We start from the raw sequence: 70,656 nt of genomic DNA, 5'->3' as shown, positions 1-70,656 counted from the left end.
AGACCAGAGGAGGGAGGTAAGAGGTCCCACATGCTGAGAAAGCAACAGTAGATCGAAGCCATCAATGCTGAAGAAGGTCATCCTGGAAATAACAGGATTCTCACCCTGGAGTCCTGTGGTGCCTTTTTACCCCTGGTGCATTGCTTGGACCATTGATTGCTAGATCAGTTGGGAAACTTAATAGAAATATGGAAAATCTGGTCCCACCCAGGTCTACAAAGAATCTGCATTTTTAACAGGATAACACCTAGGGTGATTTGGATTCATGTATAAGTTTGAAAAGGATTCTTGGCACTCACCAGTATTCAGGGTCTATTCAGGGTCTGATCTAAGTTTCAGAGCAATTAGATGGTAACGGTATCCATCTTGTACCCATTTTCGAGCTGAGGAAGTTGAGGCTTACCATCACTAGAGGATAGTGGGGCTGGGATTTGCTCCCAACCAATTAGCTTCAAATTCAGCTCACTTCTATTAAGGAGTCTGTGGGCATTCAATCCAGGGAGCAGAGGGAAAGCTAAGACAATAGCAGAAAAACTACAGGTGGCATCTACCCTGAAGGCCCAAAGCATGACCTAGATCAGCACTTCGGCAAATAACAGAAGCTTCAGTAATGAAGAAAGACGGGAAGGTGGTAGGAGCCTGTGTGACGGAGCATCTGAGAGCATGGCCAAGCTGGGACTAAATCCAATTCAAAAACAAGCCTTTTTACATTGTAACAGAAGAATACAGGTACCCCCTGGGCAAGAAGCTGCCTTATCTGAGACGGGCCTCCATTCCCCCACCCCCACTTCAGCTCCCTGCAGTGCTGTGGCATCTGTCTGGCTGTACCATCCGTTCAGTGAAATGTCAGTGTGGGAGCAAACTGAGAATGAACATGTCTTTCATTTGCCAATTAGTCATGTGCCATTTGTAACGGCTCTTGTGTGTAATTCGCGTGTGCGTGTGTTGCATGTCGTTTAAACTTTCTCTTTTCTTGTGGTTGGCTTTGTTAGGAGGGTAAGGGCTGTCCTGTGTTTAACTGGATTTCTGAGAGCCATGGGAGGACACACCACATACATCTATCTCATAAACTTCAGGAAGCATAATGATCCCAAGTTCAAGGTCATTCTCGACTATGTGGTGAGCTCAAGGGCAGTCTGGGCTACATTAGACCTTGTCTCAAAAACAAACAGAAAGGGATGGGGGAACAAGGGGGCAGAGGAGAAGGAGTAGACACAGAATATTGCTGGATTGTCTTTTCCTAAAAGAGACGGTGGGACCCCTGGTGTTCTTCCAGGGTGACCAGGCAAGGTCCATTGCCATGGGTTGTCCTCCTGGCCCCTTCCTGCCCTACTGAGCTTCAGGGAATCCCTCCTGCACTCTCCTCTTTGATCTTCATGGGAAACTGCAATTTCACCACACGTGGGTGTGTGGTGTGAAGGCACCAGCTGGTGTTCTTGTCTAGTCTGCTGCTTTGCTGTGCTGTTCCCTGCCCCTTCCTGAGAAGATAAGATCTGGGTAGAGTTGTGGTTCTCTCCCACGGGTCCTTAAGGTGATGCTAGGCCAAGTTCCCATTTCACAGGCCCCTCCTCAGAATCACACCCGTCTTCAGTGTTTGTAGTGAGCTCAGACTCGCTGGAAAGCAGCATTGGGAGATGCAGCTTCCCAAAGCATAAGACAAGATCAAGGCCTCCCTTTCTTCTCCTAAGATCCCCAAGCAAAACCTATCTGCATGCCCTGACAGCCTGCACCTCCCCAAGGGGAGATGTGAAACCTGAGGTTGCTAGAGTTGCTGCAGCTGATGGTCCCGGAGAATAAGAGTTCTTAAGATTACAAAACATTGAAGAATAAAACATTGAAGAATTAGCCTGTTCTGTAGGACTAGCTGGCTAGTCCCTTTAACCCAGAAAGAAAGAAACCCTCTGTCACACCTCTTTCCTCTAAACCTCCCCATCTCCTCCATCCCTCTTCTGAGCCTTTGCCTGTTGATACAGGCCTTTGATACAGTTCACCTTGACGCTCCTGTATCCTGAGACATCACTAGAGGGAGGTTAAAACAGTCCTGTATGCAGGACTCAAAAGGATGGAGGGTGAAGGAAGAGGGAGGGTTGTTTCTTTACTTAGAAGCATCAAGGCTGCCTGACCCAGGGCTCGGGGCTCAGGATGAAAAGGGAGAAAAGCAGAGGTGGGATTTGCAGTATTCATATTTAAGAGCAGGAGTCTGGTGTGGCTGTGGCCCTGTTTGAACTGAGGACAGCTTCTACTGGTGGTGAGGCCAGCAGCCTCCATTACCTAAGCCAGAGAAGCAGGCTGCACACTACATCCACCAGATCATGAGGCCAGAAGCAGGGGGGGTGACAGCTCTGGGGCTGGAGGAATGGACATCTGTAGGAACATGACAGCCCCAGCTTAGGAAAGAGAAGAAGGGAGCTGCAAAAACTGTCCTACCAGGCCTTCATCACTTCCTTTCCTGGTCCCTCATGTAATAAATTAAGTCATAGTCTCAGTCTGTGGCTGCCTGTGTCTCTCTGTCTCTGTCTCTGACTCACTCCCTGCCATCCACTTCCTGTCCCCCCTTCCCTCTCTTCATTTCTTTTCTCCTCGGTTTCTGTGACATTCAATCCTAAGTATGACTCTCATGTAGTGTCCCCCAAAATCCCACTCATCCAGACTTCTGGGGAACCTGAAGTGACACCCTGAAGAACATGTCTGAGAATCAGTCACGTAACAACGCAGAATAACATAGGGTGCTTCACACAAGCCCAGAGAAGGCTTTTGTTCTAGCATTCATGACTCTTCCTAGCAGAGCCTGACCCAAACCCCTACCCTGACTCTACCCCTGAAAACAGAGCCCAGGTGTCTCAGTGCAGAGAAATGGGACCATGGGAGCACAGGCTCCAACTGTATTCTAGTTCCACTATATTCTCTGTGACCTTCCAAAAACAAGTGGATTTCTCTGCACCTCACTCTCTTGTGTGTAGAAGGGGAGCTAAATGATCTCTTATAGGACTGAGGGAGACACACTGTGACTAGCATGGGGCCTGAACAGATCCAGTGTTCAATCAGCAATGGTCATTCTTCTTATTTTTACTACAATAAAAGTCATTATAGGCCCCCCAACACTTCCCAGAGTCCCAATAAGCTACTATACTTACTCACTGACACACAGTTTGCCCTGTTAACCCTAAGGTACCCAGTATAGCTAAGAAAGGGTCTAACACCTTAAAGAGCATCTGATGACTTCAGTAATTCTGTCTTCCATCTTTGGTTGAAACCAGCTTTTTTGGGTTTTTTTGTTTATTTGTAGTAGACTGAGAGGTTTCCTTGTTAAAGTTTAATCAGATCTGACTGAACGATTCAAACCAAGGTTAAGTTCTGATGGGGCTTCTGCCAGTCACTACTTCACATGGCTGCACCCACTTCTCTTCCTCTTCCTCTTCCTGCCCTCCTTGCTGATCTGGACTCTGCCTGATATTCTTGTCACAAGGTCATTGCCCAGGTGAGTTCAGCTCAGCGTGAAGCAAAACAGCCCATCTGAAGGCACCACACAGCCCGGGCAGGGAGGGACCTCCTTCCTCCATCTCCTGTTTTCTTACAAGCAAGGACTTTGACTTTTCTGCTCTACATTGCAAAAGCCAGCCAGAAAAGATTGTTATCTGATCCTGGAACCCCTCAAATGGGGAGCAATAAGCTGCCTCTAAGTCTTCAGGTATTGGGTACCCAAACTGGTAGCCAGTAATCACTCCCTGGGGGTCTCTACTTGGGGCTAGCCACTTGGCCTTAAATGGTGTCTGGGCTCAATTTGTTCTCCAAAAGCCCCCAGTGTCTGACAGTTTTGGAAGGTCAGTTTTATATCAGTTTGGGTAGTCTCCAGGGCAGAGCAGCCAGTCTTGATTACCTCTGAACCTTTCTCTCATCAATACTTATTCCCCACCCCGCCTGCTCCTGAGCTTCTAGGATCCTAGGATCCCTGCTGACCCAGCTGCAGGTTTGTGCACATGAAGTGTTTTTACATACTCGGGAACAAGGTGTGTTTTATAAACACACAGTTTACACTGCCTGGGAACTTAGGGGCTTTCCTCTGGGCGGGAAACAGCTGTGAGGAGCTTGACCAACCTTCGTTTTGCGGAGAACAAGATGTTACCTTTGACCATCCGTGTGGCTATATTAAGAGTTAAGGGCTTTAAAGAGGCATAGATCTAGCCAGCAGCAGTGGCCAGGTTCCTGTTGTTACGCCTCAGGATCCTCCCAGAAATCTGAGCTAAAAAGAGAGGCTCACTGTACACCACCTCCCTTGTTTCCAGTCCGATTGCTCAGACGTGACATTGCATACTGCACTGCTCCACATCTGGGATCTGCACACTGCCTTCCTGCAGCACCTTTGACTGATTGCTGTGGGCTTCTTAGATCACAGATTCATGCACTCGGAAGCCTGGAAGGAACTTCAAGAGAGTCTTTCACTCACTTGGCATACTAGATAATCACTCCTCTGTGCAAAGAACAGTATGAGAACACCCAAAGGGGAGGGAATGTGAGCAAGACTCAGTTTCTGCCCTCAAAGTATTGACAGACATCAGACCCATCTACCGTCTCTCCAGTCTCCTCAAGCAGGCTCATGCTGTCCTACTTTGTGTTCCCCTGTCTCTGCATCCCCCTATCATGGTACCTACCACACTGCCTGTAAAATACAAGCTTCCAGAAGACAGGACCTGCCATGCTGATGATACTGAGATTCTGTGGGTCCTTTCATGTGGTTTTCACAGAAGGAACTAAAACCAAACTAGATACACTACATTTATTGTCCACTTCAACTAACTACCCAAACAAGGCAAAGTTGGTGGCTGCCTGGACAGAAAAGGGTAGAGAGGCCAGATACTGCCAATCTTAAGTTCTCAAGGAGAAAATGGTCAAAATAGGAAAATCTAGCCCAGTGCTCTTGTGGCTCTCTGCAAACCTTCAATTATGTCTGAAGCAGGGTTTTCTGTTTGTTTGTTTGTTTGTTTTCTAGGACTGCCAAAACAAAATACCACAAACTGGGTGGCTTTAGGAAAAAATTACTTCTTATCAGTTACAGAGAATAGATCCAGGTGTCAGCAAGATTCTAAGAGATTCTGAAGAATCTCTTCCTGGTTTTTCCTGGTTTGCAGGCAGCGACTTTTACATCTTTACCTTCATGTAGTCTTCTCTCTGTACCCATGTGTGACTTAGTCTCTTCTTACAGGGACATTTTCATATTGAATTATGGACCACTCATATAAATTTATCTTACTTTTATTATTTCTTTAAAGACCCTGTCTCCCAGTATAATCATAATCTGGCTTTTCTGAGAATTTGGTCTTCAGTGTACAATTTGGGGAGATAATGACACAATTTCCCATATGGAAATCAACACTGGTAGCCAGGTATGGTGGAGTATACCTATAATCCTGGTATGTAACCTATTGTGGCAAGCTTGAGATTAACATGGGATTAACACCAAGACTATAGAAGAAGGGAATGGAAGAACGAGGAAGGAAAAGGAAGAGAATGTGAAGGGAAAGAAAAAGAGGGAGGAAAAAAGTCAACACTGACACTCAAGAAGTACCAGGGAGCTTTTGTCAAACACAGAACCAGTCAATCCCAGAGCCAAGAGACTGAAAGAAAACTCCATTCACACCAGTGACCAAACCTAATTCTAATTTGCCACCACCACCTGATGTATACGCCTTGTCCCTTCCACTCTGCATAGCCATGGGACTACAAGGGCAAGAGCAGTCAACAAACATCTCTCCCTTGTGACTATGATAGAAAAATGATATGGATGGAAACTCTCCCCAAAGAAAACTCCTAACTTGTTTCTCAAAACTCATCAGCAGAACACAGAGGAAAGTTCCAAATGCTTGACTCTACTGGCTCTGTGGAGAAGAGGCCACCAACAAGCAGTGCTGGTGGATTTCAGAGTGCAAGACAGAACCGATGTGGGGCATGAAGTGATCCATCCAGGTGCACGGCTTCCTCTTCCTGTGTGGCTCTTTCTGTTGGCTTGTACAGCGTCTTGAAGCCTCAGCAGCCTCAGATGCTTTTTACAACTGCTTGCCAGTTGGCTGAGCAGCGTTTTGGAAAGGATTACAGGATGTGGGCTCCCTGATGAACTGATGCATTGTAATAGGACTTGGCTTAGTTTGCTTTCACAATGCCAAGGCTACAGGGAGTGGGAAGGGGGAGATGCTGCTGACTCAGTGCAAGAAAGCCCAAAGGCAGCCTGTTGGGGGAGTGACTAGGGATGAGGCAGGACCACAATGAACAACTAAAATGGCTTGAGATGCCCAAAGCCCAGCACCTAAGATACATCCCAGTTATCTGAGGAAAAGAAAGTTCCCAGTCTTCTCAGCAGCACCTGAGTAAAGACCTCAAGGTGAAATGCCCTGGAGTGCTTACAGAAACCAGCCGCTGATTTCCCTGGGTGATATCGAAGCTTACCCCCAAACCATCTCAGTCAGGCTAGATGCCACCTTCTGCAATCTCATCCTGAAATTGCACCAGTGCCACATACACCAAACTAAGATGCCAGATCTCTAGCTGTAAGCCAGAACATCAGCACCAACACATCTTCCTGAGCCAGGTAATAATCTGGGATTTGCCTAGAGAAAACCACCATTTTTCCCCTTTCAAACAAATACTGGATCAATAGAAAGAAGGCAGTTGATATAGTGGAGAATTGTCTCTATCTCAGTAGAGACTCTGGAACAGATGGGACAGATGAGACCATGATCATCTCTCAGAAGAGATGGATCTCAAAGGTCATGGGAGATACACACAGAACTACTTATACTGTCTACAGTTCTGCCCTTTGATTTATAGGAAGAACATCATCTACACACTTGAGGAATCTGTCTTCACAAGACCAGAAGAGTATTTAACACTGGCCTTCTGGTGGTCCCACTTATTCATTCATTTATTCATTCATTCATTTATTCAACCAAACATCTTGTCTAGTACTCAATTTGGGTTAGACACTACACTGAGTATAGAAAAGGATACATGATAGAGCTACATGCTCTTCCCCAGTGAAGCTTACATTCTTTCAAAGGAGAGAGAAATAACCAGTTGCACAGTTTCAAATATTTATAAGGGTAGCATGTGCTATCAAAGTTGAGAGTAATGAGGTGGAGTCCAACCTAGAAAGTCAGGCTTCTCTGACACCTAGGCTGGAGCCTGGAAGATGAATGGGAAGTATCTGAAGTAAAAGATGAGCTCCAGGAAAAGGACATGCACTGTACAAAGGCTTTAAGGTTGAAAGAGTGTGACAAAATCTAGGAGATGCATGCCAGATGGCTCGGAAGAGCATATCTCTCAGGGAGAGCATTATAAACTCTCTAGAGGGTTGCTATTGTTTGAATAAGGAATGTCCCTTGAAGACTCTAGTGCTAAAGGGTTAGTTACTAGCTTGTGGGCTTTGGGATCACAAAGGCTCGAAACTCATTGGCAAATTAAGTTTTTGATGGATCTACAACTTGGTGGCATTATTTGGGGGATTAGAAAGAGATCTAGTCAGAGAGTATGAGTCACTGGAGATGTGCCCTGAAAGGACATAGCTCATCCATGGCCCCTCTTTCTCTGCTTCCCAGTTTCCATCAGTGAACCTCTCCTTGCCACAACCTTCCACCACAATGCACCACAGACCCAAGGGGCCCATGGGGCCCATGGGACCAAGTTATCATGGCCTGAAACCTCTGACAGCACAAATCAAAATGGACCCTTCTTTCTCTGTGCTGGTTTTCCTTGGGTATTTTTGTCACAGTAATGAAAAGCTGACACAAAGATTCTTATTTTCATCTGAGAATAATGTGAGCCATGGAAGTGTGTAAGGAAGAGGAAGTGATGATGTCATAAGATATGTTGACCTGAATACTCCCCTACCTACCTCACTTTGCCTAGAAACAGAGAGTAAACCCAGCCTTTTGTCTGAGCCCCTCAGGATCTGCAAATGCCAAACTGGGTGACTTAAGAGGATACTTTGCGTCTAGCAAGCAGAGATAGCCAAGTGTCTTGCAGAGGTAACATTTAGCCTTGTGCTTTTAAAGAGGACATCCTTATAGGCTCCCATCTGAATCACATAATAAATGATATTTATGCCATAAAGCACAGAAAGCACATAGCTTGCAAAGCCTCCCCGCTCATGGTGGCTGGGAAGCAAAGAGAGTGCTTACCTCTACAACAAATGCCCCTTTCCCAAACAATCATTACACTTTGGATCCATCACTGCCCTCATGATCCAGTCACCTTTCACAGGCCCACTTCTGAATACTGCCATATTGGGGATCATGCCTTCAGCACATGGCATTTTGGGGGACATTTAAGAAGCAAACCACAACAGTGTATTTCCACTTCTTTTCTAGCCAAGTCCCTGTACAGCTGACTCTTGATTTGTTCTCTTCAGTATATATCAGGGGATGTTCTTGAAGAAGGAAAAGCCCACTAGCTACCCCTCAGGGAGCTTCTCTGGCCTCTAAACACACTGCACCCAGATTCTGCTAGAAGAGCCACCATTAGTAATGGGGCTCCCCCTACTGACAGTTCATGCGGTGGGGGTACCCTGGGAGAGTGTGGGGTTAGGCTGGCTGTTAAGAAAAAGTAGTTTTCAGGAGTACCTCAAACTCATCCACAATCTACTACTCTCAAATATGCATAGGTTTATCCTGGAGATTAGAGGATAATTACATAAAGTCCTTTATGTAAGTGCTAGGTATCCCCAGGCAACAGAAAACTTGAAATAAAAGCCAAGCATGGTGATGCAGACCTGGAATCCAAACACTGAGGAATCTGAGGCAAGAGAAGTATGAGTTGGAGACCAAATCTGGGCTATAAAGTAAGATCTTGTCAAAGTGGGGGATGGAGAAAAATTTAAATTATAAACTAACATAGGCCCTTAATTCAGTACTGGGACATACTTAATAAGATGAGTTTTGGGGTCCAAAATGTATCAAGCTCAAAGAGTCAAATGTGCTGAGCAACTCAGTTAAACAGCCATGCTGATGGCCTTCTAGAGAGCTGGCTTACCTTTCCCCAAAGGACTTCCAAAACACTGCTCACAATTAAATATAAGCTGACAATGTCTAGGGATGTGTCAACAGAAGTAACTGTATGAAATATAATGTACATTGTTCTCAAAGTTCCTTGACATCCACATAACCATAAAATAAAATAAAATAAAATACAACATCTCTATATGTCTTAACGTATACATGAACAAGCTGAGGTGGACTGAGGGTGCACATGGGTCCTTCTGCAAAGTTCCACCATTGGAAAGATATATGAGCTGAGGTCAGAAGGAAAGACCTTGAATCCAGAAGTCCCAGAGGCCTGAGCTCCTCCTAGAGTCCTGTCTGGGTAGGAACTCAGAGAGCCAGATATCTCTCCTGAGGTGCTGAGTCACAATGAAGGACCCTTTATAGCTTTCCCTGTTTCAGAAACCACAACACAAGAAGCCCAAAGTCTTGGAGAGAAACATTAGTCCCTGCCACCCAAACCAACACTGTAAAACAGTCAGAAGAGGCCAGGAGAGCATGTGCTTGAAGGAAAGATGGAGGCTCTGTGGTTAACCTTAGAGTAATTCCCATCCGCAGTCAATTTTATACAGTCTGATACCAAGGATACTGAGGGCTGTTCAAGTGGACTTTACAGTAATCCCCCATGATCAAGATTCTGATGTATGTGCTATCAGTTGCCTTTGATCCAATACACTCTGAGTAGCATGATAAAATCTTACAACATCCTGCTCCATCTTGTCCAGAATGTCAATCACTCAAGCTGCATACTAATGGACTACAGCCATTATATACTTAGCTTATAATGGAGATAACCCTTATATATCAACCTGATGATACATCATGCTGCTCCACTTCATCTCACATCATCAAAGGACAAAGAAGGTAAGTACAGCATACAGTATTTGAGAGAGAAAGCATCCACAAAGATTTTATTATAGTAGTTTTATAAATATGTTATCATTTACTGTTAGTCATCCAGCATACTTCATTTATAAATTAAACTTTAACATAAAAGTATATGAAGGAAAAATATATAGATTTAGTACTCTTTGTGGTTTTGGGAATCTGCTGGGGTTGCATAACATCTCTCTTTGATAAAGGAGGGCTATTATACTCAATTTGGGAGCTGGCTAGACATAGAAGATGGGGCATGAGAGGCAATGAAACTGAGCTAAGCTCAAGCCAAGGTGAGTCCTACGATACCGGTGACATCATCCAATCATAAGGGAGTGAAGAAGATGCTCAACGACAGAGGACCTGATGGGTTGATATTCACACTCAGAGTCTGGTCTACCAGTGAGGCATACGGTGGTCCATCCAGTGGAAGATAGCTGAGAAATCAGGAGGAAGAGAATGTAAGTAACCAAGCAACAAGGGGAGAGGGGCTGGCTTATAAGCAATCACATTTCTTGAGGCCCTGGCACTACCTCTGCTCTAAGCCCTTTAGGAAAGTGGGTTCACTTCCAAAAGTCATAGCTTTTCCTCCAGGGAACAGATAATGGAGAAAGCATTTCTATGACTGAGGATATGCTTGAGTCGGTAGTACGCTTGCCGAGTATGTACAAGGCCTTGCTTTAAACCCTGCTATCCCATAAACTGCCCGTGGTCTCAAATAATACTGTAATACTAGAACTTGGAGGTGGCGACAGGAAGATCATCTGAAGTCACACTGGGGGTTTTAAGGTTAGGCTGGGCTGTATATGATCTTGTGATGGGGAGACACACCCTTAGACGTATGTGATGCACCTGTGGGGAGGATGCACAATGAGGTCTCACCACCAATGTCCTTCACAGCGCCAGCATTTTACCTTGAGTTCTCATCCCACAGTGACCTCATCTCCACTTTCTAGAGACCCTAACACCTTAGCTTTTTCCAATACTCGAAGAACTAGAAGGGCCCGGTTTTCAAATAATGACCATCACTGCACCAGAAGTTACTTTCTTGCCAGTACCCATAACTTCTTACCTTCTCCCTACATCAAGAGAAAGGCATGCCTTGGCAGGCCTGACCCAAACAGCCTCCTTCCCGCCCCCCAGCCCCCGGGCTGGGGTGGGAAAGCTGACATCTCCCCAGAGATGACTCAGAATGTACTTGTACCAACAGACCAGGTCGTCTGGGCTATCCTGGAGTCTAAGAGTTTCTGTCAGAACAGTTATCCAGCTTACAGCCTTCTTCAATGCATGACCCAACAGTGAAGCCTCAGAAACAGAAGTAACACCAGCTCCCCACAAATAAGTTAACTTCTTCTGAGACCTTAAATTGTGTCTATAGCAGCATTTCTTCAGAAAAAAGGTAAAGACACTGCCTAACTCTATGGTTTACTGAAATATCTCTTTTCTCTTACGATACTATAAACCCAACCTCCACCTACTCTTTACCCTTGCAAAAGGGACTACTAAAGTGAAATAATTGATCAATGATCTGTTCTCTACTCCTCTCCAGCTCTGAAGGTAATAAAAAAGGTGAAGATGATTCACACATACACACATACACACATACACACACACGCACACATACACACCTTCTCTTTTTGAAGAAAGGAGATTATAGATCTTCAGGACCTCCCAGGAGAGGCCAGAGGAGATGAACCATAGCAGGCAAAGAGAGCCATGCCTGGTCCTCCAGACCTTTGCTCATCACTCACAGAACAATCCTCTTACCTCAGGCAGGCAATACATGGCCAACACCACCACATAAGACAATAGAAAAATATAAAAAGGGACTTTTTCTAATAAATAATCCTGTGCAGCTAATCCACTCTTTGTAACTGTCAGGCTTTAGGGAGCTGGCAGCAAGCCCATCAGATAACAATGCAGCTGTGACCCGAGAAACGTGAGAAGAGAGGAAGATTAATAAAGATGAAAAACATGTTTAGTATCTACATTTAAAGGGAGGTCCAAGGAGAGTCCACATAGGATGTCTTAGCAGTTTAGGGACCCCACAGCAATAGGGGTCAGTCAGATTCATAAGACCTGAAAACAGAAAAGCCTGGGTCTCTTCCCTTCTGCACAGACATGAATTCCTTGAGGCATCCCGTGACAGCAATAATGACCATCACTTGACAAGTCATATGATTTTATTGTCCCTAACCCTCCTGGCTGAGGACACACACAGCTCAGCAGAGAGATGTCCCAAAGCAATAGTATCACTCACTCATGTTCTACAAGGTCTAGCAAGTAGCCATGACAAAGCAAGGCAGAGCTACAAGGAAAGTGTTTTGACCAGAGATTCTATTTTCTTAACCCACACGTAGGTTCAGGGAGATATTCAGACTAAAATCTCTTGAGTTGGTGCTACCTACAAGTATCTGGAGTTTGAGAATATATAGATTAGACATGCTGTGTGTGTGTGTGTGTGTGTGTGTGTGTGTGTGTATGAATAAATAAATTTTGGGTTGTTTTACAAAAAGGTGGATGATTGTCCTTAAAGAAAAGCATCCAAGGCTGACCTCTACCTTTGGCACATAAGTGCACATATGTATACCCCTAACACAGCAGGAGCGGGAGACAGAGATGGAAAGGCTAGCCTTAGCTAAGTGAGCTGACATGGAAGGAATAAAGAATTTAACTCCTTTATTACATATTTATACTTTTATTCAGTTGCCTCTACCACCATCTACAATGATATCTCCACATTCTTCTCCAAACCAGCCCCTCGACATGTTTTCAAATCCTGCCCTATCATTCTTAATGCTTTTCCTGGAGTCCCTGTGAGACACAGTATGCCCCACTGAGGTATAGAGCTTTGCAGTGTCTCTGGCCAAGGAACCTCTGTTCTCTCCTGAAAGAGCTAGAGGTTGCTGGCCTTGGTCAGAAATCGGGTAACGATTGTTCTACCATTCACTGAGACAGGTTTATCATTTAAACACAGAGCATGCTGAGAATATAGATATGATTAATCTACAGCTGGATGTGATTAGACTTGCGAGGCAGCTTGGCCCTTCTTTACCTTCCAAGACAAATATAGGGGAACCACCTCATCCCAACTTTGACATGGGCTCTGAGTATCTGAACTCTGGTCTTCATGCTTGACTGGCAAGCACTGAGTCATCTCCACAGCCCACCTTACATTGTCACCAAAGTTACATTAATACTGCACAAAATCCACCATTTTAGTCACTTAAATCACAATGAAGTGACTTCCAGTGTTGTACAGCCATCAATCATTCCCCAAAAGAAACACCAAGTGCATGAAGCTTGCTTTCTACTGACAGAGCTGAGCGTCGTGCTCAGGGAAGGATAAAACGCTCACACAGGACTGAGATTACAGAGCAGGCCCCTGAGCTGAGAGCCAATAAACAGACAACCAGAACACTGCTCGAAAGCTATTACATCTGAGAAAACGCAGCCTGGGAATTATGTAACTTGTTCAGTCCTACAACAACAGACGAAGTCATACTGGGTGGCACAGATTCCGTTATCTTTTCCAAAATTAACAATATTGACAAGGAATCCTTGGATTTATTGATATATCTAAAGGCACTAGGAAAAGAAACGACTTTAGAGAGGTTTCAACTAATTGGTTTTTAGGAATTTGGGGGGGAGGGGATAGGAAGCAAGGAGGTAGGGGATAGCTAAAAACAGCAGCAACAAAAAGCAGTAGATTAGAGGGACTCATCCGCAGAGGAATCATAAGCCACATAGCAAAGCCACAGTTAATGTGGCCAAGAAATCCAACAGCAACTCATAATCACTTGCTGAGAAAAGCTCCATGCTAGGCCCAGTGTGGCGCCTGCAGGGGCAATGCCCAACATCACATGGTCTTCACCAGGCCCCACCTACTTCCACCATGTCTTCCTATACAACTTCTCCACTGAGCTCATGAAAGGCATCCGAGGCCTCTTACCCACAGTACTCTTCCTTGCATCTTCCTCTTTTCCTGTCTGTTCCTATTGTCAACACTGCCTCTATCTAAAAGTCATCTCACCCTTAATTCATCTATATCCTACTCTTTCTGATGAGCACAGATCTTAACAACACTTCTTGTTCTGACACGGAAAAGTACACAATAATAAGAATAGTAACTACTTGGGTCTGGAGAGATAGCTCAACAAACAGTTCAGAGCACTTGTTCTTGCAGAAAACATGAGTTTGATTGCTAGGGTCCAGATGGTGTTTAACAACCACCTATAATTCCAGTTCTAGGGGATCCGATGGTCTCTTCTGACATCGTAGGGCACCAGGTACAAGTAGGGGTGCACGAACACACATGTAAGCAAAGCACTCATACACATAAAATTTAAAAAATAAATTCAAGTGGTAGTGAACCCTTGCAGTTACACCCTGTTACACTGGTCACTTAGCTATCTCTGTGGTGATATATCAGACCAGGAACAATGTATAGATGAGTTTATTTTGGCTTACAGTTCCAGAGGTGTAAGAGTCCATCATGGCATAGAGTTTGGCAGCCAGAGCAAGAAGCTTAGAGAATACATCCTCAAGCACGATCCCAAAGCACAGTAAGTGACTTTGAAGCTGGGCAAGGCTATGAACTCTCAAAGGGTGTTCCCGAATACACACTTCCTCAGCAAGGCTGCAGCTCTCCACAGCCTTATCCCCAAATAGCACCACCAACTGGAGACTCAGCATTCAAATACCTGAGACTATAGGAGACATTGTCATTCAAACTTCCGTGACTACTAAAATATAAATAAAATAAAAATGTACAGTATATGCCCCTACTTGATTTCCATATGACTCAAAGTCATACACCCAATAGGGAGAAGAACAAGGCTCTGAGGTCTGGGATGTTATTGTCAAGGCTTTATCAATGAGGAAATCAACACTCGGAGAAGTCATTTTCCTAAAGGCTTATTGCTGGTAAATGGTAGAAGTGGAATTTAGACTCAGGGCTTTCTGGTTCCAAAACCAGAGGCGACCTCTGCAATCTATTTAGATGCCTCCTAAGCTCAAAGGTACAGTTATTGCATTAATAAATACTCTCTGTGTCATGAGAACACCAACAGATAGATGCACGGAAGATGCAATTCCTGTTGCAGAGAGGCTTGCCGTCTAGAGAAGGGATTGATGAGAGGGGAGACACAGGACACGGGACAACTAGGTCTGGTCAAGTGTGAAAGCGGCAACCTACGGGAGCTCAGTGTGAGACAGTTTTAGGGAGCATGAGAAGAAAACTAAAGGGTGACTTCAAAGTTGTCTTCCAGTATTCAACCAGGACGCTAAGGTGAGACCTCTCACAAACTGCAGACCTAGAGCATACACCACGGAGCCATCAGAAGGAAGTAAACAACACTGTTGCAAAGTAAAGCTGGGACTTCCGGTGGGAGACACAGACAGGCGGTGGAGCTGAGCATCAGGAATCTCTCCAAGCTGGAGCCTGAGTGGTTGTCGGATGGGTGGGAAGCAAGTGAGCGTTGCAGAGTCAGGGAACAGCAACAGATAGAGGATGACTCACTGGTGAATGCTGTGGGCACTGACTGCTCACCCCTTGGCTATTCCATTCATTAAACAAGTACTGACTGAGCCTCAGTGGGAGCCACTACCAAAAGAGAGGTGAATACCAAAAGCCATGATCTCAAAGACTTCTTATTATCAAGGCATAGGGCCACTTGAAGATGGTAGATCATGACATCTGCTTTCCAGATACCTGAGGATAGGCTATGGACAGTAAATGACACAGAGACAGTTAAATTGATATCTAGGATGCTGCATGTGCTGGAGCTAAGAGTGCTGGGCCTCACACATGCTAAGCAAGCATTCCTCCATGGAGGTATGTCACCAACTCTGTCATGCAATTTTTAAATAATATTTGATTTAAAGAAAGCTCAAGGCATGTTCCAATAAGGATTTATCTTTCCAGATGGAAGAATTATTTGGAGACACATTTGGAAACAAAGAAAAATGCAGGCCAAATTTAATTATAAATTTCTTTTACATTGCCTTAAAACATTCAACCTATATTCTTCAGAACTGAATCTTATTACCACCACGTCTCCAGCACTATATCTGACTGTCCTAGAAATAATTCTAAAAGGTCTTGTGATTTCACCCAGTTAATCAAATTCAGCCCCAGGTATAAACATAACCATGATTGATTTTAAATATCCTCTACATTTGTAGGGATTGAAGCTGGTTTTGAAATGTATAGTATAGACAGAAGAGACCTTGAAAACCATCCAATCTTATTTCCTTATTTTCAAAATGAAATACTGAGGCATAAAGGCATGAGATGGTTTTTCCATGGTGGATTAGTAGTTCTGGCAGACTTAAGTTCATATATCCTAGCAGGTTTGTTTTTTTCACACAGAAAAAGAGCTATTCACCAAGGAAGAAACGAAGAGGCCAGGCAGCTCTCTGGTCCTACAAGGCCAGTCTCTGAACCGTGCGTTCATTGACCCACCCCATCTGTCTGACTCTTATTCTACCAACCAACCTGAACCGGCTGCAGAACAATACATGCCACTTGACAGCTCAGTGTTCAGACTCTCCCTAGTCACAGGACTCTTCTCCACTGGGACACAACTTGGAAAGGCTGGCCCAGAGCTGCCCAGGCTCTCCTGGGGCTACCTAGTTCTGTCCAGAACTCTAGTACAATAAGCCCTCAAGGAACCGAAAGCCATCTCGGTTTCTTAAAGCAAACAGACATGAGAGCAACAGGTCACAATCAGGAGTTCCTCGTGGGTGATTCCCTTGGCCAGAGTAGACCAGCACCATCTGGGGATGTGGCCGAGCCCCAGGAGCCCTGCCCTTGTCTCCACGGGGTCAGGGGAAGCTCAAGAGCTCAATCCTTGGAGAAGGAAAGTTCAAGGGCAGTGACAAAAATCCAGGGCCTCTTTGGGGTGGGTGGGACCTGGAGAACACCCACCAACACCATCTTGGGTGGGAAAAGGAAAAAGAACTCTTGTTTCCCCCAGAAGGCTGCACCCTGCCTGGGAAGCAAGCTGTACCCAGAAATGACACTTGAGGACCTGGCTTGAGGCCATGAATGCATATAGCTCAGGGGTTTTGTTTCCACTTTATAAATGGAGGGAGGCGAGGAAAGGAATTCTTTGGCTGAGTAACACAATACTTCTGAGTCCAGCCCACCAGGCTGGGCCCTGGGAAGAGCAAACAAGCACCCTTCCCTGTCTTAACAGGTTTGTGGACACACGGCCGGCTGCCACTCACTGCACTTGTGAAGTAGATGCTGGGGGGGAAGCAGACCTCCATCCCCCAGAGCTGGGCCGGAGCCTGGTAAGATCCCATAGGCCGACCTCAGTGCTTGCTTCCCTGGCTGACCCAGCCTCAAAGCCAGCTCCTAGTCCAAGATCTCTTCTTCTCTGGGACTTCCCAAATCCTTTCTTACCCTGGACAATGGATAGAAATGTACATGTGGCACGTGTCTCAAGAGCCAAGAACAAGCACTCAGACTACTTAACAAGATCCAAATGGTCAGACACCAAGAATAAATACAAATAATCACCGTTCCCGTTGTGCTTTGCAGGGAGAGGGCGGGGTCTAGCGCTATTTTCGTTCCTGTAACAACCATCTCAGTCAGGCCCTATCTGCCCATTTTATAGATAGGGAGAAAGAGGTATCTACTGAAACAATTGCCAAGTCCTGAATTCACACTGTTCCCTTCCACGATCCCCTCTATGTGGTCACTACAAATCCAGCAGCCTGGTCTTCCTCGGGACTGGAGATGAACAGAATTAACACTGGCTTTTCCTGCACAGAGGTCATACCAACTCATGGCATTGCAGCCCAAGATCGTGAACGAATAAAAAGGCTTACACCTGGCAGGCCTTAGCAGCCCGGCCTGACCCTTAACCATGGCAGCCAGCCCAGCCACAGCCCATCCCTGGCAGCTGCCTTCTGGTCTCTCCTGCCTGCCCCGCCCATCCACACACTCCTGCCCAGAGCCCTCCTCTTGCTGTTTGTTTTGCTGAGAGTTTCCGTTGGCTCGCGTGTGGGTGTTTGTTGTATTTCTCCTGCAGATGGCAGACAGCATGCCCTCCCCAGCATTACCCCACCCCGAGGGCTATGTAGCAAGCAAGTGCTGCAAGGCCGAACAAAAGCCTAGCAGGTGAACAGCCCCGTCTGCCGGCGCCTTTTATCCAACCCAAGTCACAGACAATGTCTTTACAGGATTCTTTTCAGCTCTAACATCATCTGGAACTTTTTCTGCCTGGCTCTGGCCCTGCAGCATCCTCCACCCTTACAAAACCCCCAGCATCCTCCACCCTTACAAAACCAGCTGCTCCTCTGATGGAACAAGGGACACTGGGTTCCAAGAAAGCGATCCCCTTCCTTCTGTCTTCAATCCATTACACTCCCCTCAGAACTCAGAGATCCTGATGATCACAGAAACTCTGGCTGTGCTCATCACTGAGCTGTAGAAAAACAGAACTTCAGTCCTCAGCAGAAGGAGGGTGACCCTCAGCCTTTTACTGCCCTGAAGGAGGTCATCCCTGAGAGAAGGACTCCCTAGGGGATGGGAATGTTTGAGACAATGTATCTCAGTCCATAGTATGGATGCTCTGAGGTGGATCTAGTCTGCTCACCTGGAAGAAGAGGCTCAGTCTCAGGTCCATCTGTTTGTCTCCTCCCCCCACCCCTCTGTTCCTTTCTCTCTCCCTCTTTTTTTCTCTCCATCTTCCTCTCTTCTTCTCCCGCCTAACCCTCACCCAAGGAACCAGCTCAGCTACCCTAGGAGACAAAGGTCAGAGAACATCTGATGTCCTCAGCACCCATGCCTGAGGTTGAAGTCACAACTAGGAGTGTCCATAATCACCACTGCTTCCCAATCAACTACCTGTCTTCAGGCTCTACCTGGTCCCTGGTGTTGATAGCTTGCCAGTTGATAGTTTATAGCTGAGTCAGTAAGACCTACTCAGCCTTGTAGGGCTTTCTGGTCAGTTGTGTGGGCTTTTGTGGCCTGAGTAGCAGGTCCTGTAGGTAAGGAGTCAAGTTCATTCTACCATCTTCTCTCTGTTCTCATTTCCACAGGACCGCAGGCATTCCCATTGTCCCCCAACAGAGAAAACTAATGGCCATGACCGCTGATCCTGCTGGCCAGTTCTGTGGCTACCTGCAAGAAGAGGCTTGGAGATGTCCAAGCCTAACAGGCTTGGAAGCAGCTGCGTCTCAGCAGAGGAGGCATGTCAGGATACCCATAGAGGCAGCACACAGAACTCTCCAGGGATGCCCCAATGCCAGCTGTGTGGATGCTGACACGGGGTCCTACAATCCCCAAGTCTAAGATTCTGGATTAGACTTCTGCTCCAGTTTGCCGACTTCAAACACAACACTGAGATGGTAATGTACACAGACTCCATCCACAGTCCCCACACAGTGTAACCCAGGTCAGGGCAGCCTGCATCCTACCTTTGGCTCCTGTGACACCTTTCCTCTTTGCATATATGACTTCCAGACCTTCAAGGCCTGGCTGGCTCTGAATGTTTCTATTTCTGTGAAACCTCCAGCCCCTTCACTGAGTCCTCATTAAGCCAAGCGCTTCTGTGGGTCATTCCCCCGGGGGCTTACTAAGTCCTACCAGGCATTTTAATAACTTCTGGACTCCAGGAGAGTCTCACTCATCTCTGTCCACAGAGGTCTCTCATTGCCTCCTCTTCCAGCACCTAGCACTCGACACTGCCAAGGATGAACAATGAACAAATACTTCCTTGGTCAATATATCCAGGATAATCTTCCGTCTTTCTGATTGGCTACTAGGGATTCGAAGTCAGACACTCAGAGAAATGGAAACAGGGAAACCAAAACATGTCCCCATCTCCCTGGAGACCATACATATTACTCTAAATTTCAAAAGAGAAAATACTAAATAAAGCTACAGGAGATGTGGGCAAAGGGATGAGACCCTCACTGGACATCCTCACTGGATGAATTTCCAGTAATACTTTTCACGGTGCCCCTCTGTCCCTAACTTCTAGCCGTCCAATTAGAAACTGGTTAACATGTTAAGCATAATTTTGAATTCCCAAGCCCCTGAACGTCAGGAAATTCAGAGTTCCCCACTTGACGTGCTCTATACAGCCTGACAAACATGTGGCTGTCCCTGCTGCACACTCGCTCTGGCCATGCAGCTAAGCCTCTGTGGTCAGGACCCCAGAGAGGCCTCTCCATGATTTGCATATAATCACACAATGCCAGGTACAACAAAGCCACTGAATACAGGAGAGTCTTCTCAGCTGAGTTTAAGGTTTAATCTCCTTAATACAAAAGTTTCTGCTTTGCTTTGCGGGGTTCTGGGACTCTCGCTTATGATGCTAAACAAATAATCACCATTTTTCCCCCACCCCCGCCCCCCCCCCCCCCGAGGTTTTACCCAGTGCCCCTTGCTGTTGTGGTTTACGGACCAAGCCTGCACCTGCGCTGTGTGTGAGCTCATTTGGACATTCAGCAGGGCTTTTCAAAGACAGCCAGGCACAGGAAGAGCAGCTAGAGCCAGGGAGAAGGCACCACCAGCCCTGGAGCTACTGCAGACAGCCCCTCTAGGCTGCCCGTTATGGTTGTAGACCCTGCAAGAAACACTTGGGAAAGACTTTCAGGTCCTCCTCCCAAAATCCAGCTCCTTCTTTATGAATGGAGCTCATCTTCCTCTTCCTGTGACTACCCTTCCTCCACATGCTTCCCCTCCCAGACTCCTCCCTTCTGTTTCTGCACAATGATCCCTGTGTCCGGGCGTTATTTCTAAGTCAGCTTTCCTGCTTGCTCCTGTAGGCCTTACCAGGTGAGTCAGAGTACCCTAAAATGACAGCCTCCAGGACCTTCAGGACCAAGATGCTCAGAACTTTCTGTCTTCACTCCAGTTGCTTGGTCAGGGTGTTTTCAGAAGGAACCAAGATTCCCTGTCTCTTACTTTGATGCAGTATTTGGACATTGGTAGGTACTCAGGCTTTTGGTTTGAATTGGGTGGCCTGGATATCTTGGTTATCTATTTATATCTTAGCAGGCATCAAACAAGACCCTTTATTATGTCTTGTCATGTTATAGTGCAGAAATATGTTTAGAGCTCTGCTGGGCAAGCCTTTCTATTTCATTGATGAGGGTTACCTTGTGGTCTTTGGTTGATGAATAGACTAACCTAAGAGTCTAAAAGTGTCTCCAATTCCAAATTAATAAGAGTGGCTAAAGTCTTATCTCTGCTAGGAGCTCTCTCAATCATGACTGTCTCTAGACAATAAGGGTCTTTTACACAGTGTATCGAGGCTCCCGGAGAGAGTAGTCCAAAAGAACTGAGCAGAGGCTACAAGGTGTCAGAAATCCCAGAGTCTCACTTCGTAGGTCACTGAAAACATCTTCCTAAAGTCTTCTCAGAAGCACTCACCCTAAAAGCAGTGCAGAGCAGAGTTTCCTGGTGCTGCATAGCCTAGCCTTGTAAATATAACATCACTATTACCAAGCTACATGTGCTAGGTGTGGGTATCACTCTCATACTTCTCCCCAAAGACTCAAACCAACATCCTACCTACCCTTGCTCTGGCCTTGTACAGCATCCCTAGCTGGTCCAGCGCCCGGCCTGCCTCCTATCCCCTCAGCTGTCAGCAAGACCTCTGCTTTCTCTTTACTGCCAAAAGATCCCAAACTCATTTTTTTATATTTATTTGAGGATAGCTTTAGACTGGGAAATAAAAAAATAAACCTGAGTCAATTCAGGACAGACACAAAGATACCGCCACAAGGTAGACAGTTAATGTTCTAGACTTGAAGTCTCAAGCCAGGACTTTCCTAAATGGCTCTAGTTGCATGTCCCTCCTGTTATCAAGCATTGTCACAATGTCACTGTTCTCAGGTTGTCTGAACCATAGAGACAGGATTACCAGTGGGCAGGGCAATCTGTCTCACTTGGTACTGAGTCCCATGAGCACCTAGCAACAGTTAATCAGACAGGCTTCAGCAGACTTAAGCCAGCTGCCTGCTCCCTGGCTCCAGTCTGGGAATGGCAGGTGGCTGGCAGGGAAGTTCCTGCTCTCAAAGTGGGGACACTGTGCAGAAGCTAGAAGGTGTCATATGATCTGGGTTCAGAAATCCCAGAATCTCACTTTGTTGGTCATTAATCATAGAAGACATCTCCTCACATGGCAGGAATATAGACTTCTTTTTTCTTTTTTTTTCTTCAGAACTCTATTATGAAGTATTTAAGCCATGCCAGAAAAATTAATAATGAATATAATAACAAACTGCCATGTACCCAAATCTAACTTAAATAAATGATTACTAAATGAATTCTCAGGGTTCAGAGGAATTGAGGGGAGAGTCGGGTCTGCCCATTTTCATGAAGGAAGACAGAAGCCCTGATGGGAAGGAGAGAAGCTACCTCAGCATTAATGATGACTGCTCTAGTCATAGAGGGAGCATTGGTCAGGTGCTACCGCTTAGAGGGGTGTTCTAAACTGGGAAACAGGATGTGGAGACCACAGCGTTATCTTTCTAGTTCCGGTTCAGAGACTCCCCAGATGGCATAGTCTGGATTAGTCACTAGCTCCTTAGGGATTCTCTAGGCCTCGAGTATCATGTCCCTACATTTGATCTATTCATGCCCACCTGTCTCCCACCCTTGACTGTGAACTCCATGACTATATACTATTGCTTTTATCTCATAGGCTCGTGTACAGAGTCAGGGCTGTTACTGAGTTAAAGGTGAGATTTAATCTTTGAAACCTCCATAGTTAATGGTCTGTGGACAGAAGAGGAAAAAAGAAAAAAGAAGAAAGGGAAAGGAAAAGTGAGTTAAAAACTAAGAGACCAAAGCAGACCCCTCATCCAGACCCCTAACTAATGTCCTTAAAGAGAGCCAGCGCTCCTGGGGAAATGGCTGATTGGATAAATGGTGATGGCAGGAAAGAGAGAAGAACTTGAGATCTTGTGACGCCTAAAAAGGTAAGGAAGTGCATACACACATGAGAGAGAGAGAGAGAGAGAGAGAGAGAGAGAGAGAGACATTCTGTGGAGTGGGTCAAGTAGTGCTTTCAGCTGAAAGTATTGAACAGCTAAAGAAGAAACAAAACTTACACGACGAATAGAAAACAACCTACAGACGTGCTCTACCCTCTGAGAGTTGGGACAAAGCTCCCAGTCCACAACCGTGGACTTTGCACAGAGACTTCCTCTCTTACAGTACGGCAAGGGAGGAATTACAGTGGAGAAAACCTAACAGTCAGGTGACCAAGTGCAACACAAGTGCTGCTAGGCCATGCCCATAGCATGTGCTTTTGTTGCATGATAAAGAAACCATCACGTTATTGCTCTGATCTTCTAAAAAATAAAAAGGACTTTAGACCAATGACTATAGAGATTTCTAATGAATCCCACCCAGCTAAGGCCATTTTACAGATTACTTATGGAGACTGTCAAAAGTAAGGCAAGTCTTGAGAAACTTTCACAGTTAAAGGGACCCAGGAGCATAACTAAATATAATGTTCGAGCCTGGAATAGACAAAGCGGTGTGAACAAAGTGTGGCTGTTAGCTGAAGTGCTGGTCCAGTAACTATAATGACTGGGAGTGAGGCACAAGGGAACTCCGAGAGCTTCCGTAAATCTAAAATTGTTCTTTAGAAACTAAGCTTATCAAAATACATACTTATTGTTATATTCCAGGAAAAAACTTAACTACAAAAGCAAAGGGAAGAATATGTGTGTCAGTGGCTTCCAGGATCATGAAAGGTCAGAAGTCCCCAACCTGTTGAGCTAGCGCAAATCCACAGAAAATCAAAGCTGAGCAAGACAACCCAGAACACCACCAGGAGCCTGGGAAAAGGACGAGTTAGGGAATGGCAGAAATGACAGATGGTAGTCAGGCACTTTAAGTAGTGCAGGACTTGAATCCCAGCACCCGGGAGGCTGAGGCAGGCAGATCTCTGAGTTCCAGGCCAGCCTGGTCTACACAGTGAGTTCCAGGCAACCAGGGCTACACAGAGAAACCCTGTCTCAAAAAACAAACAAGAAAGGAGAGGAAAGGGAGAGAGAGAGAAAGAAAGAGAGAGAGAGAGAGAGAGAGAGAGAGAGAGAGAGAGAGAGACAGAGACAGAGACAGAGACAGAGACAGAGAGAGAGAAAGAGAGAAGGAAGGAAAGACAGATGGACAGGCAGGAAAGACAGATGGACAGGCAGAAGTGATAGTTAGAACAAGAGGAGATACAGTAGGCCTGGCAGTGACCAGCTATTAGACAACTTGGACAAAAAGACAGGGCCAGGACTAAGCTCCCTTAGGAACTTCATGCCAGACAAGGGCTACGTGATACAGGTTAGTCTGCAAAACGGTGCTGGGCTAATGTGGAGTAAAACCCAGGATGAGTTAGTGTGACCACCTTTGAATGCATTCAAAAGAGTGTCTGCTTAAACATTAAAAGAACACACACACACACACACACACACACACACACACACACACACCTGCAAACAGCATTTCCTCTCTTCCCTCACCCTTGCAGGTGCCTACACCACCACACTGCTCACTGATTCCTGCAAGCTCACAGTGCCACCTACTGGCAAGACAAAAGCAGGATGGGTGAGCCCTTCAGCAACAAAGAAGCTTGAGGGGAGTTATCAAGAGGCACTCACAGGCCAGAGGACTCTGCAAAGCAGTGGCTGGCTCTACAAGAAGCTATCAGCCTGGGTGATGGAGACCACTTGTTATCAGTAATCTAAATTTCCCACTCAAAAGTGTCTCTACAAGCCTCTTTCCAGCATCCAGCAGTCGATCCTTCTGAGCTTCTAGGACATCGTTCTGAGTATCACCATGCCCAGAAAGGAGTGTGGAAAACAGATAATGCACAGATATATATTCCGATCAAAAGACAAAAACTAGTTAAGTGAATGGAATTCCCTCGAACTGGGGACACTTCTCTGGGTGTCGAGGGGGCAGACCTCTTCTTAAAAGCAATCAATCCTAAGTCATTTGAAGGAAACACTGATGAATAACACAGAGCAAATCAAACCAGATACTCATTTCTGCTTCCTCCTCCTCTTCTTCCTCTTCCTCTTCTTCCTTTTCCTCCTCCTCTTCCTCATCCTCTTCCTCCCTTCTTTTTTAAATTAGGCCTCACTGCAATGTGATATATAGAATTTTTCTGAAGGCTTCTGAGCAACCATCCATCACACAAGAGCACTGACTCTAATCTGGGTTTATGCTTTTCCAAATACTTCTGGTCTTGTGGGAATCAGTGATTTTTCACAGTAGCCATAAAGAAAGCTGGGCGGTATTATCCACTATCACTTTTTATAAGCAATGGATCTTTTCTCAAAAAAAGCATCCACTGAATGTCTTCTCTGGGGCATCACCTGGTTACACCAGGGACTCTGGCTGCTCTGCAGTTTCCAGTGATTCCTGTATGCATGGTCTAGGAGCACTTGACCGGTGTCACCAATCTGTTAAAAATGGATTTCAGTCCAGAATGAGGCTCCAACTTTTTCACTGTAAATCAAGGGGAGAACTAGATAGTTCCCTAAGGGTGTCTGAGTGTGTGTTGTATTGTGTGTTGTGTAGCAGAGGCAAAAACTATGTCCTCTATGTCTCTCCCGTGGGGTTTGCACACAGGATGCTTGTAGGAGACTGACTACGTGGCCTTGTGAAAGGAAAGTGCTGGAACAACCCTTGTCCTCACTGTGCCCAGTCGTGAGCTTGCTGCCCCGTGCTGTTCTTGGAGGGAAGGTAGACAAGAAAGAGAAGAGGAGCTGTGGACTTGTACTGCCTGGGCCAGGGCTGCCCAGAGGACCCATATCTCAGATTTCATCTTCATGAATTATTCAGTGACTGACAGCCATCGCTGCCACCAGGCAGCAGCTGTCCTTCCGAGCCCAGATCACTCTGTGCCTCTATTGAGCACCCTTATCTTGTCTTCTCCTCACGCCTGTCACCCTGTCTGTCACTTTGCCTCCCCTATCTCCCCACCTCTGCCTGAAGCCTTCCTTGGTGCCACGCCTCCCCCACTTCCATGTCTGCTTTGTTCTCTGCTGCCCTTATGCTGCCAGAAGATGAAGATTCTCTTCTTTGGGAACCTCCCAGAGGTACCAATCCTCCTAGCTGTCTTCTGCTTCATCCTCCAGAGCCCCAGATGCCTGGTCATAGAGCATCCCCAGGCCTGCCAGGGTGAGATTTCCTGTGCAAAAGGAGAGCTGGACCCACCGGGATACCCAGAGGGGAGAGGCTTAAATTAAATTTGAACAAAGGAGTTTGGGAGTAAAATTGAAGAGCAGGAACAGCTGTGAGGGGAGCTAACGACTGTGAGATCTTGGGACTGACGTTGGGGAAGATGAGCCCTGGGACATCATAAGGACCAGTAGCTCTTGGGTGCTAACCCTTCCTGTCACCCCCACCCCATCCCATAGGTAGGCCCTGTTCTATGTCGATTCCTGCCCTATGTCCCCCTGGAACTTTCTTCTCTGGAACGGGTCCCCACACCACCCCTTTCTGCCACCTCTGCCCTGCGGAGTTCTTCAACCCTTGGCATGGCCAGAATGCTTGTTTCCCATGTGGCTCTGAGGCCACCCAGCCAGAGGAGGGCAAGGACACCTGTGTCTGTCAGAGACCTGGACGAGTATTCCAGGTATGTTCTCCTCCGGCAGTGGGACCCAAGGGTAGGCTGCATTTCCAGGGCTGTTTTGGTTCCCAGTCAAGTTTAGCTCAGGTGTAACCTGACCAGTATAGGCTTGGGTTTCCAAAGGACTTGTGAGTAAGGTTGTAAGGTATAGGGTTAAAAGTGAATTTCAGGTAAATATTGGGTAGTGTTTTACTGTCTCGTGGAACTAATAAAAAGTATTCATTATATAGCTGAAGTTCAAATGTAACTGGCTGCTCTATGGGGTTAGTTAGTTGGATAATTAGTTAGTTGGTTAGTTAGTTAGTTAGTTAATTTGCTAAATATAGTTACCTACCTGGAAGGAAATATCATTACCTGTCATGATCACTCCAAACACACCTTCACCCAAGCTCTTCCAACCTGAATTTTTCCTGTAAGCCAGCAAATGTGCTTGTAAGTCCTTCCATTACTGAAATTCTCCTGTCTTTTTTTTTTAACTAAAATGATGGCATACCAATAACCATGCCCCTATGCCAACCTGCATTTGCTCACTTCACCTCCCCTGTCCTCCCTTCTGGTACATCTCAGAAATGTTCACATCCAAAGGGTCATGAGTGATTCATCACTGCCAAGTATTAACCAGCCAATCTGGTATGGGATTCCTCCCACACATCCTTACTTTCAGCCCAGTGATGGCCAGTGCCCTTGCCTCCCCGGCTATGAAGACATTGGTGAGCCAGTGGGCTGTGTTCAGAGGGAACATAACGACTGCAAAGATGGAGCCACTTGGAACCAGGAGGGAATATGTCTGACCAAAGAACAATGGAGTGACCACTGTGCCCAGGAGGTAGGAGGATGCTCAGAGATTACACCCTTGTTGGTATACCCAAATATCGCTATTCAAATCAACCCTGGTGGTGGTGGTGGTGATGGCGCTCCTCACTGCCTGCCCCAGAGTTCTGGGTTCTCAAATGAAAGACACACACACACACACACGCACGCGCATGCACACACACACCCCCTTATATTTTAGTATGTCACAAGCAGCTCAATAGTTGGGCCACTTCCAAACCTCCATGTGCCTAACACATTTTCCTCCAATATTCCTGAGTTAATACTTACTAAAATCTATATTCTATCTTGGCTGCCCCAGACCCGGACCTGCAATCCTCTTGGGCTGAATTCCCCAGCGTCTACATGGCAACTATGTTCTCTGCCCAGCACCTCTCAGGCGTGGCCTCTACTCCTTTCCCTGGCACTGCAGCTGTCTCCTTCCTGCTCCTTCCTCAGTCCCTTGCCCAGGAATTCTAAAGTCCTGCCTGTTTCCCTGCCCAACCATTGGCTGCTGGTGACTTTATTTACCAATCAAAACTAACTGGGGGCAGAGTCCCTCAGTGTCTTACGTGCAGACGTGCAAATTCTCGTGCAATTTTTGGGGCCAAATTAACATAATATAAGCAGCATTAGACCAAACCCACAACACAGTCTTTCCTCCTGCACCTCCTTGCTACTATTCCAAGCCAGTCTGGGTTGTTCTACCAGCAAGCCCTTCGTGGAAATCCAGAAGGCTGTACTCTGCACTCTGACATAGTTCCTATAAAAAAAAAAAAAAAAAAAAAAAAAAAAAAAAAAAAAACTGAAGACTAGTCAGGAGTCTTCCTCCAAGATGTATCCCTAAGAAGTCGGAATCTTTGCTAAGGTGTGTCCCACACCGGGAGATGCTCATGGCTATGACCCAAGCCTGGGGCTCTGCTTGTGCTGGGGACAACAATGGAGTGGAATGTGTGGACCCCTCTGCTCAGGAGAACAGAGACACATCCTTCAGCTCAGCTGCACTCAGGGCATCCCACAGATCTCCATCACTGAAGGCACTGGAAGCCAGGTACCTGAAGGCCAAGCCTACATTAAGTCATAGTGTGACTACCTGCCCTCAAAGATGGACCATGTGGGGTGAGCGTGCATGAACGAGCCCAGAGACCACTGTGCAAGCATACATCATGTTCCAACCTGCCCTATATATTAAGGCTCCAAAGCAAGAGAAAGGGCCCTTTGGACAGTTTCATTTCCTCTTATAATCTCATTAAAGACGCAGCAGGCCTTGTGTGTGCTAAGGAGAAGATACATGTCTGGGAGAACACGATCCAAGGTTGTTTCTGATCTCTTAGATCTACTACACCACCACCTCCCCTTTCACCCTTCCAGACAGTCATACAGGGTTCCCCAAAAGACTCTCCATACCTTCCTACCAACCGTGCCTGTCTTGGTGTCTTCAGGAAAGAGCTAATACCTTCACATCCTCATTTCTAGGGTTTTTACCTCTTGGACAAGCCTTCCTCACCACGTGCTGTGGGTCATCCCTGCAACCTGGACCAAGGGATGAAGTCTGTGCCTCTGTATGTGATCAAGGTGAATGGTAAGAGAGCTCCACGGGTAGAGGCCACTGGGACACTATGACTCAGGATCACACATGTGTAAGCCTAATATTTTGCATGGTGAATACTCTGCCCTCCTGTGAAGCTGGGGGGTGGGCAACACCTATCTAAGGTCTCCCTGAGAACTACAAATGAACTTTGGTTCCTCTGTGTTTTAAAGGGTAGACTCTTACAATGTACAAATCAGGGCTTCCTGGCTTTAGTAGTCTCTCACCCCAGTGCCCACAGGGTCAAAGCTCTTTGTCTTGGCTTAGAGCATGGCTTCCAGGGTCTGACCAGACCAGGCCCTGAGCTTCTGCACATCCTGGGCCTGCCTCTCATGGATCCCAGGCATTCAGACCAGGAGCCAGGTGAGTCTTTAAACCTCACCGTAGGCTCCTCTCCCACTCCTTGCCTTATCCCAGGCTATAGTTCAGGGTCATCTGAAAGTAGCTGCTGTATCTCATGCTCAGAATCCTTCCTAGGGAACTTGAGAGATGAACAGCAAGGCTTCCCGTGGTCACTGGGTCTCAATTCCACATACTCTGGAGACATGTTGGGTATCCAGAACCCTATAGTCTGCCTCCAAATCAACGATACGCTGGCTTTCCTGGTGACGCGTGAGCATTACCCAGAATATGACCTGTGAGTATTCAGAGTCACAGCCCTATACCATGAAGGACACACATCTGACACTACCTGCAAAAGGTAACGTGCCCCACTCTCTCCATGCCCAGGGGCCATTTCTATAACACAGTGCAGCAGTTTGACTGGGGGCGCTTCCGGGCCCTGGCTGAGGAGTCCCAGCTCTCTGAGCAAACCCCCCGCCTCTTCCTGCAGCAGTTCCAACTACCTGGAGTCTATGTCTTCCATCTGAACAGCAACCAGCATCGGAAGATGGTTGGTCTGTGACAATCTTCCTCAGTTACGACTTTGTCCACCATTTCCCCTCATGACCCTAAGATATGGTTTGAGGTTTGCCAAGGTTCCCATCATAGTAGCCCAACATATGATGTGTTAGGAGGAGTGGCCTGCTCGGAGGGTGAAAGCACAGTGCACTGCCTGGTTTAGGACATTGCTTATCTCTCATGACCTTCCATTTGATCTGCCACTGTCTTTCACCCTTGAGCACCCTAAGTCAATCTACACAGTCACTTATCCTTAGGAGTCACATGCTATTGCCGCTATGCTTCTGGCCACCTTGTCTGTGTCACAAGCCATTTAGTATCTCATCCTGTGAGACAGAGACCTCCTAAGAATCCTGTGGACCAAGTCCCAGAGCATGCAGCCACCTCCCTCTATATGGAGAGTCATCTGATATGAGTGGATTTCCCAGGAAAACCCAACTTCTGCCCACCAGCCCTCAAGGCTGAATGGATATCTGGTTAATATTGACATGCCTGGGTTGTCTCTCTGCCTCCTGCCAGTCTCTGGCAAATGGTGGCACGAAGACTGAATAGACTTCTTTCTACCTAGTACCTCCGTACTCTCCCACCTGGGGGCCGGTGCTTTGTGGATGGGCCATTTGCCTTGATGACACCCAGGAATCTTATCCAGACTGGCATTGCCAGGATCCCCAAGCCAGTGAAGAAGCCTCACTGGCCAGGAGTCATGGGGGAGATGCTGTTTCTTCTAGGGCTCTGCCTGCTTCTGTCGGTGAGTAAAGTTTCCAAGCAGCCTCTTGCCAGCCCCTTCCTTCCAATCCTGCCAGTAGGAGGCATTATAATAACTGCTGAGACAGAGACGGAGGGAATGGCCAGTGTCATGCCTAACAGAAGAAAGACTATACACAGTAGTAAAGCATATACACGGGCCCCTGGCCATACAAAGACAGGGCTGACCATTCTCTCTGGGAGGTCATAGACTTTCTAGAAGATATGATCCCTGAAATAGACACAGAAGAGCATGGTCCCCGTACTAATAAGGGAGTAAGTAAGTCCAGAGAAAGAAGTATGTTTTTCAAAGAAGCAGTAAGAAACAAAGAGAATACAGTCAGCCCTCCAAATGTGTAGGTTCTACATCTTATAAATCCAATCAACTACCAACCAACACATTCAGGAGGGGCTGGAAAGATAGGTTGGTAGGTTAAGTGTTTATCTTGCAAGTGTGAAGACCTGAACTTGACCCCTAGCGCTCATGTAAAATTGAGCATAGTACTACATGCTTGTAACCCTGGCTTTGGAATAAAAAGTATGCCTGGGGCTTGTTAGCCAGCAAGCCTATATCAACAAGCCCAAGGTCCCAGTTAAAGAACTAGTCTCACAAAATAAGGTGGATGGCAACTGAGGAATGACACCTAGAGTTGACTCTGGCCTCCACATGCACACACACATACATGCATCCACCTACACACACACACACACACACACACACACACACACACCACTGAATTGAATTTATACTGAACAAGCATAGACTTTTTCTTGCCATTATTCTCTAAACAATATATCTGGGCAACTGTTTACAAAGTATTTACATTGCATAGTATATACATCTATACATTTGTATAGATGATGTGACACATATCACGGGGTGTTTATGAGTTGTAAACAAGTAATATCCCAGTTAATATCAAAGACCTAAGCATCTGTGGATTTCGGGACCCAGAGGAAATCCTGGAACCAGTCCCTGTGGATATCAAGAGATGACAGCATTAGCAGCAACATTTCAAAGACACAAAACACCAATCTTTGGCTTATTTTGGGGACCAAGTGTGAGTCCTGTGGCTGGAGCTTAGGCTCTGGGGCCAAGGATAAGGCTAAAACAATTCATCTTTCTGGCTCCATTTCAGCTAAGAAGACTAAGAAAGGCCTTGTCTTCTAGGCAGCAGATAAGAGTGCTGAGAAACTGAGGACATCTGAGAAGACTTTGGCTTGTGATACACAATAGCATAAGGGCAGGGAAGGGTTAAGAGGCAGCTGCAGAGAACAGGGATCTTCACTGGGGTGAAAGCAAAAGAAGTTGAGATACCCCAAGCCATATCCAAGAGGGGAACTTCTCCAGGAAGGATAGCTCTCAGCTTCCTCCTTCCTGCCCCGCCCATGGTATGCCCTTTAGATTCAGTGTAAGAGCCTTGGCTGGGCTCGGAAGAGTGCTTCACGACCTATCTTCAGGACTCACCAGCAAGGATATAACCTTGATGTCTACATCTCCCCAAGAACTGCAATGACATCAGTGAGGAGAGACCAATCACCCCGAGACTGTGAGGTCCTAAGGGTTGAAGGGAGTCATGGTGAGTGACAAACTGGGATAGATTCCAAGGGCTGAGCCCCAAATCCAACCGGCAAGTTCTGCCATGTTTCATCTTCCTGGGTTACTCTTTGCTCGGTTTCCACCATCATTCATTCACTTGTTTTCTCAGAGAGCATTTATTAAGTGGCTACTGTATACAGATGTTGCTAGGCACTAGGAATACAGTTTAGAGTTGGAAAGAGACATCTGACCACAAATTTGTCAAGGAAAAGGTAATACAACCATGTGCAGAGCACTGAAATTAAGAGAGGAAGGCCACTGTTGAAAGACATGCAGGTCCAGAACCAACCACCCTGGATTCTCTGTATTCAAAAAGAAATTGGGAACCAGAGGTTGGTGAAAGAAATTGATTTATGTTTAGATTGGCCCAACTGTGGAAAGAAAGAATCTAATTCGTATCCACCAGGCTGGTGGCAGTGTTACAGTTTATAGAATTTATAAGACAGCAGCCAGAGATGTGCAAATGTTGGTGTGAGATGGCCGACTGGGTCTTTTCTTGGAGAGAAGGCTAGTTGGCCCCAGGCTGCTTCCATTATCTCTGTACTCAGCAGACTGCCTCTACTGTCAGCATGGAGGGTGTGTTATATTCTTACAAGTTATGTTGTTCCACCACCCAGAGGAACAAGTTGCAAAACGTATTGTACAGCCTGCGGAAGCTCCCCTTCCAACTGTTGCCACTCAAAGTTCAGTCAGTGAGGAGGGCTGGGATTAAGTTGTGCCTCTGGGAACTTAAGGCTTCCCGGCAGTGGGGAGGGGGGTCAATGGTCTTCTGACTGCACAGTGGGGGGTCAGGCACAGCATTCTGCATTTCTGTCAAGCTCCTCAGAAACACTTATGGTTCATACAAGGACCATGCCTTTAGCTGAGAGCCTGGAAGAAGACACACTGAAGGTGTGTCGAGACCTGCATTTGGGGAGACTAATCATACTTCCGTCCACCTCCACCCCCACAGGTGGGACCTGGGAGGACCAGGTAGACCTAGAGTGCTTTGACACAGAGGTCTTCTTTGAAATCCTGCATCGGCAGTCTCTGACAGTGACGGCCAATCTCAGCCAAACCAACAAGGAGGTAACTGGAAACCCCAAAAGGTGCATCCACTCAAGGCTGGCAGAGACAAGCAGGGATAAAAGTAGCCGTACTGGGGAATAGATGCAAATGGGGCACAGAGCCTTAAGAAATCCTGGGCAAAGGAAAGTAGAGAAGATAGAAAATTTCAGATTAATTAGGACTGATATTAAGAAACGTATACACTAACAGATAAAATGTAGAGAACATAGCAAGGACAAGTCGGGGGGGAGGGGGGCTTATCTTAGATTCCTATCCCTGGTCTTCAGTGACAGACATTAGAAAAAAGTCAATACACTAGAAGTCTAATTATAAAAACAGGGCCAGGAGTTGGAGATGTAGCTCAATGACAGCATCTGCCTGGCATGTTGCATGCATGAGGTTTGATCCCCAGCACTGACTTGTGGTCTTGAGGGGAGAACTTTATTCTTGCCAATTTTATCCATTTCTTTGTCTTCGAAGGCAGGTTCTTTGGCATCTGTCCAGCAGAGGGCGCGCTAAGATTACAGTAAAAAGCTGGTGGCTCTAGGGTGGTGGTGGAGGCTAACTCTATCCTCTCTTTCAGCTCAAAGTCCTCTACCTCAAACTTGTGAAGGAAGCCGGTTCCCTCCGGCAGCTGTGGAGTGCTCGGTGTTACATCTCTGCCTCCACTAACCAGATTCTAACCCAGAGAAAGCAACAAGAGGTTGGACTTTGGATTCACCCCTTCCCACCCAGCCCCCGTGCCCTCTCACGGTCCCCAAGCACTGCACCATTACTCCTGCCCTGAGCACTCTGAAGTTCCAAAGGAAGCTGGAACTCCCCCCAAAGTTGATGTCCGTAGTGGTTGGAGCCCTCCAGGTAAACAGGGCAATGTGTCTTTGACCCAGGCTGCTGAGGCAGTTACCATGGCTGCAGAGGAAGAGTCTAGGCAGAGGCGAAGCCTGGCAGGCGAGTATGCAGCAAGCCTTGCTCACCAACTGGAGCTCCTTCACCAAGACCTCTGTGCCAGGCAGGAGCAGTGGGCTTCTTTCTGCTCAGCACTGATGGAAGCTCAGTGGTTGCTGAAGGCGTCTGCAAGCTCTAGCCCAGAGAAGTCCCCCCAGCCTGGGCAAAGCCCCGAAGAGTATGTACTTGATCAACCTGAGTCAGAGTGTAGAATACAAATCGTGGAAAGAGAGAGTATGGCTTCACAGAGTCCCAGAAGTAACCACATTAAATGTCCTTTTCCATCTCTCATTGTCTCTTTACTCTGGCCACCCTTCCATATCCTGTGTCTCTGCAGGGTGGCTTCTCAGCTGGACACTCTGCTGGGCCACTTGTCCAGGGCCATGCTGCAAGAAGGCCACCGCTTGAAGGCTTGGGGCTTCCTGGACACTGGCACAGGGGCGGAGCTGCTACAGGCAGGTAAGCGTTGCTTGGCCTCGTCCAGGACCTATGGGAAGGAAGTAAACTAAATTCAAGATGATAGGCACCTCAAAAACCCAAGTTCTACCCCTAAAACACCTGCAGAGGCAGAAGTGGAGGGGATGCAAAGCAAGCGGGGAACCCTGGGAATGGGAGGGGTTCCTGGTCAATGGCCCCACACAAAAGAAGAGGGAAGCTCAGAAACAGGGAAGATGAGGAAGGAAGCCATCACAAATCACGGCTTTATGAGGCGTGTGGCGATTCTTGAAAGTAAAAGCCTGGCAGATAAATGTCAACAGTCAGGTTTGAAAAATGCTGGGCTTGCCTTGAAAAGATATCCCTTAAAAGCATAGTGAGTTCTGGAAGTTCTCAGCCCCATCTCAGTATCCACAAGCCTTTCCCCAAAGAACCTTTACCCAGCCTGCAGTCTGAGGATATTGCAATGGTGAAGCTTGGTGCACAACTCAAAAAAAAAAAGTCTCTACCCTGGGGAGCACCATCCTGGGGAGCACCATCCTTGTGAGGGTGGGGTGAAGTTCCTGCTAACTTCTTCCTGTCACCAGCCAAGACTCCTAGCCTTCCCCAGTCACCTCAGGAGAGGCCCATCAGGCAGCCTTTGCTTTCCTGCCACCTCAGCAGGTCCTCAAGAGGGTACTAATGACATCATCGTGAACCCTGTCACCAAGTTAATGGTCCCTGGACCCAACTGTATGATGATGCTCCCAACAAGTGGCCACATAGGGCTCGTGCCCCCTGGCTACTTTATCCACCCTGACACTAGGCGTGTGCTGCCTGAGGCTGGACACCTGGGATATGATCTGCTGAGCTCAACTCTGATACCCATTACCGACTCTAATGCTGGTAAGACCCTGGCCCACTAACCTGCCCCCAGCTTTATTTGGGACTTCAGAAATAGGGCAATGCTCCCTGGGGACCTCAGGAATGAGTGCACAGACAGCATGACTCTGTCCTTGGTCAGAGGTACTGTTGACCAGCAAACTAGTAAACATTTCCTCCTTCACCTCACCTACTACTCCCACTGGATTCAGGTGGTACATGCCTTTACTCCAGCAGTTGGGAGGCAGAAGCAGGTGATCTCTTGTGAGTTTGAGGCTAGCCTGGTCTACAGAGTGAGTTCAATGCCAGAGAGGCTTCACAGAGAGACTCTGTCAAAAAAAAAAAAAAAAGGAGGAAAAGGAAGAGGAGGAAGAGGAGGAAGAGGAGGAAGAGGAGGAAGAAGAAGAAGGAGAGGAGGGGGAAGAAGAAGAGGGAGAGGAGGGGGAGGGGGAGGAAGAGGAAGAATAGGAGGAAGAGGAGAAGGAGGAGGAGGAAGAAGAAGAAGGAGAGGAGGGGAAGAGGAAAAAGAGGAAAAGAGGAGGGGAGGAGGGGGAAGAGGAAAAAGAGGAAGAAGAAGAGGAGGGGGAAGGAGAGGGAGAGGAGGGGGAGGAGGAGGAGGAAGAGGAAGAAGAGGAGGAGGAAGAGAGCTGAATGAATGGGAGAAGACTTCCACAGCTGCTCTTTTCCATGAACTACATAATGGGGAGGAGCCAGAGGCCAGAGAGCAGATGGGCGGAGTTACTAACACCTCCCTGTCTCCCTATCCAGGTGGTGTCAGGACATCAGAGGTAACTGTTCTCCCCTACGTGCCTTACCCAGTGAGTCCTGTCACAGGCTGCCCTCCAGACACCCACCTGCCCATCCTACAGCCAAGAAGAACATCACAGCTGGGGGCTCTCATGTCTGACCCCATCACAGGCATTGAGGTGCCTGTGCTGGCTGTGACACTGCACCCCCAAACCAGGCAGTGGCTCACTCTCGGAGGGACATACTGCAATCCTCTCACCAAAACGTTGGCCCCTTTGGAGTTGGGGGGCCCCATGAAGGACCCAGTCACAGGAGGCATCGTGCCAATCCTAGGCGTTGGACTGGATGAACACACAGGTCTCCTTCCACCCTGTTGCCCCTGCCTGGCCTAACTGCCCAATTTCTTCTGGCCTCCTATCTTCCTCATGCTCTGGTCAGGCTGGACATGATACCCCATCCTGGAAACTATACTCCACCCTCTCTTTCCACTCTGCCTCTGCTCCCAACCTTCCCTCTTGTACAAAGCTCTCCTCTCCTCTTCCCCATGTCTATCACAGTATCCCCAAGGTAATTTTATAGTAAAAGGAAGCCCAACAGGGCAGCTCCTCCCGTTTTTCTTGCCCTTGGTGCTGCTGTGGCCCCGCCCTGCCCTCCTTCTTCCCCGTGCCTTGCATGCTAACACCACCACAGGCCTCTTTCCCACCTAACCTAGGTGTCTTGCTTGCAGGTCAGGTGCTTGCAGTAGGAGGGCTTCGAGATGCCACAGGGAGCCTCTTGATGCCTGGTGACAACTTTGTGGAGCCACTGAGTGGGAAGACAGCCCGGCTTCTGGGAGCTTCCCAACAGGCAGGGCAGATATCAGCGCACGCAGGAGGGTCACAGGCCCTGCTGGATGCCAATGTCTTGGTGGCCCAGAGGCAAGTGATTATGATGCTCCAGCAGTGTCGGGAAACTGCAGGATCCAGGGCACAAGGGCTGCTGGAGTCTGCCATAAAGGACACGAGACAAGCACTGGCATTGAGTCTGCACCAAATCCTCCAGCAGGCTCGGAGGCTGGAGAGACAGTTGGTGGCAGCACGTGACATGGAAGCCAGTGGTGGCCATATAGGTATGTGTCGATTTGGGCCCTGAAATCCTGGCCCCAGAATGGCTCCATGTTTCAGTTCCTCACAGAACAGAGAACCTCAGCTCTGCCGGCCTTGCATATCTGTGGCCAAATAAGAGACAAGCTCAGGCTCAAACGCTGTGTGTGGCTTTAGGCTGCCTTCCTCCTCCGATCTCCTAGTAACTCCACTGGGTCTGATACTCCATTTTATAAAATGTAGTCTTGTTATCTCATAAGGTTCCCAGCGTGACACCCTCTTACATGGGGTCCTGACATTCAGGGAGTTGAGTAGCTTGTTCAGCAAGGGTTCTCCAGTTAGTTGGCAACAGAGCCAGGCCCAAGGCCGGAATCCCCAAAGCCCTGGACTCTTTCTCACTATTATTCCTATAACCGCCTTTCCTCATCTTTAACTCAGGAAAAGAGACACCCTAGTGTTCCACCTCTTCCCTGTGACCCTAATGTGAGGGGTTGGGGGAGACAGGAAGAGAAATGGCATCTTCCTGGAGTTTATCTCACATCTCACTCCTAGAAGCTTCCATCATCTGCCCATGGTGTGAGTGACACACACACATACACACACACACGCTCATGGACACCCCAATAAGACCCAGGGGTTTGAGTTGGAATTGACTGGACTTTGAATACCTATCCTTTAACTCTTTGACCTTGTTTTACATCTTTAAAATGAGGATTAAAATTGCAGTACATCATAGACTTCGGTAAAGGACCAGATAAAATATGGAGGTCTTAGCTCAAATTCTGACCCATCGTGAATAGGCACTCAAGAATATGAGTTCCCATATCATCCTCTCTCTCTTCTCAGTGTGGCCTGGAAGCCTTTCTCAGCTTCCCCAAAACATCTGATGTTAATCAGGCCATGCTAACACATCTTCCCTTCTGAAGTCAATATGCCACCTTGGGCCCAAAAGAAACATAGGCCATGTTTACACAGCAGCCTCTCTGGTCAGGGATGAGGCACTTGGAACCTGGAAAAAAACTCAGGTGGTTTTGCCTAACCCCAACTCTTCTTCTCTCAATATCAGGACTAATGTGCTATCCTGGGACAGAGCTCTGGGTCCCAGCCCTGTATGGAATGGAGATCCCAGACCCTGAAGGCTCTGGGCTCATGGTGCCCATCCTGGGCATGCATCGAGATGTGGATTCTGGGGCTACCACGCCCCTGGCAGGCACAATGGAGGACGCTGCTGGTAAAGGTGAAGGGCAGCATGGACCCCCTAAAGCTCCAGGGGATCAGAAATGTGGCTTAGTCCCTGGTGGAGAAAGCCTTGCAAAGCTCAGGAGAAGTTGCCCTGATCCATTGACACAAGCCCAGGGGGGAGGGCATTCTGATGATTCTGCTAGAATAGACCCAAAATAAGATAACTAGGGTTCTCAAAATGACAAACCTACAGATGATAGATTTCTCTGAAAGATCTGGGTTCTTTCAAAGATAAGCACAATAGAAACCATCCACCTACTTACAACCACACACTCAAGCTCAGAGCTCTGAAAGGATCAAAGGGAGGTCCTGGGGCTTCTTCCCATGACTAGGCTTCCTTCCTTCCTTCCCCTATATCTGGTCACTAAAGCCAGTGGTGACTTTGACTGCCCACAGGTCTTGTCCCAATCTCCATTGGGGCTCAAGCCATAGATCCTTTAACTGGGGAGCATGGTCCTGTGATTGGTGTTCAAATGGACCCCTCTGCCAGAGTGGCGGTGCCTGTGGTGCAGGTGCTGGAGGCCTTGCCGCGTGGAGTGAGGGACCCAGAGCTGGTGTGTACAAAGGGCTTCTTCTATGCATTCACTCACTCAGCAACCACATGATGAGAGCTTCCTGGGTTCCAGGTGATGTGGGAGGGGTGGACATGCAAGGCAAGTATGCTTCTTCCCCTAGGGAAGTGCTTCACACCTGACTAGAGGTCATGAGGATGTTATATGAGCTCAGGGGAGGGGCTGGAGTAAGATAGAGGAGAGTTCAAGGGAGGTTTACAGAAAGAGAAAATGCTTGGGCTAAAACTTGAAGGGAGGCAGAGAGTTGCCTCTCCAGCCTCAGGACAGCAGGACAAACAGAAAGAGCAAAAGTGAGGCCAGAAATGTCCCGGAAAGAGGAAGATGGAGGGAGAAGAGAAGCAGAGAGGCCAGTGAGGGTGGCAGGAAGTAAGTCTCAAGCAGCCTGTGCTCAGAGGCTAAGAAGTGGCCTGGGAAAGCCATGTGGACCCAATAAAGAATTCTAAGTAAATGTGCAATGTCCTAGGGTAATTATTTTTTAAACTGTCAAATTTGTAAAATGAGGAATAGCAAAAAAAAGTTATGTATAAACCCACTACAGTTTTAAATTATATAAATGAAGAAGCAAAGCCCCCCCCCCAACACCCTCTGTGCCCACTGCCAATGTCCTGCAGACATCACTGGCCTCTCTTCCATTCTCACCCACCAAATGCAGCCGCTGTTAACAGGTTGTCACACCTCCTTCCAGACATTTTTATGCTTATACATAATCAGCATTCTAGAAATTTCTCTCTGGCACCTGTGCAAAGCACAGATGGAATAGGGCCAGGCCAAAGCAGGAAGCCCTGTCAGGAGGTTGCCGCAGTAATTAAGCTCTTGGAAGATATCCATCAAAATAAAAGTGATTTAGTGTCTTACCATACATTCTAAGCCCAGTTACAGTTTCAGACACAAAAATGGATATAAGTTGAAAGCTTTTGAGATAGAAACCAGGAAAGTTAAATTTGAGTCCCAACACCACCATCTCACAGATCCATATGAAGGCGCCAGATTAGGTGTTGGAGGTGGTAGCTATTCTCTGCATCCTTACCTTCTGCTCCTCGATTTCCCAAGAGAAACATCGAGGCAGAAGCACAGAGACCCTACAGAGACTAGATGGTAGATGGAGGGAGAGACTGGGAGCTGGCAAGAAGTACGGAGTTGTTTTCTCATCTCCAACCAAGTCAACTGTCCCACCAAGTCAGGCATGGTCAGGGCATACTGAGAAGCCTTGGGGTCTACAGCCAAGTCATGGGGCCTGTGTGTGTTTAGAAAAGCCTTAACAGTCTGGACCTTGCAGCAGAGCCTCTTGGAGCGGGAGCTAAGGGCCCGTCAGCAGTACTGGCAGCTCCAGGAGCAGGAGGAACAGCACCTGGCAGAACACTTGTGGCACCTGAACCAGGAGCTCCACTTCTACCCAGGCCATGAAGCCAGGCTGGAGGTAAGGCCTAAGGTGTCATCCCACTGGCCCCACTCCTGCAGAAACCATACAAGTCCTTTTAATGTTTAGAGACCTTGTTTCCCAACTGGTCACAAGAATGGGATCCATCTTAGGGCAGATAGAGTCTCTATCTTAGTTATTTTTCTATTGCTGTGACAAAACACCATGACCAAGGTGACTTATAAAAGAAAATGCTTACTTGGGCTTATGGTTTCAGAGGGTTAGAGTCCATGATGGCAGAGCAGAGGCGGGTAGGAGGAACAGAAGAGAGCTCACAACTTGATCTGCAAGTTGGAGGCATTGGAGAGCACACTGGGGATAGCATGGGTCTTTTGAAGCTTCAAAGCCCCATGACACAACACTTCTAACAAGGCCACACCTCCTAGTCCTTCCCAAACAGTTCTGCCAACTAAGGACCAAATATTCAATATACGAGTCTATGGGGGTTATTCTCATTCAAACCACCATAGTCCCCAAACTCACCAGGCTCTAGATCGCAGTCAACCCTAAGTCCCTCAGCTGTATGGAGGTAGAGGGAAAGCTGGCATGAGGTGGCCCAGCTTAGAGCGCTGCCTTCTCTCCATGGCTCAGCCCTTTGTACTTTCTGTCCAATGTAGCTGAGGGCTGCTGAGGAGGCTTGTGCAGCCCTAGAGGCCTGCTGCCTGCAGGAGACAGAACGGCGAACTAGAGCCCTGAGCACGCTCAGCAGCCCAGAATGGTATTTGCTTTCTCAAGGTGGGTGACAAGTCCTACTAGTGGTACCTTTATGCACCACTGCCAGGGAGCACAAGGAGCCCCTCCACCACCTGAGTGGGCACATCTCTCCCGGATCCCCACTAGGCCTTGGCTCACACCTGACGGGTTCACTGGCTCAATCAAAACTGTTGTCTTTTCTTCTCTCCTTCTATGTTAGTAGCTGTTGCGAGGTGGCCTTTCTCTTTGCCCTTTGCAGCAGACAGGAAAGAGTGGGAAGAGGAGTCACAAGTGGTACTGGGCATGCGGAAGGTCCTGCACTGTTTAGGGCAGGCCTCAGAAAAACTCAGGAAAGTGGCCCTCAGGTTACAAGGCCAGGAGGAGGAGGTGTGTTTACAGCAGAGTCAGGATCATAGCCCACAAGTCTGGAATCATCAGAGGAAGGTGAGGCCTGAGGCTGGCAAGAGGGACCCATGGGATAAGGACATTCTCTACCATTGTAAGACCCTTCAGGGCCAAATAATTTTTGGGTGGGGGGTGGGGGGGGAAGAACATTGGATAGGCAAAAGGGAGCAATAGAAAGATTAAAAATCCCATTTAAATTCAGCGTTGTATTTCCTCTGTTCTAGGTAGTGCAGCATCTCTCTGATGGGTTTCAGGAGGTGGTGAGGGACAGACAGAACTTCCTGGGCAGGGCTCTTGGCCAACTTCAGTACCACCGGGAGGTCAGCCGTCTCCAGCTCTTGCATATCCAGGTACTGGCCCTCTGGACTTGGCCAAAAGATCTGAGTTTCTATCTTTGATAGGAACTGTGCATTTATGAAGCTGGGGGATCCAAGCGTGGACTTCAGCTCTTGCTTTCATCCTAGCTGAAGGCCTCAGGAACGCCGGTGTGTTTGGAGAATTATCCTGGAGAGAGATTCTATGGAACAGTCACCACGTCTCTCGGGAACCAGGCTATTTGCCCCCTGTTGGTCCCTTTCCTGAGAGGCATCACTGCAATGCTCACAGAGGATCGAGGCTGGCCTCTAGAGCTGGAAGATCAGAGGCCAGGTGCAGGTCAGGCCGGCCACTTGCCCACCTTCCTCTTCTGACAACCTTGACCATGTTCTGATACTCCCAATACTGCAATTAGGGCTTCAGGGACCACAGCAGCAGGCCACAATAGATTGCTTAAGAAAGATACAGAGAAACATGATATATAAATTATCTATTGTGGCATAGCAAACTACTCCAATGTATCAAAGCTTAAAAAAAAAAAAAAAAAAAAAAGAGAAAACAAAACCTCTTTTTAGCCTATAGTTTCATGGGTCAGAATTTTGGTACCTCTGGCTCAGGGTCTTATGCAGGCTGCAGTCTAGGTACTGACCAGGGTGACATTTCAAGGCTTGACTTCCACACTCACCCTTGAGGTAACTGACAGATCTTCCCCAGGTCAAGGCTATTAACCACAAAGACTTGATAGTGAAAGCTCGGCCTGCAGCTGCTTCCCTCAGAGCAAGTAAAGCAGGCCAAAAAGTGAAAGCTTTGACAGATTCTTGTGCATTAATCCCAGAAGTGACATTCCATCACTTGCCCTATTTTATTCAGTTGAAATGAATCACTAAATCCAACCGGCACTAAAGGGGAAGAAATCACACCAGAGTTAAAACACATTGGGAGAGATCCTTGTAGCCATCTTAGAGGCTGCCTCTCATACATAATGCCATATTTGGCAGAGAAAAGAGTTAAGGGAGGGAGGGAAGGAGGGAGAGAAGGAGGGAGGGAAGGAGGGAGGGAGGGAGAGAAGGGAAGGAGGGAGGGAGAGAAGGAGGGAGAGAGGGAGAGAAGGAGGGAGAGAGGGAGAGAAGGAAAGGAGGGAGAAAAGGGAAGGAGGGAGGGAAGGAGGGAGGGAGGGAGAGAAGGGAAGGAGGGAGGGAGGGAAGGAGTGAGAGAGGGAGAGAAGGAAAGAAGGGAAAGAAGGGAAGGAGGGAGGGAAGGAGGGAGGAAGGGAGGGAGGAAGGGAGAGAAGGAAAGGAGGAAGGGAAGGAGGGAGGGAGGGAAGGAGGGAAATGGGAAGAGAGAAGAAAGCTGTACTGGAGATTAACCTAGGGTCTTGTACATGTTAGACAAGTACCCTACCACTGACATACATCTCCAGCCTGTTCCCCACCCTCCCCGTCTTTTATTTTAAGAAAAGGTTTTACTAAATTGTGCGTGCAGACTGTGGCCTTAAACTCACTCTGCAGCCCAGGCAGGCCTTGAACTTGTGATCCTCTTGCCTCTGCCTCCCAAGCAGCTGGGATTACAGGCCTGAAGGACCAGAAGATCTTAGGATCTTCTTTCGCTTTGGCTGCATTACTATGTTCTCACTCGCTCATTTTCAGATGCAGACAAAGTTGACCATACCTGGATGCCACCATTACTCTCCATAATGAAGAAAATAGATGCCTGGCCCCAAAACCCCAGGGAAATAGCTGAACTACAAAGACAAATACACCTCCAACCAGGTAAACTCCTTTCCTTTGAAGATTATTATGATGCACTCAAGGTAAATGATGGTACAACCGCCAAGCCTCAAAACAGAGAATCCGAGGAATATGGACACTGCCTCACCAGGCACCCTCCTCTCCCTGCCCCTACCCTACTCAGACCCCTAAGAGATTTTTCTATATAAGACATAGCAGGTAGAAATCAAAGTGCCATTGAATTACAACTAGTCAATTCTTAGAAGACAGTTCCTAAAGGTAGTCTACCTTCCACTCAAACACTGAGCCTAAACCTTGGCATGCAGTCAACATAGAAAACTGGAGTTTATGGGAAATGTTAGACAGTGGGAGAAACAAAACAGGAGAACCAAAAGAAAAGAGTATTTTCCCCTTAAAAAAAGCACCCAGGTCACTTTGCCAATGAAGGGTATTTTATCCATGTATTGTTTTAAACCTATGGTAACTCACTTACAACCTGGAAAAAATAGGTGTTTTTTTTTTTAAATATACACATTATAGGTAAGAAAAACTGAAGCTTCTGTATAAGTAAGTAGTCAAGTAAATAGTTTGCTAATGTGTAGCTCAGCTGAAATTTGGGGAGCCTTTTCCCAGAGTCTCACTCTCAACCTGCTACCTACAAAAACCATCCAGTACTATGAGGTAGTGCCAAAAGATATACAGGTATCATACTCCGTTGATGATTGCACAGGAAGGCAGATCAGTGTACATCAGCAAAGCCAGGAAAGGATAGGCTAGCCAGGGCAGGATAGCCAGGACAGGTGTGTCTCCTAGCATGAGGATAAAACACACTTCCTAGGAACTCAAGTTGAGGCTCCTGGATGGCAAAGCCTCAATTATATACTACCAGGAAATGTTTGCTGATTCTGGGGGTCGATCAATCTGATTAATTCCTTTCACAAGAAATACAGGCAGAGATATCGATCTCATACAAGGATTACCCTCTCCAACCACTGTAAAGCCTTCTCAGATGTACTGTCTTGTTTGCCCCAGTAAAGCTAACTCTGATTCTATTGCCCATTTCTTATATAACTGAGAGAACCAATACTCAGAAGCACGTGGCTCTCCCAGGGCCACACACAGCCTGTACATGGACACGGTCCTCTTACGGCCTCTGCTCTCCTCACTCCACATTGCTGCCCCACTATCCTCTTGAGAATAAGACAATAGACATGTCTAAAGTCCCATTTAGACATACACCCACTTAGAGCAATTATGTAAAGGCTCACGAGAGAGAGTTTTATAGATGAGCAAAAATCTGAATATATCCAACATTACTAAGTGTTTTCTGTCTGCCAGACAGGATTCTGAGTATGGCACATTAGTGCTCCAAACGTTAAAATAGAGGAAAGCAGTGCCAACATTCCCATGCCTCCCTCCAGGTCTTCCATTCCTATTGACTGGGACTCATTCTTCCATGTGAATGGGCACAGGCTTCACTGGAGAATAAACAGATGGACAGATGGACAGATGGACAGATGGATGGAGTGAACATTTTTCTAAGTTGAATTGTCATGTTTTGTTGTTGTTGACGGATCATTATCATATGAAGAAAACTATTACCAATTTGTGTTGATTTCTGCAGAACCAAAAAACTCTTTGAAGAATCTCCTGAAGACTGAGACGATGCAGGAGGTGCTGGAAACTGTGCACGTCACGAAGCTTTCTGCATGGGAATTTGTAGTTTACCAGTACGGCCTCTCTGTCCTGTGCCTCCTCATTCCTCAGCTTCACGTAAGTCTGTTTCTAGAAGTCTCCCAAGACACTGTGAAGGTCAGGGTGGCCGCAAAGAGATTCCACTACAAATTCTCTCTAAGAAGATGCTCCTGCAGCAGCAAACTGCCTCCCTTAAGGCAACTCATGGGACTTAAGTCAGCAATCTAAAATTGGATTATGTACATGATATTAATCATGTACATAAATGAATCAAAGACTGTCTAGATGCCAGAAAAGGTTGATAATTTTCATGAGGTAACTCGCTTAATTGTTTCAAAAACACCATGAAAGACACCAATATGGTTACATTTCCCATTTCCACACTGAGAAAGATAGAGAATGGTCAAAACAACTTACCACGCTCATAACCAGTAAGGTGGAACCAGGGTTAGAATCCAGGCACTATGATAGCAAGCTCTAGGTCTGTCTGCCAGTCTGGAAGTAGAGGGTTGAAGTGATGACCGTTGTTTATACCAATAAAAACTGGTATAAATATAAAATACTAGCTAAAAAGTTCATTTTCCTATAGTGTATTCTAATTCTACTTCCCCTGAATAGTTTTACAATTTAAATGGATGTTGCAGTGCATCTATTTCTCACTCTTCTTGGTGATGCATAGCTGAGAAAACTTTTTAGCAAAGGGTGGGTTTGGGTTGTGTTTGCTTCTCTTTACAGGCTCCAGAAACCACCCTACAGATTGCTTCTCATGTACCTGCCATGGAAGTCTCAGGAAATGTCTTCCAAGGTTCCTTCTTCTATCAGGTGATGTAATTTCACCCTCAGATACAGACTAGGAATTCTGGGATCTAGTCAAGATGCAGAGAAGCAAAAGGGACAAATTTTATAAAACATTCTTCTCCCTCAAATCCTAATGAGTTTTATTCCCCTTTGAAGGGGGAAAAGCCATTTAACTAAAACATAATAAATGTCACTGAGTAAGAGCTTTTCTAATCAGCAAAGTGCAATGTCCTGGCTGGTACCCCAAGAAGCACAATGGCCTTGTGCCCATTAATGGATTTCTGCCATTGTACAGCTGGCATTTCCAAACTGGTGTTTCCCGTAAGAGTCCTGGTCTGGCTTCAGGGTCTCTTGCACAATCATATTTTCCCACAGAAATGGCCCTACATTTTTCCTGCCTCAGTAGTTCCTCAGGTATATAGAGTGAAGCCTCTTCTTGGTAACTCGAAGCTGATGGTAAATTTTAAGCAATGATGACAGTCCCCTCATGACCCATTCTAAGGAGAAACAGCCAGTCAATGAGACCCAGAACAGTTCAAACTTGGTTAGTTGTGTATCATTAGGGGTTTTAATAGGAACCCACAAAATAAGCATTATTTCATTTGACCTACAAAGAAACTATGAACTCAGCTAGAATTTAGTTCCATTTTACTAATTGGGGGGGGGGGGGAGCCAGGATTCTCACGGGAAAGGTACTAGCTAGCTATCAAATGCCTTACACGTATTGCTTTTTATTTCATCAACCTAAAGGGCAGGTACTGTCTTGTCTCCATTTATAACTGGACGGTGGAGGCTGAGAGATGTTATGTAACCGTCTAAGTGTTAGCAAGAGTTTAGACTCAAGTTGTGGTGTCTATGACACACACCTCATCCTCCTAACCCACACCTAGTCTACCCATGCAGCTCTCAGAGTGATTCCAACTATCTTAAGCTTTTCCCTGGGGAGATAGATGAGGATGTCTTTTCAGATAACTTGCCTCACTAGTGATCTGAGAACCTGAGAGCCATCTCTCCAGCCCAGAGGTCCTGAGTTCAATTTCCAGCAACCACATGGTGGCTCACAACCATCTGTAATGGGATCCAGTGCCCTATTTTTTGTGTGTGAAGACAGCTACAGTGTACTCATATACATAAAATAAATAAATAACTCTTAACAAATTGAGAGAAAGTGGGCTAAGTTATTTTTTCAAAGTTGAACTACAACACATTTTTTCTTCATCTTTGAAGCTTCCTTTTAGTAAATTATCATTAAACTCAAGGAGTCTTACTTTAAGTAAACTGAGAAATGTGGAAATTTTCCTGAGGTTGACATGTCTGTGCCTGGGCATCTTTCCTCCTCAGAGCGCTGAAAACACCCTGTTTGTTGAAAGAGGGTGCTTGGCATCCGTGGGAAGTTTTGTTCTGCTGTTGATCCACTGCCTGGCCCACATCGCTACCGGGGACTTTAACCAGGATTCCAACCCCAGATTTCTGGAGTTGTTTTATAAGGTAGTTATGACATGTACTGAGCTTGTCTTTCTCGGTGACTCAGTCATCATTCCCCAGGATAACAAATGCTGTATGCTTTGCAATATGTTGGATCTATTGGAGACCCATCAGTGGCCTTTGGTTCCCACTGTCCAGGGAAAGGCTTTTCCTGGTCAGACTTCCTAGGATAGCATATGGCAGAACACATTAAGATGCAACCTAGCTCTGACAACACTGTTAATGCATAAAACTCACTGAAATTGTTAGGGAGATGGCAGGTAAAGACGGTCTTGAGCCCACTTTCCTTTCAACCGTTAATTAATAACTACTCCCGAGTCACACTGATCTGTCCTTTTTCTTCTTTGGCCAGGGGCTGAGAGCCTACTTCAAGGAGGCATTCACTGCTACGTTGCAAATGTCAGCAGCTCCCTGGGACAATAAGTTTGATCAAAACCTAAGTGCTATTCTGTTAAAAGAGCAGCCCATCTCTGAAAGAGAAAGAGATCTCCTCTCTAAACTCACTGAGAGGAAGCCTGAGCCCTGCTTGCCAAGAGAGTCATCAGAAGAGGTAACTAACTTTATCTTATATATTCCATGGTCTTAGTTAAAAATCAACTCTTTCACAAAGAAAAAGGGCTTGGTACGTAGCCCATTCAGATATTTCTAACATTTGCTTGTGTCGTCACCACCTATTATCAAGAAATAAGCGGAAGTCTATTGTAGCCTCATTATGACTCAGAGACTAAATGAGAGTACGAAATTATCCCACACTTATCCAAACACAATGTGCTGTTTTCTATGCAAACTTGACTGTGGCCTTAACAATATGCTATTATTAAGGACCTTTATGAAAATATTATCTCCTAATCCTTTTACGAATTAAAAATAAAAGATCCTGGAGATACAAGATAGCTAAATATAGGCTCCCAGAATCCATCTCCTCCTCGACAAAGAAACAGGTACATAGTTACCTTTTAAGATGAGCACAACCTTGAAGTTACAGAGAACCTGGGAACATGAGAGACTTGAGGCAACAGCACCATAAGAGAAACAGAGTCTCAGGCATCACCACCCTTGCTGCATGGAGGGGGAGGGGCTCACCAGCCCTCAGTGCTGAAGTAGCTCCTAGAGAATGTCATGGCTCTCTGGCTCTCACGGGCCAGCAGCCCACCTAGCACTGTGCTACAGGGAGACTACACTGCAGAACTTGCTTGGTAACCTGAAATGTGCACAGTAGCCCCACTTTGGACACAATTGGTTTCTGTTGCTATATCAAGCACCATGACCAAAGCAACTCAGGAAAGTTTGGCTTACATGTTACAGTCCATTGTCAAGAGAAACTAAGGCAAGAACCTGGAGAGTGCAAATAGATTCCCATGGAGAGATGCTTCTTACTGGTTTGCTTTCAGACTCACATCCAGCTTTCTCATGCCTCCCAGGCCTACCTGCCCAGGGATGGCACAGTAGGCTGGCATCTCTTACATCAGTCAGTGGTCAAGAACGTGTCTCACAGATGTGCTCACAGGCCCTCTCTCATAGAAGCAATTCCCTCTTCTCTCGTGTGTCAAGTTGATAACCAAAATGAACCATAAGTCAATCTCTTGTCAACTTGGCACATACTAATAACCCTGTGAAATCATAACAGTTCCTTTCTTATTTGCCCTCCAAATCTCATGCCTATGCCATATAGTACAGTACAACTTAAAAGACCTCACAGTCAGTCTTTACATTTTTTCAATAATTTAAAAGTCTTGGATCTCTTTAAAAACCCAAAATCTCTTGATTGCAGGCTTCTGTAAGACCCAAAATAAGTTACGTACTTTCTTATTTCAAGAGAAAAGAACTAGGGCACAGTTCACAGTGTTACAATTACAGAGGAAAGCTATGTGGTTGGGGACCTGCACTGCAGGGGGCAGTGTTGTAACACAGGGAAATGGAGGGTGTCACCAACCCAGAACCACATCAGAGCCACATCAGAGCACTCAGCGTCTAAGGCCAAAGCTGTGGCACATGTGCAGGACTGAAGGCAAGTATCTCCCACCCTTTCAGATCCTGCTACTAGTAAGCAGGGAAGCAATACTATGGTTCACACTGATAGCCTCCCCATCTTAGCAGGAGTGTGAGAGAGGGGTTAAGTAGCTCTCCGGCACTGCCTGGAAGAGTAGGGTAGAGCAGGTGAGTACAGCTCTAACCACCTCCTTGCCAGCAGCAAACACTGATCAAAAAAAGGGGGGGCAGAAAAATTTTCCCTGGCAATAGTCACAGTACCATTGCCAAAAATGCATTAATACCAGGCATCCATCAGCAGCAGCAGAAAGAAATACCATAGTTCCAGCTGCCACCCTACCTATAGATTTCCCACCACTGCCCAACCCCTACATGCACACTGCTGTCAGGACAGAATGTGAACAAAACAGAAAGGTGCTGAAGCCCCACTATTGCCTCCCTCTATGAGTGGTGTGGGCCAGCATCACTGACTGCTCCAAACACAAGGTGCTCCAGGCCCCTCACCACTACTTAGGCTACAGTCCTAAACAGAGCTCACAACAATAGTGCCTAAGGAGACTCTACTTATCCAATAGGAGCCACCACTCCCATTGCAGTAGTAACTGTACAGTGAACACACCATATCCAGAGAACAGACCACACCCACTGCTTGCTACACCGGAGCTTCCTGAATCACTAGTATCCTCTCTTGCAGAGCCCACCAATATAGTAGGCAGGTCTCTTTGACTACCATGGTTTATACTATGTCATTAAGCATAGTCAAAGATGCTACAGGGAGACTACACTGCAGATCTATTGCTTTGGACCCAGGGCTAGGCAACATATCATGGCAACAGAAGCATGTGACTAGGTCTGCTCCCTTCATGACACATAGGAGGGAGAATTGGAAAGGATTGGGGCTCAGGTATACCTTTCAAGGCATGCTTTCAAAGGCCCACTTCCTCCAAGTAACCTAGCATTTCACAGTTCCATCAGCTCCCAACGATCCATTCAAATTTTGAATCTAGCACTGAGTTAAACCATTGGTTTGGCCAGAGCCTTATGATACACTTATCTCTATAGCTGCCCTAGAAGACATACCCAAGCGTGGTGCTTGGCTGATGATGTCTTTGTTAGCTCTAAGTCCAATCAAGTCAACCACATAGTCTGTCATAGGCCAACTCCTGTAGAAAAGAAGAGTTGGTTCTCTGTCCCTGTCCCTTAGCTCACTGTTTCCTCTCCCACACATCTCTTCACTCGGCTCCCAGGGTTGTGCAGCCTCTGGTTTTCCTCCCATGCTTTTGGTTGTTCCTTCCTGTCTGCTTCCTGCTTCCTTTTCTTCTCTCTGACCTCTCAGAATTAGAGGACCATAATTCAGTCCTGTGGATATATTTATTTCCTAACTCAACTCATATCAGATTGCCGAGTAATTGTATGCACCTACGTGACTTCAAAGTCTTACTAAACATGTCCAAGACCCAATTTTTTATCTTTCCAAATGTGATCCACCTAAAAGCATGTTCTTCTTGGTTGATGGCAACTGCATTCTTCAGATTTTTCAGACCAAACCCTTCCCTTTGTATTGGAGTCAGACACGCTACTGTTACACAATGAGGTCTTCCCTTTGTATTGGATACCCCACAGCCCACTCATTAGGAAAGTTCTGCTCTGCCTCCAGAACATATTCAGAATCTGGCCACTGTCTGATGAATGGTACTGCCACCACTTAGTGCCACCACCATCTCTTGTCTGGATCTTTTGATTGTCTGGATGTCTTGATAGCAACCGGTCTCCTCAAGACCATTCTTGCCTCTCTCTTCAGTCTAGTCTTATCACAGAAAAGGGATCTTTTAGTAGAAAAACCATATCTTCTCAAAATCATTTTGTGACTTCCCATTTCATTTTAAATAAATGGAAGGAGCCGATCCCCCTTCTCGTCCTCACCTACAGTCTTTGCCCACTTCATTTATCCAACTCCAAACATGCAATATATATTGCTTCTGAAGGGTCCCCTCTGCCTGTAATGTTCTTCCCACTATAGGATGGCTTCTTGAACAGGAGTGATTTTTGTCCCCCAAAGGACATTCAGCAATGTCAGAGACATTTTTGATGTTATAATTTAGGGGAAGGAAGTCCTATTGACAAATAGTGTGTAGAGAAAAGGATGTTGCTTACAGAACACACAGGAAAGCCCACACAACAAAAAATGGTCCACCCCAACATCTCAAGTAGAACTGAGATCCAGAAGCCTGGTCCAAGGAGGTAAAACACCAGACTCCCTCATTGCCTTTGTCTTGTCTTTGCTCACAGGTCAGTCTCAATGCCACCACCCTCACATGTTGTCAGCCAACCCCAATGCAACCACCCACACATGTTGTCAGCCACCTACAATGCAACCACCCTCACATGCTGTCAGACACCCCCCCATGCAACCACCCTCACATGCTGTCAGACACCCCCAATGCAACCACCTTCACATACTGTCAGCCACCTACAATGCAACCACCCACACATGCTGTCAGCCACCTACAATGCAACCACCCTCACATGCTGTCAGCCACCCCCCCCATGCAACCACCCTCACATGCTGTCAGTCACCCCCAATGCAGACACTCTCACATGCTGTCACCCCCAGTGCAGACACCCTCATATGCTATCCTATTTTGTGGTCTTTTATACTCATGCACAATTTCTTCCTTACTCTGTCCTAGTTTGTTTTTTCTCCATTACTTTCCAACATTTTCCTACCTGTACTTTTCTTCTGTGTTTCCTCTACTGCGTCAGTATGAGCTACGTGAGACCAAGGATGCCAGTTGGTTTTATGATTTAGCCCATCTACCAGACTTTGGATGTACTCACTGATATATTTCTTTTGAATCTGAAGCTACATACTGACATTATCCAATCTGCAGATGTTTGGGAAGAGGAGCAATAGAAACACTTATTATATTCCTGTCAGGTGTCAAATGTTACGCTAAGAATTTTACATGTACTGTCTTACTAGGTTCACATTTGGATTAGCAGATCCAACAGTACTTAAAATAAGAGCAAGAATATTAACACTGTCCTTCATATTCTCTATAGTATATTAAGAAGAACAAAGATCTTCTCCTCTTCAACAATATGGAGCACTTCATTAAAAGCGTCCTTTCGGCAAAGCAATAAATCTTAACAATATTAAGAGCTGGACTCAGCGACAAAGAAAAGGTGAGAAGCCATGTCTAAGTGGTGATCAACAGCCCTGGAATTATACGTCAGCATATACACTCAATGTATCAGTGTGTGTTTACGGCCATGTTTATGGCTGGACATAACAGCAGATAAACAGATTGAGAATTGATAGTGGTATGGTTTAAAGCACATTATTACTTAAAGAACCTTTTTAGTACCAACAGATAGTAGACTTTAGATCTTTGAGTTACAAAGAACCCAAAAGATCATAGAGTTTATTCCTCCACCCTTATGCAGAATAAGTATCCGTAACAGAGGAGAGAAACAGGAGAGCTTGACCAATGAAAGAGAAAAAGAATAGCTTGGGTCCACTGCCTTCTCGCTCAACTGCTACTGATCTGTAAGAAGCTGTTTTTAATCATAGATATTTAAAATATGAGGAACCTTTTGAGGTACTGGAGACCAAGCAAGGGCTTTGCACTCGCTAGGCTGGTGCTCAAGACCCCTAAGCTCTACCCCCAATCCAAAAATGTCAAGTCTTTACAAGTTAAGAAATTTCCCTTTTTATGATTTTATGACATAAAAAAATTATTTTTCATTATTTATTTTACATCCCAATCAAAGCTTCCTCTCCTTTCTCTCCTCCCAGCACCTCCCTCTTCTCTTCCCCATACATCCTCTCTTTGTCCTCAGAGAAGTGGAAGCCTCCTACAGCTATCAACCCACCTTGGCATAGTACATTGTAGTAACTGGCTGTATCTTCTTTTATTGAGGCTAGACAAGGCAATCCTGTTAAGAAAAGGGATCCAAAGGCAGGCAACAGGGTTAGAGACAGCTCCTGCTCATGTTGTTAGAAGTCCTACATGAGGACCTCTACACACACGTTACATGTGTGTAGAGGGACTAGGTCTGGCCCATGCATGCTATCTGGTTGGTGGTCCAGGCTCTGTGAGCCCTTATGTGCCAAGGTTAGTTGATTCTAAATCACCAAAATTACTATTTAATAATATCTATGAAAATAGAAGCAAAGAGAGAAGAATATCAATGTCTTTGTTTCCCTAATGTAGTGACCTATAAATCAAAACCAGAATCGGCAACTTGTTACCTACAGAAATAACTGGCTCCAGTCCCAGCCTTAATTTACTTTATTTAAAATTATCTCTAATGCCTGAGTTGAAGACTACCTTTATAATTTTTTAAAACGTTAATATAATCTTAAAAGTAAGCAAATCATATTTATGGGTGAGACACATAAGCTTATAGTTTGGGGTATACATATAGCATAATAGGACCTTCTTGCCACAAAAAAAGGTAAATAAAGAAATCACTAATGGTTTACTGTGGGTAAACCATCATAGCTTATCTACAAGATTTGCCTCAGAATGACTTTCCAGAACTTTCTGCATCCTCTAGTCACCTATGCACAAGGAGAACCCCGATTCAAACACATTGTGTGTGTCCATGAAATTGATAGAACAATCACAAAGGGCATGTCACTTTATTTCTCGCTTCTGGTATTCAGCTTTGAGATTCATCCATCTTTTGGCAAATAGACACAACTAGGTTCCCTTTGCTGAATTCCATGTGTAGAGTTATTCATGCAACTATTGATATATATGTGGGTATTTTCCAGTTAGGAATTACAATTAGTCTCCACTACTTCCTAGTGACCATGTGTGATTAAATAAGATTATAGAGACCTAGGAGGAGAAATTCTGGGTCCCAGGAATGCTTTTTAAAAAATATTCTTTGAAAGTTTTATGCATTTTTACAACATGCACCAATCCCTCCAACTCCTCCACCCCATCCCCCTCCCAACTTCATGGCCTAATAACCCTGAACCCAATAGCACTGCTCATATGCATGTGTGTGACTATCAACTGGGGCATGAGCAGCTTACCAGTGGCTTCATTCCCTAAGGAAGAGTGACCTGCCTTCAGCATCCATCAATGGGAAATAACACCTCCAGTAGGAGTGGGGCCCCAAGGAATAGACTTTTTCCCCTTAGTAAATACTAACTAGAATTCCAAAATAACAAACTACGCTCTGCTGCAATCAAGCGGAATACTTATGCATCTCCCTCAACGTTTGGCATTTTACATCTCTTGTAACTTACCCATTCTTCTGATGTATAGTATATGGCAGAGAGTTTGAATTTTCATTTTATAATAACTATTGAGACTCAGCATCTTTCGTGTGTGAATATTCAAGTGTTTGAGTATCTCACTCATTTCCCACTGAGCTGCCTATTTTCTTCCTGACTTCTAGAAATTATTTTTCATTTTATGAACCTTTTAAAGATAAAATTAACTCTTTTCCTATTTTATTTTTAGATCTAGAAGGTGGAAAATATTCAATACAACATCTGATAAAATGTAAACTACTTATTTGAGAATATCTGTCTTTTCATGCATAAGTCATACAAATGTAAAGTGTCTGCCACAGAAGGAACAATTTTGATGTCTTTATTATGACTTAAAGAATTACACCTAGTGTCTTGTTAGGTAAACTGACCACTTCCTGGAATAGGAAAATCTCTACCACTGAGTAACATATTAAAGTGTAAGGACATTTCTGAGGACATGTCAACTTAGATAATGTAGACTATGTGTCAACATACTTAAGATGGAGACTGTGTGTCAACAGGGACAATGTAAACTATGTGTCAATGTACTTAAGATGGAGACTGTGTGACAGAATTCTCTGCAGGGCTTGGCTGAAGCACCCCAATCAGTAAGATATCATATGAAGCTGAAGTTTCTAGAGTGAATTAAAGGTCAGGAGAGAGACCACCAGTACATGGAATGATTGCACATACAAACTCCAAATTAAAAACCTACTAAAATTACAAATGCAGTGGCTGCAATTCGAGTCTTTCCTTATTCAGATAATTCTTTTTATTGCACAGCAAGATGAATAGCAGAGATAATTATTTTTTTTAATGCAGCAACTGTAAAGGAGCATCCTTGACAATGGAAGGCAGACTAGAAAAAGATTAAAACTTTATGCAATAGGGCTAGAACCGGTGCTCAGTGGCAGGGCATCCATGTGGTCCTGAGTTCAGTCTCCTGTGCATGCCCCACACCAAAAACAATAAACCTCTACACAAACCTTATTTGTGTAAGCAGTGAATAGTAAGCAATAAATAAGTTCATTGGGTTTGTTCATTTTGTTTGTTTTTCCAGTACTGAGGCTAGAACCCAGGACCTTATGCACAAGAAGCAAGTACTCTACCAACTGAGCTATATCCCCAGCCCCACACTGGGCATTACTCATTCAACATTTCACCCTGCAGATCTTTTGCCACAATTAAGAATTGTCTATATCCGGCTCTACATTTAGCTCCAAGTTCAATGAATCAAAATAATAGAAGAAATTACTGCAGAGAAAGTAAGCTGAAACTACGGGGAACCTAATGGCACACACTTGTAATCTTAGCACTGAGGCCAAGATAGAAAGGTCAGGAGCTCCAGGCCAGTTTGGGCTACGTGATCAAACCCTATTTCAAGATCCAAATGAAACTATTTGAGACACCATAAAGTTTATAATTAAGGTTTAACAAGGGTTTTTAAATCGAGCCATAAAGAACATCTGCTCAGAAGTGTCTCTTGTTTCTTCCACCATGTCATCATTGGATCGGAGTTCTTTGCTGCTAGAAGCTATTCTCTCAGCTAAGTTCTATTTAAATAGTTAGGTTAGTCATCGTGCAAAGTAAGGATTAAATGTGTGCAGTGGTTTGAATGACAATGGCCTTGCATGCTCATATATTTAAATGCTTGGCCCCAGGTTGGTGGAACTGTTTGGGAAGGATTAGGTATGCTGGCTAGTTTTTTGAAAGGAGGAATCAGTTGAGAAAATACCTCCATAAGATCTAGCTGAAGGGCATTTTCTTAGTGATTGATGAGGGAGAGCCCTGCCCATTGCGAGTGGTGCCATCTCGAGGCTGGTGGTCCTGGATTCTCTAAGAAAGCAGGCTAAGCCACGCCAGTAAACAACACTCCTCCACAGCCTCTGCTTCAGCTCCTGTCTCCAGGTTCCTGCACTGAGTTCCTGTCCTCCTTTCAATGTTGAATATTGAAACAAGCCAAATAAGCCCTTTCTTCTCCAGCTTGCTTCAGTCATGGCGTTTCAACACAGCAATAGTAACCTTGACTAAGATGGAAGGTGTGACCTTGTTGGAGGAGGTGTGTCACTGGAGACAGGCTTTAAAGTTTCATAAAGTCTACACCATTCCAAGTCAGCTCTTTCTGACTCATGCTTGTGGATCTACATGTGAGATCTCAGCTATTGCTCTAGCATCATGCCTGCCTGCCTGCCTGCCTGCCTGCCTGCCTGCCTACTGCCCCATGCTCCCCACCATGGTGGTCATGAGCTAATTCTCTGAAACTGTAAACCTACAATAAACTCTTCTCCAAGTTGTCCTGGTCATAGTGCTTTGTCACAGCGATTGAAAAGTAACTAAGACAGTGTGTAAGCTTTGAAATGGCTACATTAGTTTCCATTTTGATTAAAATCAGGTGCTGCTTTCAAAAAACGGTAACACCAATAGAATGGTAGTTGCCCATAAGCACGAGCTATGAATTGTTCTCACATACTTTACATGAATGAAACATCATTTTTTCCATACTGGAGATTGACGCTGGGCCTTTTGCATGCTCAGAAAGTGTTGTACCACTGATCTGTGCCCAGAAACACTCTCTCATTAAGTGGTCCAAAACTTGCCTTAAACTTGTGAGGCCCCCTGCCTCAGTCTCCTATATAGCTGGGATTACCGGCATGACCCATCAGGCCAAGCTTGAACTGGGCACTCTCAAACCAACATTTAAGAGCTTCACAAGATTTAAAACTTTCTGGCACTTAGAGAAGGTTTCTATTTGATTTGATTTATATTGGGTGCCTGTCCTCAAAAACTTTAGCTACTCAAATTATGAAATACATTTCCCAGAAAGCAAAGTAAAGATGAATTAAACCAGACATAAGACTCCTTAGGATAGTAAGGCCAAGAGTCCAGAGCCTCTGAGAGATGTGTCAAAGTAGTGCAGAATTCTTCTTCATTCTTGGCTAAACAAGGCACCTCCCAGAACATGATCACATTAATTCTCTGGCCAGTTCTTCGGAATCTCTATCTGATCTCCATCAATACACCAAGAGCTCCCAGCTTTCAATAAGCACGTGCTTCACAGTGGAAAAGCCAGAGACCCAAGGCAAGGTCATATCCTCCTTCCCCCTGCATTGCCTGTAATTACTGCTAAGTCAAGTCAACAGCAAGTTCCTTTTTAAAAGTCTGAGGTGTTGGTGACGTTGAGGGAACTGGCTTGTGTGCAAACATCTATGTGTATCCTCTCAACCAGATAGAAGATAAGAAAACTGCAGCAGACATGGATGGCAAGGATTGCCATGACAAAATACCAGGTGAAAGCCACTTAAGGAAGGAAGGAAAGATTTGGGTTTGCCTATAGTTTCAGGGACTTCAGCAGTAAGAGTGGCTCAGTGCTATGAGGTAGCCAGCACATCATGGCAACCAATCAGGAAGTGGAAAACAGAAACAGAAGCAGGGCTGTGCTAGCACCTTCAAAGCCTCTCTCCCAGGGATCCAGCCATGTTAACCACACCCTACCATCTTAAAGGTTCTACAAGTTCTACAAACTCTCAAAACAGCGCCACCAGCTGGGGAACAGGTGTTCCAACATCAGCGCCTGAGGAGTGCATGTCCCGGAAACATGTTTTACCAACTATCAGCTTCTCCAGAGTGTAATTCTTAAAAAATCATTTTGGGTGCTGGAGAGATGGCTCAGATGATAACAGCAAGCATGAGAAACCGAGTTCAAACCCCCAGGATGAACATAAAAAGCCCAGCATGGCTGTGAATGCAGAGACAGGTGGATCCCAGGACCTCAGTAGCCATCCGGTGCAGCCTAAACAGTGGGCTTCAAACTCAGAGACCCCATCTTAAGGCAATAAGAAATGGAGATAAATATCCAGGGTCGTTGGTCTTCCACATGTACGTGCACAGGTGCATGTACTCACATGTGTGCACCACACACACATAGAATACCTCATATCACACATACACATCACTTTTTCACTTCTAAAGTGGGTATGTGAACATCCACTCTCAGGAAGTTAAGTAGATATATTCTTCATACACTTCACAAAAACAACTAAAATTTGGTGTGTGTGTGTGTGTGTGTGTGTGTGTGTGTGTGTGTGTGTGTGTGTAAGAAAGGATAGGTAAGGCAGCAGAATGGAAGGGAGCTTCCAACCTAAGGAAAGAAATGACAAGGTCCACAAATGCTCTGTTGCTGACCTGTGTTCCAAGATTGGAAATGACATAGTAACACTACACATTGCCACTAAGTGATGATCATAACAGACCCCAGAAGTCTGCTCCCCCTTATCCAGAAGGCCAGGACAGACACCAAGACAGACAACTTTTTACATAATAACTGTTTCCACCATCAAAAGTGCCCATGGGGAGCACAGAGGGAAAGCCACCCATGAATTGTTGACTAGAACAACATAACTGATGGGATATGAACAAGAGAAGAGAGATCCAGAAAGACCTAGGGGACAAAACCCAACATCCTGCATTCGAGACAACAAAGTAACTGAAGAAACAAAAGCCAACCTGTGAGCAAACTTAGCAAGAGACATAACTGAAGACATATAATGACTCTCCAACAGGATAAGCCCTAAGAAACCCACATGTCACAATTAAACATGCACACCAAGAGCAAAGCAAAGAATCATGAAACCCAACAATGAGAAATGAGGAAAACTAAATGTCATCAAATCGCTCACAAGAAACCATAAAAGCTTGGGAAACTGGGGGAGCAGGAGGGGGGACAACCCAGAGCCCTGTAACTGGTAGAACCAGTCTAGAGAGATGAGGACAAAGACAAAAACACTTTCACATAAAAGGCTAAGACTATGTCCCAGGCAGACCTACCCAAAAGGACTTACGGGACACATGCTGGTTAGTTTTCTGTCAACTTGACACAAACTAGAATCACTGGGGAAAAGGGACTGTGCATTAAGAAAGCACCTCCTTCAGACAGGCCGCCAGGTGAGTCTGCAGGACCCTTTTGGAAGGGATGCATTATAGAAGGCCAGGTTGAGGTTTCCAAAGCCCCCTGCCAGTCCCCAGGGTGCTCTCCCCTCCTGCTTGAGATGTCAACTCTCAGCTGCTCTGCTCCCCGCACCCTGTATCTTCCCTGACAATCATGGAGTCAAAACAGCTGAACCCTAAGCCCAATTAAATGCTTTCTTTTAGAAGTTACCTAAGTCACATCAATAAAAAAGAGGATGGCAAATAAATAAAAATAAGTAACTGTGCAGATCCAATGTTCCAAGAAAAACTGATACAGAATGGCTAGCTGAAACATTTAAGTCAAGTACACAAAATTAATTTCCCAGATTGGTGGACAAAACAGATATTTAAAGTAAAATGTGCACAATTTCTGTGCATGGCGAAGAGTTCCAAGAAATCGAATGGGCCTGAGTTTTTTGTTTCTTCCTCTCTTCAACATGCATTGCCGGAAACATCAGCATGGTGAAAACAAAAATAAAAACAAAAAACCAACCTACAGTTGAATTCGTATCACACCTATGAGCCAGTAGAAAAGTCTCTTAATAAAATCTAACAAAATAGATTTTATACGAAAGACTCTTAGCAAGCACTGAACCATTTAAAATAGAATTATAAGAAAAGATCTAGGTGAATAACTGTCCCAGGAAAGAATATAAACATTACATCTTGACATTAAAAATGCCATGGCCTAACTGGAGAGATGGCTCAGCAGTTAAGAACATGAACTGTTCTTGCAGAGGACTCCGGTTTGGGTCTCAGCACCCACACTGCAGCTCACAGCAATCTGTAACCCCAGTTCCAGGGGGATCTGATACCTTCTTGTGTGGCCTTGTTGCTAAAATTCCTTCCCAGAAGAAGTAAGCAGTATATACCCTTTTGCCAAGTCCAAAGACAAGCTGAAGCATGTTTCCACCAAAGTTCACTCAGGGGAACAAAGGAGTTTCCTAGGCTTTCTTACAGAGCATAGGTGAAGGGTTACTTACAGGGATGTGGGTGTTCCTCAGCCAACAGACCACACCTGAAAAGCATTACCCAGCAGGGATGAAGGCTTCCCTGTGCCCACCTAGTTGGAGGTGCTCTCCCCTAATCGTCCCCTGCCGATATACTCTAACTACTCTGAAAGGTCATAATTTTTTTAAAAGGCAGTGTTGTACACAACAGACAGTAGGGGAGTGGCTGGGGACTAAGCTGTGATCTCTGGGCCTCTCAGCCTCTCTAGGGGAGAGGGTAAATGGTCAAAACGCCCAGCTGGGATGACCTTGCACAAGCTGGATACCCCAAGATGGAGGTATCCATCCATCTTGGCTCAGAGGCTCAGAATAGGCCTCCACGGACACCAGGCACCCAAGTGGTGCACATATGCACACACTCTTACATATTTTTTAAATCTTTTTTTTTTAATGACACAGGAGGGAGCTAGAGAGAAGAATATGACTAAAGTGTTTGTTGTACAAACATGATGACTTGAGTTCAGATCCCCAAGGACCACATGAGCCCAGCACTGGGGAGGTGGAAACAAGAGGTTTGCAAAGCAGCTAATCTAGTCAATCAGCAAGCTCTAAGTTCAGTGAGAGATCCTGTCTCAGAAAAGAGCAAGTGAAGAGACACCCAGCATAGACCCTGGGCCTTCACAAGCAAGTTTACACTCAGGCACATGTACACTCTCACACATACTCAAACTCACACACACACACTCAAACTCTCACACACACTCAAACTCTCACACACACACTGACATTGTAAGTTAGTGATGTGACAAGAAGAATCCTAATTCAGATGGTAGTCATAGCAATATATATATATATATATATATATATATATATATATATATATATATATGGAGAGAGACGAGAGAGAGAGAGAGAGAGAGAGAGAGAGAGAATAAAAGCTTTAGGTACTGCACTAACACAATGTTGGGTTCCAGATAAAACTTAAGAAATTAGATAATTTGAGTTGAGCAGTGGTGGTGCGCGCCTTTAATCCCAGCACTTGGGAGGCAGAGGCAGGTGGATTTCTGAGTTCAAGACCAGCCTGATCTACAGAGTGAGTTCCAGGACAGCCAGGGCTACACAGAGAAACACCCTGTCTCAAAAAACCAAACAAGGAATTAGATAATTTGTGTGGAATTTCAGAGCCATTTTCAATTTCACATAAGAGTTGTGGTGTTTCACAAACATCAAATAAAACCAAACTTAAATGCTGAATGGGTACCTCCTCTAATATGGGTCTTCTTGCTTATCTGTGAATTCTTTAAAAAAAAAAAAAAAAAAAAAAAAAGGTTTTCACACTTACATGTTTGGGCAAGCGCATGCAGCTGCCATGGTATGCATGTGGAGATCAGAAGACACCTTCTGGGAGTCAACTTTCCCCTTCCACCATGTGTGTCCTGAGAATTGAACTCAGGTGACAGACTTGATGGCAAGTCCCTTTACCTACTGAGCCATCTGGAAGCTCTGTGTACCCATTCTTAAATCTGTATGTATGCAAAGTGTATGTGCAGCATACCACCATTTAATGTTATAATGGTCACATGAGGCTTGCTAATAGGAATTTTTATTTCTTTCAGTAGTGCATTTCTTGGCTTAGTTTGAAATTTTATAAGAAGCAAATATCACTTTTATAAAATAGATCATATCAGTAAGTCTATTCATGTTTAGTTGTAAATCAAACTTTTCAAAAGATGCAAAAAGGGATTTATCTTAAAAATGTCCACCAAGTTCTTACCATATTTATAAAATAGATTGGTTACAAGAAAAAAGACGAGTCCAGAGGAGTTTTCTGTCAGGATCAATCTCCCTTGGTTGAAAATCTACTTTTAAAACAATGACTAAAACAAGACTTGAAACTTTCTTGCAACAAACTGAACTAGGAGTTTGTTAAAAACACAGAGTATTTATTTCAAGTCTTCCTATAATTTATTTTATTTTATCACAGGCAACATCTCCGTTCTATCACATTACTAGGCACATATATCAGCTAGTGTTCATAAAATTTTACATAAAGTTAAATAAGAATTAAAAGTAGCTAAAAGTCAATGACGGTCTGTGTTGTGTGCAAGGAAAGCCTGTAGGCTCACACCCCTGAAGCCGTCATTTTTTCCTACTGGGGGCATTTCTTGGCTTTAGCCTCATTTTTGCTTTAGGGAAGACAAGGCCTCTTCTCCAAGCTCTCCTGGCGCTGTCTGACCACTGAACAACTGTGCGTTGACCCAGTGATACCTGTCCACCCGACGCCCTGCAGGCCTGCACCACTTAGAGTTCTTGGGCACTGGGTGGTATGCAGTCCCCAGGAGGCACCCACGACCATCTGCCAAATGCTTTCTACGAGGGAGGCAGAGCCACGGCTGGAAGGACTGTTTGAAGTTTTCAACCTAGGAAGGAGAAAAGACAGGAAGAACAATTTATGAAGATCACGGGACTAATAGGCAGATCTTGAGACTATAAGCCCATTTCTCAGAAGTGAAGTCCCTTGAAAACACAGGGATTACAAACTAAGAAATCAAAGTAAATAGTCACCTACAGCAGATGTCCAGCCTCGAGGATCATCATTAATTTGTATCTATCTTTAACAAGATGAATTTTTTTCTTTTATGTGTTTGGATGTTTTGCCTGAGTATGTATATATACCATGTGGGTGCCTGGTGCCCATTGAGGCCAGCAGAAGAGGGTATCAGATACCCCATGACTGGAGTTACTATTGGTTATAAGCCACAGAAGTGGGTGCTGGGAGAAACCTGGGTCCTCTGAAAGAACAGACAGTTCCCTGAAATGCTAAAGCCATTTCTCCAACACCTAAGATGAATTCTTAAATGTAACTCAAAGCATTTAAGCTGTGTTATAGCAAAGCCTTTAATGGAAGCTACTTGGAAAGCTGAGGTAGGAGGATAAAAAAATTATAGCCTTGGGGAAATTAGTGAGACTCTCTCACAAAGAAAAGGGAACCACACAGCACTGAAAAGAAACTCAGCATCTGAGCAGGCTCCTGTCAGGCCTGGTTCATTCTGATTAATAAAATCTCCTAAACTGAGTGAGGAGGCACACACCTTTAATCACAAAATTCAAGCAGGTGAGGAGGAGGGTCATACATTGCAGGCCAGCCTGGGCTATTTAGAGAGTCTCATACAAAAAAAAAAAAAAAAAAAAAACCCACTAACTAATACAATTGAACCTGAAATTAATGTATAAGGAAACCCAGCTGCTTTCAAGTGCTCTGTGAAGAAACAGGGCAACAAAAGAATCATGTCACGTTCAAGAACTCAGACACATGGCGGAAACATTCAAGGGGTAGGGAGACAGAAAAAATTCTGCCAAAATACTGACATCAGGAAGAGGACTCATCTTTATCGTTTCCCTGGTTTCTGCTCCTTTTAGAATGTTCTAGAATAGAGGGAAGGTACACCACACACAGTGCTGCTCACAACCTGGTAGACACTCTTCGGGTTGTTCACTTTGGGAATGACTTGGGTCTCCCTGCTGCAGCTTTCTTCATCAGAAGACGTGCCAGAAGAGCAGTCTCCTGTGGCTCTGTTGACTGCACAGCTGATGTGCTGAGCTAATTCCCAGTTCTCCCATCTACCTTTAAAAGAAGCAATTGTGAAGGGATGCTTTTTCTCACCATACCTAAGCAGGAAAAGAAAACATTCATTAGATACTCAACTTCTCACAAATTTGATCTCTATTTTAAAGGTCCTAGTTCTTTAAAAAAAAAAGCATATTGAATGATATAACCTGAAGCTCCTTGACGGTACAGTTGGGGAACATATCTTGTAACTATATCCTTTAATTGGTCAGAAAGAATAACAAAAAAAAAAAAAAAAAAAAACAGAAAATCCTTTTTCTTTCTTTTGGGTCAATTAATGGACTGAATTGTCCACCGTGTTAGACAATTCCTGACTTCCGGATGCTTCCTGCAGTACTTAAAACTTGTAAATCCGCAGTGTGCAATAGGCTGCAATGACCCAAGTCATACTGCAAATACACCGGAGTGCCTTTGTGCTTGCCAAGTCAACCAGCCCTAATGGAAATGCGTGTCGGCTAGTCAAAGTTTGCATCTGAAACCATGATCAAATAGCGTTCTTGTTGCCAAGCCAGTGCTTTGGCCATCATCTTTCATAAAGGTACCTGAGCTGGCTAAGCCCCCTAAGGTTTCTGGGGACACCAAGCATAAAACCACGAAAGTACTCACCTACAGCACACCTCATAGGGATCCACCCATATGGTCATCTCCTTTGGAAGTCCCAGATGAAAAAAATTCACATTACTTTCAGAACAAGCCCTTTCTAAAACAGGGTCTTTATTCTCATTGTTGTTTATCCTGATGCACCTGAGGAGAATGTAACGTAAGAACGGGCAAGCAAGGCATGTTGGCGAGTATTCCAGCTGGAAATCACACATCCCCGGGACAGCTCTTGCCCTACCCATACCTTCTTATCCTCCTCTACCCTGCGTGCTTACAAATGAAAGTAAGATTTCATTAACTTCTGATACAGCAACCCAGAATGGGTGTTATGACATTAGATCACATTATTGGGTTACCAGACGTCCACGGTCTGTCTTTTTTGGCAAACAAATGAGAAACTCTCTAATGTACCTAATACACAGGTCTGTAGCGTTCATCTGTACACCATCCATCAAACCTCCTTAAAGCCATGTTCAAACAAATTAATAGAAGCCCAGCAAAGGCCCCTTACTTGGAGACCGACAACACAAGTTGTTGTGTTCCCTGCAGACGCTCTTGGTGACTGATTCCTCCCTCCCCTGGCCACATGAGCTCTCACCTAAAAGCCTGCCCCTTGGAAGGGCAGTCAGGGTGCCAGTGACCTCTGTACTTTTCAAACAAGACAGTCATCAGCTTTAGTGCAAAGGCTTCTATCTGTTGTGTACTCAGTTTCTTGTGCTTTTTCACCAATCTTGTGACAAAAAAAACTGCGGTTGCAATTTCATCTCTCATGATTCCGACGAAGTCTGTGAAAAAACCTGAAGCCATGGGAAGAGAGCAAGACAGGGTCACAGAGGAACCAAGGTTTAACTTAGCAGCAACAGTTAACTGCCAGCTGGTGATTTTATATGCCTTAAACTTAAATCATTTTTTGAGGGGAAAAAGTCCCCAGTGAACAACAAAATACATCTCCAGCCTTCCTGTTTTCACGCTTTCCTAAAAGAGAAACAGTGTTTCTAAAGTTTAAAGCACTTCAGCAATCAAGACCAAGTACCAAGATAAGTACCAAGCTGTCAATGTGGAGAGTGGAACCTGCTAGCAGCCATCTTTTAAGAACATACTTACAGAGAGTCAAATATTCAGGCTTCAGAGGACCTCCTTTGGAAAATCTGGCTTACAAAACTGCACAGTAAAAGATTGATAAAAAAACAAAAACCACACACACATTACACTTGCTAGCAAGATTTCTCTGGTCTCTACAAAAAGTGGTCCAAGGTTAGAGAGCCAGCTACACTACTTGCCAACTCTTACCCACACCTGTTTTGGTGACGTCTGGAGCTACTCCATATATGCCTGGCTGTTAAGGCTGATTGGTTGGTCACCCCACACAGGTGCTATCCACTAGCTGAATCACACAGCTTTTCCAACAACTCATTGGATTCCCCCAGAGCAATTTTAGACCGTTCTCTAAAGTAGTTGAAGGTTTTCAAAATGGATTTATGTTTTCTGTTTTGCTAATGACAAAGAGCAAAAATCTAGTCTTCTCCCTTTCTATATATTATATTTTCTAATAATTTCATCTTTGCCAACATAGTAAAAAATTTATTCTTGGATTTTTTTTAAACCTAAGCCAATATTTTGTTACCCATCCTCATGTTGACTATATACTGGTGTTTGTTAATTGTTTTGTAGAATAAGTAGACAAGGTGATTCTCAATCATTCCCAAAGAGTAAATTAGTGGGCTCCTGGTTAGCGCTTACTGATTTACTTGTTCAACAATCAGATTCTTAGACATTAACCTCAGATCTACTTAAATGGTCTTCTAAAGGAAAGGTATGGCCTACTACTCAATATTTAACCAGTTCCTCCAGATGATTCTTCATATCCAACTTCACAGGAGTGTGTGTGTGTGTGTGTGTCCCACAATTAGATTAGTGGCCAGTTCTTCAACAGTGAAAAAGAATTGACTTTCTAGCCAGAAAATCTATTTCATACCCAAAAAGCTCCAAATAACAGCCAGACCTTATAAGGAGACAAATCCATCGCTTTGATGTGGTGCCTACACAACCTAGTCTTCAATACTGGAACCATACAGACTGCAAGAAATCCTCTACCACAGGGGATATTCTAACTGTGGGCTGCGTGGCATGCTGTGTCTTCCTGTGGATGTGTTGCTCAGAAAGTGCAGAGTGGCAAGCTCACATATGGGTGAGCATCACACTGTGTGACAGACTCACATGCTCTGTTAAAGTATTTGCTCACAATGCTCCAGCTGTGTCAACTGATAAGGACCAGAATGGGAGAGCTGCCTTGCCCTGAACACTGTCCTTGGATGCAGCATCAGGTGGCCTTTCCCTTGTTGGCTCCAACATCACACCACTCCCTCACACTGCGTTTCCAAGGTCTCTTTTGTCAGAGATGCTGCTAGTTTTGTCGAGTCTTTCTCTTTCAGCAAAAAGTTGGTAACTTGCGAATTTGCACAGTCTGTTAACTGAGTGTGGTGAGTGTGATGCACACCTGAAGCTGCAGCTAGTTCTCAAAAAGGCTGGGAGTGGGGGATCCTGACTTTAGAAGGCAGCTGGCCTACATAATGAGTTTTCGCACAGACTTTACCTCAAAAATAAAACAAGAAAGGAGGAGGGAAGAAAGGAGAGAGAGGGAGAGAGGGTGTGTGTGTGTGTGTGTGTGTGTGTGTGTGAGAGAGAGAGAGAGAGAGAGAGAGAGAGAGAGAGAGAGAGAGAGAAACACCATAAAGCAAAATCCTCAAAATTGACAACTAGTTTCAAATCTTCATAATTTTCAGTTTCCTATTAGTGAGTGTGAAGTTTAAATGCAGTTTCACAGGGTTGTTCAAGATTACTGTAGGTAATTAATATATCTGGCCAGAAGCCCGTAGGAGGGTAGTACAGAAGAACGGTTAAAAAGAAGATAAAAAGCAGCTATAAAATCAGTAGTGTGTGTTTGAATCCCAGTCCTCCTGGGCTTGAGTTTAGCAGATGATCCCACCACTCTGCCCCTCCGTTTCCTCATGTACACAAAGGATAAAATGACAGTGCCCACAATGGGCGGGAGGTTATCATGAGGATTAAATGTGAAATGCTTAGCGCAACACCTAGGATTCAGTAAAGACTCTATACATTTTAGATATTATTGCTTCTGCTAGCAACTTGACTGTGTTTTTGTAGGGATCTATGTGTACAGTATTGCATGGATGACCACCTGACATAAAATGCTCAAAGTGGCAGTCTGTCTTAATAACAAATACAAATGATTTTATACTTATTTTATTCTGTCCTTTTTAATGCTACATCAGTTAGGTAGAACAGAAAACTTCATCTTGCAGCTATACTGTCATGTTTCACTGTGTTGGTTAACTGATTGATATGAGAGTTGAGCCCAGAGCTGTGTGCATGGTAGGCAAATACTCAACCAATGAACCATTTTTCCTGTGCACATGTTAAACCTGGATTGCTGCTACAGTGAATCAAGATTTTGTTTTTCATTGATTATCTCTTTTTGGCTTTCTGTTGTTTGTGCATTTAATAAGAATATCACATGTGCCTTTCAAGATACAAGGTGAACAGAATAAGACTCAGCAAAGACTGACAAAGCCTTGGGCATTACCTCTTCCAACTGCTGTTTCTTTCTCTTCATGCAATTGATCCAGTCACATACAGTGGAAAGAGTCGGGAGTAAAATGAAGATCTCATCAATTACTCTCCAACTCCATCAATGTTTTCTTAATCTGCTAAGAGAGTAGTAGTGTCATAAAAGAGGAAGGAATTTTAACCAGCCATGCCCCCCCTCCCATTATAAGTAATCTAACTCACAATATATAACAATCTGTTTGGTAAGACTTGAGAGTTTTGCCCTGCTTGGGGTCAAGATCGCAGGTGCACAATTTAATCTGCCTACTCTCTTCAATGTTTATGAAAGCCGACCCCCTTTGGTTCAATTTGCAACAACTCTGAAGGACCAGAAATTGAATCTCTATGGTTTTCCCAGAAGACAGGACAGGGCACCTGATGCCACTTGGTCACTGGTGGAGTCTCTGACTACCCAACCCTGTGTTTTTCACTTCCCTAAAGCTTCCCATCTACAACTCCCAATTCAGAGTCCGTGTTTACAGAACTCAGTCTCAGAATTTGGTACTAGGCAGGTTCTGAAGAAGCAGAGTCTAAAGCGCAATTTGGGTCTATATACTCACATCCTGGCTGGAATAACACCTCATGACTAGTGGTAATAGAACATGGGTCTGGATAGCTCCTGGCATGTTGGAGTGGCATGAGTGTCAAACTCAGAAGTGGTGAATTAAGATATAACACAGATGTTAGGGATCGTCCTGCATGTTAAAATTACTTGATACATGAGAGGTATGAAAATGTAAATGGTAGGAGGACCATGGAGATAGATGGCTGAGTACCTTGTCATCTAAGAATGACCACCTAAGATCAAGTCAAGATTAATTCAGTTCAGTATTTACATGTCTACCATGTCCAGAACATATGAAAGCAAAGCAAAAGTGAAACTGGGGCTTCTGGGATCCTCCATATTCTCAGTATCTTGTTTATTTCAGTCAGTCACAATATATTTCTCATTCTTTACTTGTGACGGAGGCTCCCAAACTGCTATTCTTTGGAATCACCTTAAAAAATACTGAAGACTGCCTCCTATCCCCTGTCCCTGAGATTGAACTGGGAATAAGTAAAACCTACATATTAGTATTTGTATTTAATTTAGAGGTCACCTCATTAGTTTCTAAAAAAAAAAATGAGTAAAGATAAGTTTAATGTTTCTACACCAATATGGCTGTTAATATTTAAAAACACCAACTCAAAGAGGTGAGGTGGGTCACTTTTTTCCAAAATTGATAGCATATAACCAAAGTTCTAGAAATTCGAATTATATGGAAACCAATAGCAGAATGTCGTGCATCAATAACAGCCACAGCTTTCCCAGGTTCTCAGTCATTTGAATAAAGTTTTAGAGATGCCAGTACACAACACCAAGATTTTCAAAGCTCCCCAACTGGTGTGATGTGCAGCACAGGAGAAGGTCAATGACACCAATACTGTCACCTTTCTGTCAAGAAGATTCTAAATGTTATTCTACATAGTTAATTACCCAACAATGCCTTGAGATTAGTATAATAATTCACATGAATTATTCTCATCTTCTCTTGCCAGTTACCAGGCTAACAATCGTGAACCGTCTTTATAATCATGTTAGAAATGGCAAAACTAAGATTTCAGACTCATCCATATTGCTGAAATAGAACCTGCTTCTCAACTCAAGGCAACACAGACATTAGCAAACACACGCATTTCCTTTGAAAACGCCTTCTGTTTGCATTATTAAATCAGTGGTGCCTTGTGCTTAATTACTCTTTTCTGCTTTCTCCTTCCCAGATGACATGCTGTTTGGCTACACTGAATTGGTGGGGCACACATGCTGGTGAGGTTTTGAGCCTTCCCCTAACATTATTTTCTGAACAGGTCCAAGCAGGCCTTGGAAGGTGTGAATAGAATCGTATAATAATAATAATGTACTTATATTTCAGAAAAGAACAATCAACTAGAGAGTAAACAATGCGTCCTTTAGTTACTTATGACTTCAGACACCCGACCTCTGTTTCCTCCCTCACACGGACAA

The 70,656-nt window shown here is 45.3% G+C and overlaps 2 protein-coding genes across 7 annotated transcripts; one reads left to right on the top strand and one right to left on the bottom strand.

Annotated features, from left to right (window-relative positions):
• Positions 1-20,675: 20,675 nt before the first annotated feature.
• On the top strand, positions 20,676-57,175 carry LOC143439190 (uncharacterized). Of its 3 annotated transcripts, none has more exons than XM_076925168.1 (35): positions 20,676-20,852; positions 22,640-22,850; positions 24,401-24,585; positions 24,657-24,776; positions 25,507-26,058; positions 26,298-26,515; positions 27,174-27,335; positions 28,188-28,370; positions 28,796-28,901; positions 29,175-29,270; positions 29,385-29,544; positions 29,637-29,799; positions 30,376-30,555; positions 31,957-32,131; positions 33,104-33,219; positions 33,782-33,901; positions 34,086-34,321; positions 34,481-34,602; positions 35,239-35,463; positions 36,208-36,543; positions 36,914-37,294; positions 38,335-38,505; positions 38,907-39,064; positions 40,359-40,499; positions 41,117-41,234; positions 41,455-41,636; positions 41,822-41,947; positions 42,062-42,251; positions 43,559-43,681; positions 45,264-45,412; positions 46,070-46,156; positions 47,474-47,620; positions 47,970-48,167; positions 52,670-52,792; positions 56,865-57,175. In XM_076925168.1, the coding sequence occupies exons 5-34, from the start codon at positions 25,707-25,709 to the stop codon at positions 52,748-52,750; spliced, it is 5,202 nt and encodes a 1,733-aa protein (XP_076781283.1). In that variant the 5' UTR covers positions 20,676-20,852; positions 22,640-22,850; positions 24,401-24,585; positions 24,657-24,776; positions 25,507-25,706; the 3' UTR covers positions 52,751-52,792; positions 56,865-57,175. The 3 variants fall into 3 exon arrangements, with proteins under 3 accessions (XP_076781283.1, XP_076781282.1, XP_076781284.1); XM_076925167.1 differs by having other exon boundaries at positions 41,452-41,636; XM_076925169.1 differs by lacking the exon at positions 28,188-28,370 and having other exon boundaries at positions 41,452-41,636.
• On the bottom strand, positions 42,245-67,190 carry Btg4 (BTG anti-proliferation factor 4). 4 transcript variants are annotated; one of them, XM_076925170.1, is made up of 6 exons: positions 66,129-66,308; positions 65,623-65,821; positions 65,031-65,168; positions 64,267-64,465; positions 63,065-63,216; positions 42,245-42,364 (listed from the first exon to the last, which is right to left on the bottom strand). In XM_076925170.1, the coding sequence occupies exons 2-6, from the start codon at positions 65,793-65,795 to the stop codon at positions 42,253-42,255; spliced, it is 774 nt and encodes a 257-aa protein (XP_076781285.1). In that variant the 5' UTR covers positions 65,796-65,821; positions 66,129-66,308; the 3' UTR covers positions 42,245-42,252. The 4 variants fall into 4 exon arrangements, with proteins under 4 accessions (XP_076781285.1, XP_076781288.1, XP_076781287.1 ...); XM_076925173.1 differs by lacking the exons at positions 65,623-65,821; positions 66,129-66,308 and adding an exon at positions 65,436-65,586; XM_076925172.1 differs by lacking the exons at positions 42,245-42,364; positions 66,129-66,308 and adding an exon at positions 67,027-67,190 and having other exon boundaries at positions 62,719-63,216.
• Between the last annotated feature and the right edge of the window lie 3,466 nt (positions 67,191-70,656).

This window comes from Arvicanthis niloticus, chromosome 26 (genome assembly GCF_011762505.2).
Source record: "Arvicanthis niloticus isolate mArvNil1 chromosome 26, mArvNil1.pat.X, whole genome shotgun sequence".
Lineage (NCBI taxonomy): Eukaryota > Metazoa > Chordata > Mammalia > Rodentia > Muridae > Arvicanthis > Arvicanthis niloticus.
The sequence above is the reverse complement of the archived record's forward strand: the minus strand, read 5'-3'. Positions and strand labels throughout refer to the sequence as shown.

Excerpts from the sequence above, each read along its gene's own strand:
- LOC143439190 (XM_076925167.1), top strand. The coding sequence starts at position 25,707 with ATGAATTATTCAGTGACTGACAGCCATCGCTGCCACCAGGCAGCAGCT. Across the intron at positions 26,516-27,173 it reads GACCTGGACGAGTATTCCAG|CCCAGTGATGGCCAGTGCCC; the intron begins GTATGTTCTCCT and ends CCTTACTTTCAG. Across the intron at positions 43,682-45,263 it reads ACAAATACACCTCCAACCAG|AACCAAAAAACTCTTTGAAG; the intron begins GTAAACTCCTTT and ends TGATTTCTGCAG.
- Btg4 (XM_076925170.1), bottom strand. The coding sequence starts at position 65,795 with ATGAGAGATGAAATTGCAACCGCAGTTTTTTTTGTCACAAGATTGGTG. Across the intron at positions 64,466-65,030 it reads CCCTATGAGGTGTGCTGTAG|GTATGGTGAGAAAAAGCATC; the intron begins GTGAGTACTTTC and ends TTTCCTGCTTAG. Across the intron at positions 63,217-64,266 it reads ACCCGAAGAGTGTCTACCAG|GTTGAAAACTTCAAACAGTC; the intron begins GTTGTGAGCAGC and ends TCTCCTTCCTAG.